This window comes from Sciurus carolinensis, chromosome 11 (genome assembly GCF_902686445.1).
Source record: "Sciurus carolinensis chromosome 11, mSciCar1.2, whole genome shotgun sequence".
Classification (NCBI taxonomy): Eukaryota; Metazoa; Chordata; class Mammalia; order Rodentia; family Sciuridae; genus Sciurus; species Sciurus carolinensis.
In genome coordinates, this window is record NC_062223.1 from 26,923,060 (window position 1) to 26,995,148 (window position 72,089).

The window sequence follows — 72,089 nt, forward strand, 5'->3', positions numbered from 1 at the left end:
ACTGTTTTTCTTTTTAAGCTATCATATAGTAAACATGTTTCTTGAATAAGATCATTAATTATACTCCTGAAGATTTTTTACTTAACATTTCCTTGTATTAACCGTGAAATGATGTAATCAATACCAAAGAAAAAAACATACAAAAAGACTCTGTGAACAATAAAGATTCAGACTCAGTTTCAGAACACTTGGTGTCTCTGTCTGCTGTTTCTCCACTGCACCGATGCCTCCCATCCAACCCGGACCCCCAACTGCTGCTAGGACTGGACCCCAGCAGTGTTCTAAATATAGAATCGTGTCATCAGCAAAAAGAAATTTTGAGTTCTTCCTTTCCAGTGTGTATCCCTTTAATTTCCTAATCTTGCCTAATTGCCCTGGCTAGAATTTCAAGGACTATGTTGAATAGGAGTGGTGAAAGTCAGCATCCTTGACTTCTTCCTGCTTTTAGAGGAAGTACTTTCAATTTTTCTACATATAGTCCGATGTTGGCCTTGGGTTTGTCATATCAAGGTTTTATAATGTTAAGATAAGTTTATGTCTAGTTTTTCTAGTGTTTTAAACATGAATGGGTGCTGTACTTTGTCAAATGCTTTTTCTGCATCCATTGAGATAATTATGCTATTCTTGACCTTAGTCTTATTTATGTAGTGAATTACATTTATTGAATTTTGTATGTTGAACCAAACTTGCCTCCCTGGAATGAAACCCAGGGGTCATGGTGCACTATCTTTTTATGTGGTTTGTATCTGGTTTACCTATATTTTATTAAACATTTTTGCATCTGTCTTCATTAATTACATTGGTCTAAAGTTTCCTTTCTTTGATATGTCTTTGTCTAGTTTGAATATCAGGTGATACTAGTTTCAGAGAATGAGTTTGGCAGTGTTCCCTCCTTTTCTATATCATAGACTAATTTGAGTAATTTTGGTATTAGTTCTTCTTTAAATGTCTTGTGGTACTTGGCTAAGAATCTGCCTGGTCCTGGGCTATTCTTTGTTGGAAGACTTTGGACAACTTCAATTTCATTACTCGAAATTTATCTGTTTAAGTTTTCTATATTTTCATTGTTCAATTTAGGTAGGTCATATATCTCTAGGAATTTGTCCATATCTTTAAGATTTTCTAGTTTATTAGAGTATAAATTTTCAAAATAGTTTCTGATTATCTTCTGTGGTAATATTTCCTTTTTCATCTCTAATTTAGTTAATTTAAATGTTCTCTCTTTTACTTTTTAGTTTGGCTAAGGATTAATCAACCTTGTTTATCTTTTCTTGACTTTGGTTCTGATTTTAATTATTTCCTGTCTTCTACTGATTTTGGTTTTGGTTTGTTCTTCATTTTCCAGGGTCTTGGGATGTAATGTTAGATTATTTATTTGGTGTCTTTCTACTCTTTTGTTGCATAAACTGAATTCTATAAATTTTCCTCTTAGAACTGTCTTCATATGATCCCAGAAATTTTGATATGTTGTATTACTATTCTCATTTACTTCTAAGATTTGTTTCTATTCCTCCCTTAATTTATTCTGCTGTCCTTTTATAATAAATGTGTGCTATTTAATCTCCAGATGTAAAAGTGGTTTCTATTTTTATCTTGTCGTTGATTTCTGATTTCATTTCATTATTATCTGATAGAACAAAAGATATTATCTCTATTATGTTGTATTTGCTAGGATTTGCTTTGTGGCCTAAAATATGGTCTATTTTATAAAATGTTCCATGTGCTGCTAGGGAAAAAGTGAATTCAGTCACTGATGGATGAAATATTCTATGATGTCTGTTTGGTCCATATTATTAATTGTTCTACTTATTTATTTTTATTGGTCCTTCTTAGTTATACATGACAGTAGAATCTCCTTTGAAAAAAAGTTATATCATCATGGAATATATCTTATTCTAAATAGGATTCCATTCTTGTAGGTAGACACAATGGTGGGAATCACTTAGGTATTTTCATGTTCATGTAGGAAAATTATGTTAGATTTTTTTCTACTGTCTTTCCTATTTCTATCTCCCTCCCTTCTCTTCATTCCCCTTTGTCTCTTTGACTGACATTCTCTTCTTCCCCTCCCCACTTGAATGTGGTTTAACTTTCACATTCGACCTTTGGTTTTGAGGGATTGACTTATTTCACTTAGCATGATAGTCTCCAAATCCATCCATTTAGTGGCAAATGTCATAAAGTAATTTTTCTTTATTGCTAATATTACATTGTGTAAATACACCACAATTTCTTTATACATTCCTCTGTTGATGGGCAACTAAGTTGGCTCCATAGTCTAGCTATTGTGAATTGAGCTGCTATAAACATTGATGTGTCTGTGTCACTTGTTGTGCCCAAAGGCTTGAGACCCCACAAGGACCACCAGAGACCACGATCAATGCAAGCAGCAAAGAGTCATTTATTAGCGAGTTCAAACCCGGTCCTCTGCGTCCTTAATCAACGACGCTAGGAGAGGCCCCGAGCCCTCATCAGCAGGGTTTTTATAAGGAAAAGCAAGCAGTTTTACAGTGTTCTTCTAATTGGCTAACATTCGAACAGCTAAACCTCCCCTGGTTGGGTCTGGTCAATCTATTTGATTTTCATTGGGTCCGGCCAGAACTGGACGGTCCTAGAGGAAGAAGGGAGGAGGGAAGGGGTGAACTATTCAGGAGCTGAGTTGGGGCTAGGCCCTGCTCTCATCCTTGACGGATAAGGTCTCCAGGCAACTGCACATTCCTCGGACAAATATCTCTTAACAACCTTGGTAAGCACAGGGGCCCAGCAGTCCTGTTTGTCCTTGAGACAGTTAGCAGCACAGATACCACCCTGCTCTCAACATCCCCCCTTTCCAAGAACATTTAGAGAGCCAATCTTGGGTCTCTACTGTTCTAATTCTTGCTGCTTAATGGGCTGATATTGGGCCTTTAGCACCATTAGCTGTACTGTATTTATTTTATCTTTAACAAAAGCAATTAACTTATTGATGATACAAGGTCCTATAGTTAAAGCTAGTAACAACAATATTAGGGTTCCCACTGTAGTGGACACCAGAGTAGTTAACCAAGGGGAAAAATTGAACCAGGATTCAAACCAGTTCTGACTAGCTTCCCATTCTTTCTTTCTGTTTGTTAGTCCTTCTCTGACTTTTGCCATGGATTCCCTCACTACTCCAGAATGATTAGCATAAAACCAACATTTTTCTCCCAGAGCTGCACATAGACCTCCTTGCTTACAGTCTTTAAAGTCAGGTAAATTTGGTAATTAATGAGCTCCAGAGATCCTTGACATTTTATTCTTCCAGGGGCAGTCTCCAACTTCCAAAGGCAGATGACTTCATGGCTTCATTTCCTCAAATTGACCCAATTCCCTATTTCTACACCAACTACCTGTCCTTATTCTGACTTCATTTACCCCTCTAATACTAGGAACTCCTTCACTGCTGTAGGGAAAATGGGCGATGACCAATCTGACTTCTTCGAGCTGGAAGTGGGCAGCGTGGGGCAAGCAGTTTGGAGTTCCCTTTTTAAAATCGGGTCAACTGAGGGATCCAAGGTAGAAGTCAGGTTGGGGAAGAGCAGGCTGTAAACTCATCTGGGGGTGGGTGCTTCTATGATAGAAGAACAAAAAGACATGAGTACTGAAATGAAATTAGTACAAAGTAAATGTTGCAGCATCTGGAGCATGCCACTGAGTATCATGAAAATGACAGAAGTCAGTCTCTCACCAGGAGGTGGAAGAACTGAGAAATTGTTCCCATAACTAGACCTAGCAAAGGCTGGAAAGGACAAGGCCTTTATTTGAGAACTTTAACATTGTCCAGGTTATCAGGAATGTAAACACAACATGTAACTTTTAATGTCATAGATATCCCCAAAAATATAGTTAAGCTACTTAATGTCATCTGATTTTTGTAAAATATCCCTTTATTGGTATAACCTGTGTTTAGTAGAGAGCTCTATACTTCTGTTACTTAGGACTAGGTAATCATACGAGCAAACATAGATCAAGTCTACCTGTATAGCTTAGGAAGGTCTGTAGGCCTTAAACTGACTAAAAACTTCTGACTCTGGCAGTTTCTCTTGATAGTTATCAGGCACATTTGCTGAAGAATCTTTCTTTCATTTGTAGCTTCCAGTTTTTATTCTAGTGGATTAACACAAGTGTACATCTTAAGTTACATTTAACTGTTATTTCTCTTAAATGCCCAAGAATGGTTATATTTTGGTTTTAACTGTTTTGCTGGGTGTCCAAGACCAAGCTGGTCAAATTGACCTGGTTCCTGTCTTATTAAAGAGTCAGCTGAGTTTCCACAGGGGCCACTCATAGAGAACTTAAGAGCAACTTCTTAGCTCCATTAGTGCCATTGGTTAGGCAGGGTCTTGTCGATGAGGTGGCTTTCCTTGAAAGCATTAGGGGTGTCTCCCTTTTTTCCATGACCCTCCTCTGCAGCAGATGCACTGAGTGATTTTCATCCTCTAGTCTCAACAATCTCCTTGATCAGGAGGTTGTGTGACACAGAGTAGCAAAGCTCCTTAGAGAAGTTCTCTTGTTCGTGGGTTCAGGCTGACTGAGGACAAAAGATCCAAATACTGGCCTATCTTGCCTTCTGTATTTAATTCCAATCTCTAAGTTTGATCTTAATCATCCAGCAAGCCAGTTTCACCAGTCATAAAGTAAGAGTACTGGGCTTTAAATTCAATGTCCATAACTTTGCAGTTATTTACCCTTTTATCTAACTGGAGTCTGCATTAGTACTGGAAGTTACTACTATCCGTTCTGGTATTTGTTACCACATCTGTTAGGTGATGGCTTATTATCACAAGTTACCTAGGTTGCGTGTTCTGGAAGCAGCTACTTCTGCAAAATAGTAACAGGTAACAGTTTTACAAAATGAAATTAGCAAGAGTAAAAACATATTTAGCTTGTATAATAGTTATCTTGAATTTTGGCTGAGTTCTACATTATATACCCTGTTTGAGATCACAGTAATCTTTACAACAAACATCAAATTTTTGAGCACAACTTTAAATGAGTTAAAGTCTGGCTTACTTTGGAGTCATTCTAATATGTAGCAGGGTGAGGCAGAGCCTTATCTCAGATAAGGCAGGGCTCTTCACAAGTCTTAAGTAAAATGTTCTAATCCTAAAACTAATTTTTGCCCCTTTTGTCATGACCAGCATGACCAAATTTTCAAGTTCAGTGAGGGTCAAAGGAGTATTAGAAAATAAAGGTTTATAAACACAGATTTTGAAGATTAAGCTGAGATCAGATGGAGCTCTGTTCTCTGATGGAAATGCAGATCTAAAGAGTTATGTTAGCAACATTTATACATGTCTTATTATTAAGTTAAAGACTATGTAAGCATTATTCTTTGTTACAGAGACTAGACCATCTACATAACTTTTTCCCACAACTGCAAAGTGCAATGTTAGGAACTCTGTGTAGCTCTCAAAGAAGTCCACTGTCCAAAGTTACTGTAAGGTGGGCAGGAACTAGAGAAGGGAACTGATGAAACACTGGTTATCTAGCAAAACAAGTTCTTTCTGCCCAAGAGCTGTGTGCCTGATATCAATGTAAGAGCTGATAGGACTCCTGTACAGAGCCTCCCCAGGGAGGCTACTGCCACAGCAGTTAGGCATCTTGTGCTCCTACACAGGAACACTCCCAGGCACCAGGCATGCTCCAGTCATGAAGTCAGGGACCCCAATCTCAGTCATTGTTGTCCCATTTTTGCTATTGTGCATTATACTCTTTCTTAAATGTCATTTTAAGAAGTTTACATATATTGATTTCTGAGTCCCTATGAATATTAGTTAACACAGTCTAACATTATATCCAGAACAGGAATCAGTCAAAGAAAGGCTGAGAGAGCTTTTAACTTTTCTTTTGTGTAGCAAAATGCTTTCACCTTCTACAATATGAGCCTTTAAACAAATCAGGCTGTCACTAACTCTTAGATATGCATTTACATTTAAATTTTTATCTCAGTGAAATAAGTAACCAATTTTACATATACCTTACTGATAATATGTCCCATAATAGAACATTAAATGATAGAAATAAATCCCCAATAAAATTTACTCTTTAAGTTTAATATTACCAGTACAGACAAGTTTATTCTGGAGAATAGCAGCTTGACAAATTTCCTGCTTTAAAAACTTGTATACCTGGAAAATATGAATACATTTAATATACAAGGAGTGACCATTTCACAGTTACCTTGACACTTTAATCTTACTAAATTCAGTTTTTAAAGAAAAATTTAGACTCTGTAACATAGTACAATACTCTTAACAGTTGTTTAACCATAATTGTATAAACCCCAATTTTTAAGACTAATTGTTTTAAAAAAATAAAACTTAATAGACACAAAGTTAAGAGTAAATTAGTGTTTCTAAGAAATCCTTGTTATTTTACCATATATTTTAAACTTTGGCTTATATCAGAACATTAGTATTTCACCTTAGGAAAAATCTTAAATAGCTTTAGCTGTCTCACATACACACAACCAACTTAGTTACACACAGACTTGTTGAAACTTGCCCTTTACTTACACACAGACTTTCTTAGCACTTACTTAGACCCTCATGTATTCCATCACACAGGCACTTTCTTACCCAGAAACATTTTCTTTTCCTTTTTATTAAATATATTTCCAAACCCAGAACCTTTTATTCTCTCTTTCCTACCTGTTGACCCCTTTCTGTTCACATTCTGAAACAACTCTAACTGAAACACAGTGAAAGGGGAGATGGTAGCTCTAAATCCAAGTCTAAGAGCTCCTTGGAGCTTTGCAGAACTGGAGGGGGAGCAGGGGGAAGTGGTAAGGGAGCAGATGGAACACTCACTCTCCGAGTTGAGGTTTTATCTGTTAGAACATAACTCTTAATAACCTTGTTTTTAGTAATGACACAAAGCAATTTTAAACTCCTTTTAATTTACCAACCTATGAAAACACCAATAATGTTTAAGTATGATGCCCCATGGAATTTGAGGGGTTAAGAGTACTTGATGTTATTTAACAATGAGCATTTTAATTATGCAAATTAATCAGATGTCACCAACAAACACATTTGAGTAATCCCATACATGTTAACTCTAATTCACTTATTTTGTAAAAACCAAGAAAGCAGGCAGGTGTCCTGAACAGTATTTGCTGTCTTTTTCCTGTTGAAGAAAAGTCCTAGAAACAATTGATATTAGACATTGTTTAACATCAACATTCCATTAGTTTGACCACCTAGAGACTTATGAGTTATTTTCAAAGACATTTTACTTTTATTAGTTTACCCAATTTGAATTGAACCTTTAAATCACGTGAATTAAAAGTATTTGGATCCATTTTTAAATTTTAATTTTAGGAGCGCTCAGTTTTGATAAGGCCTTGTAACTTTATCTCCATTGCAATGTAACAGATGTTCAAAAACTCTAGTTGAATAAAAATAGAACTGATCAAAAAAATCATTAACCTAGGTATGCAGGATCAAAATTATGAGCTCAAAAATACAGCATTAAAGAAAAACAAAACAAAACAAGAATCCTGGAAAATGAATTAGTTAAACAAAACAAGAATCCTGGAAAATGAATTAGTTAAACAAAACAAGAATCCTGGAAAATGAATTAGTTCTGTGTAGCAACCCATAAGTTTAAAACAGACACCCTTTTGTTTTCTTTCTCTTATCTTCAGGTTACCCCCCTTTCCCGCTGAGACTGCTGCAGCCTACATTCCAATGCAGGCTTCAGCAAGGCCAGGCAGGGGGGAGGGAGGATCACCCAGGACTCTTTTAACCCTTTTTTTTCTGGTTGAGAAATCAGGTTAGGTTTGAATGCAGAAAATCACAAAACATTATTTCTTACTACTTTTGAGGAATGGAGCTGCTGAGCTCTCTGCCTAGGGGGATTGGAGTAAATAAATCTCTCAGGAACAAGGAGAAGGACTGCAAAGTACCCTGCAATGAGTATCCCTAAGCCTAAGATTGGATTAACACAATGAAGAATTTAATAGAAGGCAAGAGTAAAGACCATATAGTACAATACACAAACAGACAGACACATAGCATGCTAAATCAAAAATTGGCTAGCTGGTATTTTGTAGTTTCCCAGGTGCCACACAAAGCCCAAATGGGACAAAGAGTTAACCAGATGTGGCCAGTTGTCCGAATGCAATACTGAAGCTGCTCAGAAGCAGCGCAGACTCTGCTCAGAAGTGACAAATTCACCCAGAATGCAGCACAAACTGCTCAGAATGCAGCACAAGCTGCTCAGAAGTGACAAATTCACCCAGAATGCAGCACAAACTGCTCAGAATGCAGCACAAGCTGCTCAGAAGTGACAAATTCACCCAGAATGCAGCACAAACTGCTCAGAATGCAGCACAAGCTGCTCAGAGGTGACAAATTCACCCAGAATGCAGCACAAACTGCTCAGAGTGCAGCACAAGCTGCTCAGAAGTGACAAATTTACCCAGAATGCAGCACAAACTGCTCAGAGTGCAGCACAAGCTGCTCAGAAGTGACAAATTCACCCAGAATGCAGCACAAACTGCTCAGAGTGCAGCACAAGCTCCTCAGAAGTGACAAGAATGTTACCAGATGCGACGAATCGCCAGAATGCAGCACCCACTGCTCAGATGTGACAATAATGTCACCAGATGCGACGAATCGCCAGAATGCAGCACCCGCTGCTCAGATGTGACAATAATGCCACCAGATGTGACGAATCGCCAGAATGCAGCACCCGCTGCTCAGATGTGACAAATGTCACCAGATGGGTCGAGGGGACGTCTCCCGAGACCCTGCTGGGGTCTTATAGCGCATCCGCCAGGACTGTGCCAGCCCAGAACCAGAGCCTGTAGGCAATTCAGACCAGAAAACACATGGCAATGCCTTACTCACCGGTGGAAGATGTCACTTATGACTCTATGATCAGGTGTCTGGGTGGGCTTGGGGATCCTGGACGAGCCCCCATATGTTGTGCCCAAAGGCTTGAGACCCCACAAGGACCACCAGAGACCATGATCAATGCAAGCAGCAAAGAGTCATTTGTTAGCGAGTTCAAACCCGGTCCTCTGCGTCCTTAATCAACGACGCTAGGAGAGGCCCCGAGCCCTCATCAGCAGGGTTTTTATAAGGAAAAGCAAGCAGTTTTACAGTGTTCTTCTAATTGGCTAACATTCGAACAGCTAAACCTCCCCTAGTTGGGTCCGGTCAATCTATTTGATTTTCATTGGGTCCGGCCAGAACTGGACGGTCCTAGAGGAAGAAGGGAGGAGGGAAAGGGTGAACTATTCAGGAGCTGAGTCGGGGCTAGGCCCTGCTCTCGTCCTTGACGGATAAGGTCTCCAGGCAACTGCACATTCCTCGGACAAATATCTCTTAACAACCTTGGTAAGCACAGGGGCCCAGCAGTCCTATTTGTCCTTGAGACAGTTAGCAGCACAGATACCACCCTGCTCTCAACATCACTGTAGTATGCTGATTTTAAATCCCCAAGGAGTCTGGGTCAAATGTTGGTTCCATTCCTTGTTTTTTGAGAAATCTCCATACTGCTTTCCAGAGGGGTTACACCAATCTGCTGTCTCACCAACAATGTGTGAGCATTTCCTTTTCCCCACATCCTCGCCAACATCTGTTTTACTGTATTCTTTATAGTTGCCATTCTGACTGGTTGAGATGAAATCTCATTGTGGTTTTAAATTTGCATTTATCTAATTGCTAGAGATGTGCAACTTTTTAAAATATATTTGTTGACCATTCATATTTCTTCTTTAGAGAAGAATTTGTTCTGTTCCATTGCCCCTTTGTTGATTGGGTTATTGTTTTTTTGTTTGTTTGTTTGTTTGTTTTTTGTGGTGCTGGGGATCGAACCCAGGGCCTTGTGCTTGCAAGGCAAGTACTCTACTGACTGAGCTATATCCCCAGCCCGGGTTATTGTTTTTGGTGTTAAGTTTTTTGAGTTCTTTGTATATTATCTATCTGAGGTACAGGTGGTAAAGATTTTTTTCCCATTCTGTAGGCTCTTTCTTCATGCTCTTGATTGTTTCCTTTACTATGAAGAAGCTTCTTAGTTTGTTGCCATTCTATTTATTAATTGTGGGGTTGAAAAATGTAGTGTTATTAAGAAAATTTGTTCCTGAGTCAATATGTTGAAGTGTTGGGCCTAAATTTTCTTCTAGTATGTGCAGGTTTTCTGGTATAATTCCTGGTTATTTGATTCACTTAGAGTTTATTTTTGTCAGGGTGAGAAATAACTTTCATTCTATTACATATAGATTTCCAGTTTTCCCAGAACCATTTGTTGAAGTGGCTATCTTTTCTCCAGTGTAATTGTATTTTTTAGTTGTGTAGAATCTTTATTCATTTCTGGATGATTTCTCTAGTATTAACATCCCCCATTATTATTGTATTGTGATTTATTTGATTCTTAATGTTTAGAAGGGTTTGTTTTATGTATGTAGATACACCATTGTTTGGGGAATAAATATTTACAATCCTTATATCTTGTTGTTTTATGATTCTCTTTAGTATGAAGTGAATTTCTTTGTCTCTTTTGATTTATTTTGGCTTGAAATCCACTTTCTGTCTATAGTAACATTGAATGTAAACTGTTTAAATGCTTTAATCAAAAGACATGAGTTGGAATATTGGATTGAAGAACACTACCCAACAATATGCTGTCTACAAAAGAGTTACTTCACAGGCAGAAGTATCCACAGATGGAAGGTGACATGATGGAAAAGACATACCATAAAAATTGCACTCGTAAGCAAGCAGGGGTGGTTATTCTCACATTGAGTTGATTTTTGTATATAGCGATTATCTGTATATTTCTTTATGTACCAATATTACATGGTTTAGATTACTGTAACCTTGTCATATATTCTGAAATAAGAATGTATAATATCTGATGGTTATTTCTTCTTACTGAAGATTTCCCTGGCTATTCATAGTTTTCTGTGGTTCCAAGTGATTTTTTAAAAAAAAATATTGCTATGAAGAATGTTGTTGGCATTTCTAATGGCATTGCCTTGACTTTGTAGATCAATTGGGTATTATAAACATTTCAGCAGTATAATTCTTGTAATCTATGAACATGTAACATTTTTGTATTTATCTTTATCTCCTTTATTTTTTATCAATATTTTATAATATTAGTGTATAAATCTTTCATATTTTAAGTTTATTACTAAGTAGACTTTTTAGTAACAGAAAACTAGACTTTTTCACTGCTTTTATAAAAACTACTTATTTGTATATAAAAATATGACTTTTGTTTCTTTACTTCATGTCCTACAACTCTACTGAATTGATGTTTTAGTTCACACAGTTTTTGTTTTGATGATGGTGATGGTGAATCCATAGGGGTTTTAATGTATATGGTCATATCCTTTGCAAACTGAGGTGATTTTAGTTCTTTCTTTAATATTTGGGTGTCTTTTTTTTTTTGTTTTTTCTTTTTGGTATAGTTTTTCTAAGACTTCCTGTGCTGTTTAACAGAAGTAGCAAGAATGGTCATCTTTGAATTACAGGAGTTCTAGACATAAAGCTGTTAATTTGACCTTGTTGATTATAACGTTAGCTCTAGGTTTTTCATGTATGACCTTTATTGTTTGAGGCAGATTCCTTCCTATTTTTGGTTGAGAGTCCTTTCCCCTCATGATTAGCATTTTGTCAGGTGCTTTTCCTGTGTCTGTTGAGATGATTTTTTTCTGTTTAGTGTGTATCACATTGATTGACATTCATATGTTGATCTATCCTGCATTTCAGGGATAAATCCCATTTGATCAAGGTGCTCAGTCCTTCTCACTGGCTGTTTAATTTCATTTGCTATTATTTCTTGAGAATTTCACATTGTGTTCATCAGGAATATCGGCCTGTAGTTTTATCTTCTCATGGTGTCATTATCTGGCTTTGGTATCAGGTAATGCTGACCTCAGAGAATGAACTTGGAAATGTTCTTTTTTATTTAAAGAATTTAAGAAGGATTTGTATTTGTTCTTGCTACATGTTTGTTAGAACACGTGAAGACAAAGTCCTGGGATATTTTTGGGGGGAGATTTTCAATTACTTGTCAAACCCCTTATTCATTATTGACCCATTCAAAATTTCTCTTTCTTCTTGACTGAGTTTTGTCAGGTTATTCATTTCTAGGAATTTATCTATTTATTCAAGGTTAACAAATTTATTAATGTATTATTGTTTATAGTAATCTATTAGAGTCCTTATTTCTTAGACCTTCATTATAATGTCTTATTTTTATATACCATTTTATTTATGTGAGTGTTCCTTCTTTTTTTTTTTTTCACTGATCTATCTAAGGGTTTGCTAACTACCTTGCAAAAACCTAATGCTTAGCGTTTTATTCACGCTATTGTTCTCCCCATCTCTATTTTATTTACTTCTGCTCTAATCTTTATTATTGCTTATCTGCTACTGACTTAAAGCTTAGTGCATTTCTCCTATCCTCCTGGTTCCTTGAGGTGTAAAGTTGGGTTACGTGAGATATTTCTTTTTTCTTGGTATAGATATTTACTACTATAAACTCTCTTCTAGTACTACTTTCCTGTATCCCAGATAAGGGAAACCACACAGTGTTTGTCTTTTGTGCCTAGCTTTGTTTTCTTATTTCTTGGTTTAAAAACACCATTTTTATGACTGAGCTTCTCTGAGAAACTGCTCTGCGTGTTTCAATGTCTGTGTGCTTTCTACTGTGCAGTCTTTGGTTGTGTGTTGGCGAATTTGATACAACTAGGGTTTCCTATTGCCTGAAGTACTTTAGCTTTTTCTCTTTGAGTAATTTCTGTTAATTGAGAGTGACAACGAAAGTCTATAGTGCAGTTGGACATACCTTTGGAAAAAGGCAGCTGATTGGTTTGAGTTTAAAACAGAGTAGACTACAAATGCACCTGGAGCTCTCCCACAGGTACCTTGTGTGCTGTTCACCAAACTTGTCTATCTTCCCCAGCACCACCTGACTTTTCTCACCCAGGCCTTGGAGGAGATCTTTAGGCTTTAACTTGATTATCACTTCTCAGGAAGATCTTCCTTGAAGACTCTCACTTTTACCCAAGGTCGGCCTTTTCCCACTGCATGGACATAGAGCACCATGTCTGTTGTTATAGAGCTTATCACTCTTTTATTTTTATTTATTTATTATTTTTTGCAGAGCTGGGGATTGAACCCAGGACCTCATGCTTATCAGGCAAGCACTCTATCACTAAGCTACATTCCAGCCCAACTACTCTTTTTTTTTTTTTTTTTTTAATAGTTGAATTATTGCATCGCATCCTGAGTCCAGAGTCACTATTTGGGCTTTGATGGCAGACTTTTTTAATTTAAATATTAGTTCTGCCCCCTACACACTTTTAATATTTGGCAAATTAAATTCTTAGTGCCTCAGTCTTCTCATCTGTGAAATAGGAAAGATAGTAAAAGAATATTTGTTAAAAAAGAAAAAGATAAATCACTCAGATTCTAACTGCAGCCTGATGGATCATTCCAGTCCCTCAGATGAAGTCAAACTTTTATCAAAAGGTCTTTCACTAGCAGAGAGACAGTAGAAGGATGGGTGAGTGATCCACCTTTTGGTAAAGGCTCTTAAAAAGTGCTCTTCCTTTGGGAAAATAGTGTCAGGGGAGTTGCCCACTTGTATAAAATTCGTGTACCTGAACTGGGAGAATCTAAGGACTTCAGCAGGCCAGGAAGTGAGCATTTCTGGGCAGAACTTATCTCAAAGGTACTGCCTCTACCAGGCAGTCCAGAGAGAACAGTGTTGGGAGAAGGAAACCTGAGTCCCAAATGCTAAAATATGTGGCTCTGCACCAGGCCATGATGCTTAAAAAAACACTTGTAAGAACCAGTTTCAGGAGATTTCTCATCCAAGGGACTTTTTATTAGTTCCTGGTGTTAGATAATTGGATTTGCTTTCCCAGCTTTGGCAATGACCACCTAGTTCTTAGGGCAAAACTCAAGGCTGTGAGCTCAAGTTCTACACAAAAATCATGAAAACTCTAAGATTTCTATGAGTCCCATAGAAACGGGAATGGACCACACCTGGTGAAACCACGTCACTCCCTTCAAAATCCAGATTCCACTTAAACATGAAGTCAACGTGTCTGATTTATTATCAGAACAAGTTGAGGCCAAATTGAGAAGTTCCAGAGGTAAAGGATTGGGGTGACCCTCGGTAAGTAGCAGAACAATACTTTTCTTTTATATTTTCCTTTAGGCTTTTCTTTTCTGGAAATGCTGATTTTATTTTTTACAATAAATTATTCTGCACATACTTCTTAATGAAGCAAATTCTAATACAGTCTACTTTAAGTATTTTTGGGTCTGCAAAGAACCCACTGATAAAAAGTTAGCTGTTCATAATTCTAATATTAAGTTGTGCAAAAAAAAATGAGCCCCTTTTAGTAGTTTTCATCTATGAAACCAGAACAATCTATGACATTTATACACCAGCAATTTCTTTCTGATACTAATCCTGAAAGCCACAGTTAGCAAGTAAATTTGATAAAATCTTTAGATTTATTTAACTTTTAATCCAAATTTTGGATTTCAAATGAACACTTCTTCGAAATTTGGTGACACATCTACATAAAAATGCATCTTCCCTACACAACTTTATGTCCATCTTTCTCTTCTTATTCTTCTTTCTCTTTCCTCCTCACTTTGCTCCACCTTTTCTCCTTCTTCTCCTTCCTCTCTTATTTTCTTTCCTTTGTTTTCTCCACTCCTTCCTCTTTTATGCTCCTTCTTTATACATACCCTTTCTTGCACTCTCTTTAAATGTTTGGTAACTTCTAATATTGGGATCACCATAGATACAGAGATGAATCGACTAAGCATTTATCTGAATAGTGACCTAGGTTTAATGTTTTCTGGAATCTCCACACTCAGTCATAAAAGAGTCAAATTTGGAAGGATTATATCTTCTATGTTTTGGCAGATGGCTTTAGCAAATAAATTAATGAAATGAATGAGCAACTACTCCTACAAAGTGAGAAAACAAAATGAACAATAATTCAATTTCTATGCTAAGGATACTTTTCCTTCTTTCTCTTTTTATTTGTTTTATTCTTTATTTTTGACATGTGTCCTTATCTCTCTTGTTCCATTCACTTGGGCGGCTATTCTTTCAGATTCTTTGCCTTTCAAAAATGTTCAGTGACAATTTTTAGTTTTATTTAGGGATACTTCCATGAGAACAGTAATTCATACAACAACAATAGCACTACATTGAAAGTGATTTTAATCTTTATAACAGTCCTAAACACAGGTAAGGTACATTTACCTCTAGATTAATAGAAAAACATGAAACACAGAGCTATAAAGTACATATTATGTTGTTAGCAATGGTTAGATTCAGGACTCCAAAATGTCTGGATTTTAAACTGATTTCTCTTTCTTTGACTTTAATGTATTACTATTTTCTTCCTCTTGTTTTCTTTCTTCCATTTTAATTCCCCTTTGCCTCTTTTCTTCTTCTCTCAGTAAATATTTTATGAATGTTTACATTTTGGCCAGCACTAGGAATACCAAAAAGTGAGTTTCATTGTGGTGAGAGAGGACTTTAGCCTTCAAGGACTCAAAGTTTGAACACAGACAGAGGAGCATGTACAATTCCTGGGCTTGGACAAACACAGTAGCACCATTGAAGTACTGAAGAAGGTGAGAAGCTGCTGGTGGCGAAGTAGGAAAAAGGATAACTCATAAAGGATCTATGTGTGTACCTCAGTTGTTTTTGTAGGACTGAAATTTAGTACAACATTTTTTTTCTGGTAAGTATATCTGCCTGCTCTGTTAAAGCCACATCACTGACTGGCTCTTGAAACATGAGGCATAGTATTTTTTTTCTATCTTATTTTTTAAAAAAACTACACAATTGTCTTTACTACAGAAGATTCAAAGACATCAGGAAAGTATAAAGAACAAAATAAATACACCTACATTATCGTTTGGAGAAATGGTTAACATGGTTTTGTGCTTGTTCTTCCTACATGATAGACTAGAAAACAATAAGGCAGCTGTGGACTTATTTATTCACTAAGTGAAAATCCTTTTATTGAGAAGGAATCTGGCTTTCTATTTTTCAGGATGGTCACCTGCAACATAAACTGAATTCATGGTGAGGATGAATAATGTGACGGAGTTCATCCTTTTGGGTTTGACCCCAAATATGGAGCTTCAGAAATTTTCTTTTGTTGTCTTTTTAACTGTCTACTTGGTCACCTTGGCAGGAAACCTGCTCATCATGGTCACCATCAGCACCAGCAGGGCCCTCAGGACTCCCATGTACTTCTTCCTGACTTACCTGTCCCTGATAGATGGCTGCTGTTTATCATCTATGATTCCTAAAATGCTAGCTGACTCTCTTTCTGTGAACAAAACCATCTCTTTTTGTGGATGCATGGCACAAGTCTTTGCTGAGCATCTCTTTGGGGCTGCTGAAATTATTCTTCTCACAGTGGTGGCCTATGACCGCTATGTAGCCATCTGTAAACCCCTGCACTACAGGGTCATCATGAACCACCAGGTGTGCAGCCTTCTGGTGGGGGTGGCCTGGGCCAGAGGCTTTGTCCATGCAACCATTCAGATCCTCTTCACGGTCTGGCTACCTTTCTGCGGCCCCAACGTCATAGACCACTTTATGTGTGACTTGAATCCTTTGTTGAAACTTGTCTGCATGGACACCCGTACCCTCGGGCTTTTTGTTGCTGCCAACAGTGGGTTCATCTGCCTATTAAACTTTCTCCTCCTGATTGTCTCTTATGCGGTCATCCTATATACTCTGAAGTCTCACAGCTTGGAGGGAAGGCGTAAGGCCCTCTCCACCTGTGTCTCTCACATCACCATAGTTATCTTATTCTTCGTGCCCTGCATATTTGTGTATCTGCGCCCAGTGACTACCTTCCCCACTGATAAAGCTGTGGCTGTGTTTTATACAATGATAACTCCTATGTTAAACCCTTTAATCTACACTCTCAGGAATGCAGAGGTGAAAAATGCTATGAAGAAACTCTGGGTCAAAAGTTAATTTTAGTGAAGAAACAATCACAAAATGTAAAATTATTTTATTCTTCAACTACTTAAGAGAAAAGACTAAAATATTTAAGAGTGTAAGCTATGCGATGAATACATGAAAGGATGATATTGTTGGTATATAAACCTTTTGAATAAAGACTCAGGTACTATATTATTTTTATTATAAAAATATTCCATTCAGATTAATTTATTGTCTGTAATCAAAATTTTGTGTCAGAGTTAGTTAGGATTCTTGTTGAAGTGCACATTTCCAGGATATAGCTCTAGAAATATAGTAGGACTGTTATTGGATAGGCATACGTGCATTTTAAATAAATTATCCAGATTTTAAACAAGTGATCTATATGCATATCTCAAGCCATATTGGTATAAGTTATGCTTGCAAACTTATCCTGTTAATGAATCACCTTACTACAACAGTTCCTGGAAAGTATCTTGCATTGCAGAAACTATGAGAATTATGAACTCTCAATTCTTTATAAATCATGCAATGCATACTTATTGTTTTTGTGATTTCATAGGAAAAATGAAGTATTCTGGGAACACAGAAAGGTTGTGAATATTTATTCTTCATTTTCTCTTCCTATTCTTTCTAATTTTTGTCATGTCTGGTCTGATTCTTTTTGTCTTTTCCTTCAAAGGGAAAATTCACCATGTATTAAAGATACATTATTTGGGTTAAAACATAATAACCCTAGTTGGTCTTTCATGCTGGGAGCCTGGTTTTCAGAATTTTGCTTTGTGGAGATGATTTCATGTATTATTTTTGAAAGCATAGTTTTGTGGAATGGGTAAGAGTCTTCTGTCATGGTTAAGAACAGAGATTCAGAGCAAGAGAGATCCTAACTTAGTTTTGCAATAGATGGTATGAATTTTGGTGAATCACACTTCTATAAGTTTAAGTTAAAGAGGAATGATAGAGATATTTTTGGAGTCGAATACATAATCCTTATAAAGCTGTTAACACTAATGCTCAGGAGCTCTCAGCTGTTATGAGTGTTCTTTATTGGTGGGGTCTCTATAACTAAAATAGAATCTCACTTATCTACTTTTATTTAACTTTAGAAGGCATGATCCATACAAAATTTCTGCCCCTGCTCTGATGAATAATACTTTGAGCTGACTGGTATTGCGTTTCAGGGACTGGCTGTGTCTGTGTGTGCCCCGCCATTACCATTCTGCTCCCTCCGGGTTTTCTGACCTCCGTTGGTCCCATACCTCTGTCCTGGGGGCTGATCCACTTATGGGTTTGGTTTTCCTCTGACAGGTCTGGTTTGAAGGAATCAAGGAGTGATTTTATTGTGAATCTGGGTCAATTATTGGGAAACCAGAATATGTTCAGTGAGACATTTGTTCAGAGGAGGTCATGTGGCACAGAGACAAGTCATCTCAAGTCAGATTCCCTGAGTTCAGATGTGACCTGGGCAAACTGCTTAATCTATTTATCTCACATTTTCTTCATCTGTGGAAATGAGACTGAGAGTTCCTCTCTCACAGATGTGTGGGGTTAATTAGGTGAGTTAATATTTGTTAAGTGCTTATTATCAGAGTCAGACACATAGTAAATACTGTGGAAGCAGTTTTTAAGTTTAAAAAAAAAAATATTGTCTGATGCTGACCCAATGTCCAGTTGGGCAGATTTTGCCTTATATATTTTTTAGAAATAGCAGAATGTTCATTTTGTCTACTACATCAGAACCTCTATGGATCTTGCCCTGGTCCCTGTCTCCTTAGGTTGTTTTTGTTTGTTTGTTTGTTTGTTTTTTAACTGATTCTTTTTAGTTATATATAATAATAGAATTCTTTTTTTTTTTTTTTTTTTTTTTTTTTTTTTTGGTGGTGCTGGGGATTAACCCCAGGGCCTCATGCTTGCAAGGCAAGCACTCTACCAACTGAGCTATATCCCCAACCCGTAGGATTCATTTTGACATCTTCTTTTATGACCAATACCGTGTCATGTAATTTTCCTCTCACATGACTTTCCCCTTATTGACTCATAGCACCATTATTAGGTATCTGGAAGTCCTTTGTGGAAGGATTTGGGGTAGGAGGTCAATAGAACTAGAATTGAGTTCTCTTTCACTAGTTTATGTAACATTGTGTGTATATCATAACCTCTCAAGGTTTATTTTAATCTTAGTTCACTCTATGTATAATTAAAAGTTCGTACATATTCCATAGAGTTATTTTAATTAGTCCTTGGATGAGACATTGCATACAAAGTATAAAGGACAGTGCTTGTCACTCAGTGAGTAAATATCATAATCTTATTGTTTCCCTCTCTCCTTCATCAGTGTCTCAATTCCATCTGCCTTTTGTAAAAAAAACTTCATGATTTGTTTATTTTTAATTCTATGTAGATACTATATTAGGAGACCATGAAGAACCTTATGAGACTAACTCACCCATCCTCAAATTACTGCAAGATGTATAAGATGAGCTATGCACAATTCACCTTAAAAAAACAGAATATCTACAAAGTTAAAATCAGATTAAGGAAGACCTCAAAATTTAGTGGAGATCAAATTTATGAGACTCTAAACATAAGTGAGATCATGTGGTAGTTGATTTTCTGTTCCTGGCTTATTTCATTTATTATAATGATGTCTGATTCCATTCATTTTGTCATAAATGACAAGAGTTCATCATTTTTTATTACAGAATAATATTCCACTGTATATATGTATCACATTTTCTTTAACAATTCACAGCTTGATGGACACTTAAGATGCTGCCATTTCTTGGCTATTCTACATAGTGCTGCTGTAAACATGGCAGAGCAGATAGCTGTTCAACATACTAATTTAATTTCCTTGTAGAGATACTCAGTGGTGGAATTGCTGGATCATAAAGTAGTTCTGTTTTTGAATTTTCAAGGAACCTGCTGATTTCCACTGTGGCTGTTATTACTTTACATTCCTACCAGTGGTATTCAATGGTTCCCTTTGCTCCACATCCGTGCTAGCACTTAATCTCACAGAAGTTGAGTAAAATGATGTTTTCCAGAGGCCAAGAGTTGTGGAGGTGAGTTAGGGAAAGGTTGATTGATGGGTAGAAAGTTTTAAGAAGTTCTAGTGTGTGATTATACAGTAAAGGAACTATATCATAATAATGTAATGTACATTTTTAAAAGCTAGAAAAAGGGTTTTTGAAAGCTTTCACCATAAAATGATAAATATTTGAAGATATAAATGTTTATCCTAATTTAAACATTGTACAATGTATACCTGCATTGAAACATTATATGGTATCACATTAATATGTATAATTTTAATTTTTATATACCCATTAAAATGAATTTAAAAAGAAAATAAGCTTAAAAATGAAAAATAGGAAGCTGTATCCCATAACTAAAAATTACAGTAAAACCTAGTGTCACTAACTACTGTGAGACTCATGTTACAAGTCATTCTCTTATTTAATCCCCACAAGAGCCTTCTGAAATACATAAGATTTTTTTCTCCTGATTTTAAAAATAATTAACCATAGCTTGGAAAATTAAAATAGTTCCTGTGGGTCACAAATGTAGCAAATACCTGAGGTGGGATTCAAGCCTGTGTAACTTTGTTTCAAGACCTGACTCTTAAACCCTGCTGTATATACTGTAACCATGGTACTTAACTGAGTAGGGAGACTTCCACCTGAGGGGTATGGGCAATACAGGCGTAAACACACACAAAAGGCATAAATCCAGAGTAAAACAGCCTTTAAAAAGTGACACAGGGATAAGATAGCAACTCAGAAGGCAGAAGTGCCACTTTATGTTGGGTGTGGAAAGAAGATTCCAGAACAAGAATTCACAGTGTGTATCAAACCAGGTCAGGAATGTGAGTCAATGAGCCAAAGGCCTGAGTTAAACCACTAGCAAGGATTTCTGTAGGTGGGAGGGGAGTTTTACCCAACCTGGATGAATGTCATTACTCTCTTCCTGAAATCCCCAACTAACCTTAACCTTACTATAGTTGGTTCAGTTCCAGTTAAAATCAGGATAAAACATGTATTCAAGCAACCATCCTGCTCCCTGCACCTGGAGACTTTGGGTGTACGTCCTGGCACCCAAAGAGCAATTGCTTTTTTTAGTGAATTCTGGTGTTGTCAACATTGATTTCTACTTTTGTCCTTTTTATTTTTATTCTTATTTTATTTTATTTTTTGGTACCAGGAGTTGAACTTAGGGACACTTAGCCACTGAGTCACATCCTCAGTACTTTTTTTATATTTTATATAGAGGTAGGATCTTGCTAAGTTACTTAGGGTCTCACTAAGTTGCTGAGGCTGGCTTTGAACTCAGGATCCTCCTGCCTCAGCCTCCTAAGTTGCTGGGATTACAGGCGTGCACCACCACGCCCAGCTGATCTCTTCGTTCCTTCTACATGAGCTTCTTTTATTTTAATTTATATTTTTCTCCTATGAAAACATTGCCTTAGAAACAACACTGATCAGAATAAGGAAGATTAGGGGCTGGGGTTGTAGCGCTTGCCTAGCACCTGGAGGCACTGGTTTGATCCTCAGCACCACATGAAAATAAATAAATGAAAAGTATTTAAGAAGAGGAAGGGGAACTATCTGTTTAACCAGATTTATACGAAATTGTAATTAACATGTTCATGTTCTATCAGATGTGGAGCAATTGCAGTCAGCTCTCAAGTATTGCTCCCTCCCTGGGTCACTGTGCTCTTGCTGCAGTGACCTCAGGCTTGACCTTAGCCCTTTGGACCAGCTCTTCCTGATTCCCCGGAGGCTCCTATTCTAGACCTGTAGCTGGTCGGATCTGGGCTCTGGTTTCCTGGCTCCTGCCCAGGGAAAGCCAATCTCTGTCTGAGTTACCTCCTATCCCATCACTCTCACATTTTCTCAACCACATTTTCACACCCTGACTTGCTTTTTGTCCCTTTGTCCCATCTACCGTGTAAGGTCTGTCCAAGGGGAGGCATCGACTGTTTGGTTCACTCCCGAATTTCCAGCACCTAGAATAAACACGGTACAGAGTAAATGCCTGATAAATATTCACTGAATTAATGATCTTCCTGTAATGATCATCCTGTAACTCTTTTAAGAGTAAATACTTTTTTCAAATAATTTATTTGTTTTGCTTGATTATATACAAATGGAGTAAAACTTATTTCTCTGGTGGTACATGAAGTAGAGTCATACCATTTGTGTGATCATACATGTACATAGGGAAATGATGTTTGTCTCAATCTGTTATTTTTCCTTCCCCCACCCCGCTGACCCCTCCTTCCTCTATACAATCTATCCTTCCTCCATTCTTGCCTCCCTCCAACCCCCATTATGTATGGTCATCCACTTATCAGAGAGATCATTCAGCCTTTGGTTTTTTGGGATTGGCTTATTTCACTTAGCATGATATTCTCCAACTTCATCCATTTGCCTGCAAATGCCATAATTTTATTCTTCTTTATGGCTGAGTAATATTCCATTGTGTATATATACCACAGTTTCTTTATTCATTCTTCAATTGAAGGGCATCTAGGTTGGTTCCACAATCTAGCTATTGTGAATTGAGCTGCTATAAACATTATAAGGGATTGTTGGTAACTAGAACACTTCTGAAATTGGTGACTTCCCATTCTTAGTAACAAAGTGATATGAGGACTCTCGGGTCAGCATATTATATCAGCCAGGGTTCTTACTGATGACATGGAATCATTGGTAGCTAGTTAAAGTATAAGAGATTTATAATGTGCAGTTAGAAAGTCTAAAGAATCTTTGGAAAGGTGAGAGTCACAGAGTGGTAAACAGACAGGAATAATTTGCAGAAGCACATCTGCTAGGATAGGCATGATAGAGGAGGTACTGAGACCAGGACCATGGGGCCACTGGCAAACTCAAAGCTGCTACTTCTTCTCTGACCTCAGAACCACTCAGACACTGTTGTCAGAGCAGAACCCAGTCTCAGACAATAAGTTTCCAACTCACACACTTCACAGGTGTTCCTGGTTGGCAGGACCCAAGTCACATGTCTGTACCCAAAGGGCAGGGGATGGAGAAAGGTAGTTCTGGGTATTTTATAGACCCACAATTTGGAAACTAATGACATGTTCACGATGCACATGCTCCTGACTGTCACTATCACTGGGCATGGGATCTAATAGAAGGGTGTTATTTATCCCATTAAGAGATGTTTGTTCCTACTGTCAGTAGAGGGAACCCAGGTGGATGACCTTCACATAGAAAGAAAATCATAAATAAAGGACAGTGAGGAAGATTGAGAGTAGGGACATTAATGACACCAGAGACAGTTATTCAAATACTTAATTTTTCCCAAGTACCTGCCATCCTGGTTTATTGTGGTTAGTGTTGAAATAGAAACACAAATGAATCAAACAGGGACCCACATAGCATAACGTGTGACTTGATTGCAAGTCTAAAGTAGTTCGTCTGACTTGATTCTGATTTTATCTTTACTAATGGAAGATTTCCTACATTTAAAAAAATGCTTGCCTTACATTCATCATTGATGCTCATCATTTATAACACTGTTTTTTAGTTTATTAAGATGTAGCTATAATATTTTAATATACATGGTGAAGAGATTACAAGTAAGCATTTGTGTGTGTGTGTGTGTGTGTGTGTGTGTGTGTGTGCGTGTGTGTGTGTGTGTGTGTGTAGTATGTGGGGATTGAATGCAGAGCCTTGTACATGCCAGGCAAGTGCTCTACCACTGAGCTACAGTCGCATCCCCTGAAAACCCACTTCCACTACTGCAGCATTATATTAACCCTCTGTATGACCTATAACCTATATTAACCCTCCTAAAGTTCTCGTTTCTCAACTCTTTATTTTTAACACTTGAAAGTTTGAGGACACATTCAAATGACAGCATAAGCTTTTTTTTTTACAATTTTTGCAATGAAATGTCAATACCACTGGAAGTTTGTAGTTCCCATTAGGATTTACTCTTGGTGTTACATGGACTGGGAAAAATGTGTAATGGCACAGTCCCTTCTTATAGTACCATGTAGCACAGTTGCACTGAACTAAAAGTCTTCTGTGCCTCATCTCTTCATCTCTCCCTCCAACCAGTGACAATTGCTTGTCTTCTTACATTTTCCAGTTTTTCCATTTCTACACTGTTGAGTAGTTGGAAACATAATACGTAGGCTTTTCAGACTGGTGCTCTCACTTGGTAATGTATATTTTAACTTTCATTTATTTCTTTTCATGACTCAGTAGCTCAATTTATTTTTAGTAATGAAAAAAATTCATTGTTCTGAATGTACCATCTTATTTACTCATTCACCTACTGAAAGGAATCCTAGTTTCTTGTAAGTTTTAGCAATCACGAAAGAGCTGTTATAAACACTTCTGTACATATGTGGGCATAATTTTTCGACTCATTTGGGTAATCACCGTGGAGCCCAGTTGTTTGGTTTTATGATAGACATATGTTTAGCTTTATAAGAAACAAACTGTCTCCCAAACTCACAGACATATGTATCTATTCTGTGGTTTACTCTCTATTCTTTTATATTTCAACTGTCTTCATTATATAACTTTCTATTGTAGTCTTGAAGTTAGGTAGTGCTAGTGATCTAAATTTGTTTATTAATTCTAGAATTTTTCTGGTGAAATTTTTAAGATCTTTTGTTACGTATTCAGTCTTTGCCTTGCCATGTAAACTTTACAGTTTGTCAGTATCCTGAAATCACTTTACAAGACTTTGATTACAGTTGCATTGGATAAAAAGATTGAACTGTGAAGACTGGACATTGTTGAGTGTTTCTGTCCTTAAACGTGAAACTTATCTACATGAATGTAGTTCTTTGATTTATTCATCAGCACTTTGTAGTTTTTCTTGTCTAAATCTTGTAGCTATTTGTTCTGTGTACACATAAACATATTATTCTGCAGGGCTAAAGTAAACAATATTGTTTTTAACTTCAAATTCCATTTGTTCATTTTTGGTATATATAAAAAGTGAGTGACTTTGGACATTAAATATGCATCCTGCAGCTTTGTTGTAATCATTTTTTAGCTCCAGATTTTCGTAGATTTTTCTTAGGTTTTCTGTGTCGGGGTACCCGGGACCCCTGGCCCTAGGTGTGGCTAAGATGGCGCCTGGCAGTGAGCCAGAGCAGTTAACTTTTGCACAAACATCTGACATCATTTTAAGGAAGTCTTTATGACTGGTTCTCTGGTCTCATGCACAACGCATGATCTCGGTATGCCCTGCTTGGCTCTCTGTATCTGTCCACGCTTTTCCCTCGTGTGCTCTCCTTTGATTGGTGGTTTTACCTATATAAGGTCTGTAACTTCCCTGCTGGGGGAGAAAAGGAGGATAAGAAAAAGAAACGATAGAAGCAGAAGGACAGCGCGCAATAAAGCATTGAAACTTCAACCAGGTGTCGTGTTTCTCTGCGGGCAGGGAACGCGATAAGTGGTGCCAAAACTCGACCTGGGAAACAACAAACCAGCAGCAACTACCTAGGTAAGTTTTAGAGATTAATGTTATAAATAATAAAAAAGGAGTGATAAAGGCAGCCTTGACGTTCGTGGTAAAGCGACTATCAGGACACGCGGAATGCGGTCCAATTAAAGTCAGGACACACGGAAGGTGGTCCGGGGACACGCAGAATGCGGTCCGATTAAAGTGAAAGTAAGGACTAGCGAAAGGCAGTCCGGAGACAGAGCCAAGCGAAACGCGGCTCGGAGTGGACTAGCGAAAGGCAGTCCGGAGACAGAGCTAAGCGAAACGCGGCTCGGAGTGGACTAGCGAAAGGCAGTCCACCTTAAAAGTATTAAAGTGAAAGTAGCACGCGAAAGGCGGCTACACCCTGCACTAAGCGAAAAGCGGTCCACATTAGAGATATTAAAGTGAAAGTGGTGCGTGAAAGACCACCATCAATCAACCTGGACCAAGTGGAACGCGGTCCAGTGAACTGAAACTGGTATGCGAAAAGTGATCACAGCAAATTAATCATGGGTTCTGAGGTATCTAGAGTTCACATGGAAGGTCTATTAAAGGCTTTATTAAAGGCTAATGGAACACCTTTAAAGGTTTCCTCAGCTAGGAAGTTTTTAAAAACTGTAGAAGATAAAGCCCCTCAGTTTTTAAATGAGGGATTGTTTGATAAAGAGAAACTATCACAAGAGACAGAAAAAGGCCCCCCTCCTGATCCCTTCCACGCAGCTCCATGGCCACCTAGGGAGGGAACACCCGTGTTCTTGAAGCAGTCCTCCCCCGAGTCCAATCCCCTTAGGCAGAGATCTCAGCAGCTCCATTCCTCAAAAGTAGTAAGAAATAATGTTTTGTGATTTTCTGCATTCAAACCTAACCTGATTTCTCAACCAGGAAGAAAAAGGGTTAAAAAGTCCTGGGTGATCCTCCCTCCCCCCTGCCTGGCCTTGCTGAAGCCTACATTGGAATGTGAACTGCAGCAGTCTCAGCGGGAAAGGGGAGTAACCTAAAGATAAAAAAAAAAAAAAAAAGGTGTCCGTTTTAAACTTCTGGGCTGCTACACAAAACTAACTTATTTTCCAGGATTCTTGTTCTGTTTTGTTTTTCTTTAATGCTGTATTTTTGAGCTCATAATTTTGATCCTACATACCTAGGTTAATGATTTTTTTTTCTTTTTGATCAGTTCTATTTTTTATTCAACTAAAGTTTTTAAAAATCTGTTACATTGCAATGGAGATTCACCTATAAAGTTACAAGGCCTTTGATTTTGTGTTATGTGGATGTTGTGCTGTCTAATGTCATGTTTTGTTTGTATCAAAACTGAGCGTTCCTAAAATTAAAATTTAAAAATGGATCCAAATACTTTTATTCACGTGATTTAAAAAGGTTCAATTTAAATTGAGTAAATTAATAAGAGTAAAATGTCTTTAAAAATAACTTACAAGTCTCTAGGTGGTCAAACTAATGGAATGTTGATGTTAAACAATGTCTAGTATCAATTGTTTCTAGGACCTTTCTTCAACAGAAAAGAAACAGCAAATACTGTTCAGGACACTTGTCTAATATCTTGACTAAAAACAAGGTTACTAAGAGTTATGTCTTAACAAGTACAATTCTATATACAAAGGGTTCTAAAGGTTTCAACTGTGTTTCAGTTAGAGTACTATAAACAACAAAGTATTTTATCTTGTTAAAATGGTGTAATTTATTTAAATTCAGAAATTTCATAAGAGTTGTTTCAGAATGTGAACAAAAGGGGGTCAACACATAAAAAAGAAAAAATAAAAGGTTCTAAAAATACAACTATATTTAGTGAAGAAGAAAATCTTTCTGGATAAAAAAGTGTTATATAATAAAATACATGAGGGTCTAAATAAGTGCTAAAAAAGTCTGTGTGTAAGTAAAGGACAAGTTTCAACAAGCCTGTGTGTAACTAAGTTGGTTGTATGTATGTAAAACAGCTAAAGCTATTTAAGGTTTTTCTTAAGGTGAAATACTAATGTTCTGATATAAGCCAAAGTTTAATCTATATGGTAAAATGACATGGTAAAATAACAAGGATTTCTTAGAAACACTAATTTACTCTTAACTTTGTGTCTATTAAGTTTTATTCTTTAAAACAATTAGTCTTAAAAATTGGGGTTTATACAATTATGGTTAAACAACTGTTAAGAGTATTGTACTATGTTACAGAGTCTAAATTTTTCTTTAAAAACTAAATTTAGTAAGATTAAAGTGTCAAGGTAATTGTGAAATGGTCACTCCTTGTATATTAAATGTATTCATATTTTCCAAGTATACAAGTTTTAAAGCAGGGTATTTATCAAGCTGCTATTCTCCAAACTTCTCTCTCAATGTTGAAATGCTTCTAGGTTCTCATGAGCAGTCTTAATGCCTATTCCTACCTTCCTACCAGCTAAAATATTACAATCATATCCCAAAGCTGTTGCTCAAGTAATATTTAAGGGAATAGAATCTTGCATTACTGTCTTTGGAATCCATCCTTCTATCATTATAACCCCTTATTCCACTCAGCAAATTAAATGGCTAAGCAATAATGATGATGATTGGTCAGTATTATATTGTTCCACCTCAGCTCAGTTTGATAACCATTATCCCCAACATCCTTGGATTCAGTTTTGTAAAGTTACTCCCATAATTTTTCCAAAAGTGACTAGTGCCCAACCTATTAAAAATTGTATAACTATATTTACTGATGGATCTAAAAATGGAGTAGGCACTGCACTTGTTCATGATCAACTTCATACTATAATAGTTCAATCCAACTCGGCACAAGTTACTGAGCTTGCAGCTGTGGTGTTGGCTTTTAAAGTAGCAGATAATCAGCCGTTTAATCTCCTATCTGATAGTTCATATGTTGTTAATGCTTTAAGTGTTCTTGAAACTGTGCCATGTATTTCTTCTTTTTCCACCATGGCTTCCTATTTCACTACACTGCAAAACCTTATTCTGCAGCGTAAACATCCATTCTATATAGGACATATTAGGGCTCATTCTAATTTACCAGGGACCTTTGGCTAGAGCAAATGATTTGGTGGATATGGCTACCAAATCCGTTTTTGTTTTTTCCATAGAGGAACAAGCAAAACTCTTTCATGAGAAATTCCATGTAAATTCCACTACCTTGAGTAGAAAATTTCCTATCTCTAAATGTGTGGCTCGACAAATAGTAAAAAATTGTCAACACTGTGCTCCTTTGATCCCAGTACAATCTTTTGGAGTCAATCCCAGGGGATTGTTACCTAATCATGTTTGGCAAATGGATGTAACTCATATTCCTGAATTCGGTACTGTAAAGTATGTACATGTGTCAGTAGACACTGCTTCAGGGGTCATCATGGCTTCTGCTCACTCTGGAGAAAAGGTAAAAGATGTCATTCAACACTGCCTACAAGCGTTTGCTTGCTGGGGCATACCTAAAGTTATAAAAACAGATAATGGTCCTGCTTATACCTCCAAAAGCTTCCGGCTATTTCTACAAACATTTAATATTCAATTGATTACTGGTATTCCCTATAATCCACAAGGACAAGGTATAGTCGAGAGGACGCATCTCACCTTAAAAAATTGTCTTAATAAACAAAAAGGGGGAATAGGAGCCTCCTTTAAATCTCCCAAGGACAAAATTAATCTGGTTCTTTTTATTTTAAATTTTTTGAATATAGACAATTATGGACACTCTGCGGCTGATCGCCATAGCAACCCTTCCCCTGTCCCTCAAACATGGGCCAAGTGGAAAGACATATTGACAGGTTGCTGGAAAGGACCAGATCCAGTATTACGTTGGGTCCGAGGGTCTGTTTGTATTTTTCCACAGGATCAACAAACTCCGATCTGGGTTCCTGAAAGACTGACCTGTGGGCAATAGTTAAAGCTTGGCCATATCCTTTACCGTTAACTAATATTACCCACTACACTTTATGATCCAGAGACTCAACCATATAATTCTTCCGCTATCTCCCTCCCTGGAGCCTTATGCTTTGATATACCTGAGGATAATGCTACCTCACAAATTACCTCTTCCCACTAATGGATTTAAAACTCCCAGAATTTTTCCTCCATGTAATCCAAAATTTTCCACGCCTCCCATTTGGACAGGTTGTCAAAATGCCAAGCGAGCGACCCCGGTTCAACATGGATTTTTCTTCACACCAAATTTTACTTCCCAGCATACCACTGATAATTTTGCTGATCATGACGCCAACTTGGGCATGGAGCGCGTTAATCCTTTTAATAGCTGGTTGCTATTCACCTCGACTTCAGGATATACTAACTTACAACCTTTTGTTTTGCTCTTAAAGGAGGATCTTTTAGACAATGCGAATGGAACTCTTCGGCGTGGAGCGGAAAAAATGCTGGAGCTGAGACTACTACTAACTGTACTAGAGACATTACATTCTCATCCACTCCAGCCTGTGTGTTCCCTCCTTTTATGTTTCTACTAACCAATATTTCCAATAACACAACCCTTGATTGCTCTCAATCTAGTTGCTACCTTTCTCAATGTTGGAATGCTACCAATTTCTCCCGCGCGGTCTTAATGCGCATCCCTACCTTCCTACCTATCCCAGTCTCTGTTACAGATGCAGAATTACCAGTGCTACTATCAAGAAATAAAAGACAATTTGGCATCGCAGCAGCTGTGAATTGACAACTACTATACAGACAGTGACTGCAGTCAACCGTTTAGCTGAAAACACAGCTACTGCCTTACAAACTCAAGAGACTTTAAACCAACATTTAAGGGCAGGCTTACTCCTGGTGAATCAAAGAGTGGACCTATTACAAGAACAAGTGGACATATTACAAGAACTTTTGGGACTGGGATGTGTTTACTCTTTAAGAGCTGTTTGTGTTACCCCTATTGTATATGATAATTTCAGCACTGCAGCTAAGTTATCTAGTAATTTGTCACTTTACCTTACTTCTACTTGGTCATCTCAATTTGATAATCTTACCTCACAACTTAGAGCCGAAATTGTCAAAGCTAATTCTACTGGGGTACATATTGCTTCTGTATCTGAGATGGTTAAATGGTTTTCTTCTGCTTTTGATTTTGTAAAACAGTGGGCAGGTCTGGGCACTTTGGGACTGCTTCTCCTCATTGGTATCCTTTTCCTCACTCATCTGTTTGTGCATCTACGAGCCAGCCAAAACAGGGATCGGATTATCTTTCATCAGGCCATGACCGCCCTAGAGGCCGGCAGCTCCCCACAAGTGTGGCTCTCGATGCTGGACCGGTAGTCAAAGACGGGTAATGAAGGATGTGGCTATGTACCAACCTAAGACAGGAGCTGCAGCATGCTCTGCAGACTCTGATGATGGGTAAGGACATATGCTGACCACTCAACCTAAGACAGGCACGGTCCCGAGCTTTAATTTTATAATAAAAAAGGGGGAACTGTCGGGGTACCCGGGACCCCTGGCCCTAGGTGTGGCTAAGATGGCGCCTGGCAGTGAGCCAGAGCAGTTAACTTTTGCACAAACATCTGACATCATTTTAAGGAAGTCTTTATGACTGGTTCTCTGGTCTCATGCACAACGCATGATCTCGGTATGCCCTGCTTGGCTCTCTGTATCTGTCCACGCTTTTCCCTCGTGTGCTCTCCTTTGATTGGTGGTTTTACCTATATAAGGTCTGTAACTTCCCTGCTGGGGGAGAAAAGGAGGATAAGAAAAAGAAACGATAGAAGCAGAAGGACAGTGCGCAATAAAGCATTGAAACTTCAACCAGGTGTCGTGTTTCTCTGCGGGCAGGGAACGCGATATTTCTGCATAGTCATATCATCAGCAAAGACAGTTTTATTTCTTCCTATCAACATATCTTCATTTTTTCTTACCTCCACCCCCCATTGATCAGCATCTGCTTATCAGAGAAAACATCCGGCCTTTGGTTTGGGGGGATTAGCTTATTTCACTTTGCATGATGTTCTCTAGTTCCATCCATTTACCTGCAAATGCCATAGTTTCATTCTTCTTTAAGGCTGAGTAATATTCCATTGTGTATATGTAGCACATTTTCTTTGTACATTCATTTGGTGAAGGGTATCTACACTGGTTCCATAGTTTAGCTATTGTGCATTGAGCTCCTATAAACATTGACGTGGCTGTGTCACTATAGTATGCTGATTTAAGTCCTTTGGGTATAAACCAAAAAGTGTTCTAGTGTCTAAGTCTTTGATGACACTTTGAATTGATTTTTGTGCAAGGTAAGAGTTAGAGGTTTAATTTCATTTTGTTACAAATGGATTTCCAGTTTTTACAGCACCATTTGTTGAATGGGCTAACTTTTCTCCCATGCATGTTTTTGGTGCTTTTGTCTAGTATGAGATAACCATATTTATGTGGGTTTGTCTCTGTGAATTTTATTCTGTACCCATTAGTCTACATGTCTATTTTGGTGCTGATATCATACCATTTTTGTTACTATTGCTCTGTAGTATAGTTTAAGTTTTTGTATTATGATGCCTCCTGCTTCACTCTTCTTGCAACGGATTGCTTTGGCTACTCTTGGTCTCTTATTTTTCCAAATAAATTTCATGGTTGCTTTTACAATTTCTATGAAGAATGTCATTGGGATTTTAATAAGAATTGCATTAAATCTGTACAGTTCTTCTGGTAGTATGACCATTTTGACAATGTTAATTCTGCCTATCCAAGAGCATGGGTGATCTTTCCATCTTCTAAGATCTTGTTCAATTTCTTTCTTTAGTGTTCTATAGTTTTCATTGTAGAGGTCTTTCACCTCTTTCATTAGATTGGTTCCCCAAGTATTTTTTTTAGGCTATTGTAAATGGGGTAGTTTTCCTCATTTCTCTTGCAGTGGATTTATCACTTATGTATAGAAAAGTATTTGATTTATGGGTATTGATTTTATATCCTGCTACTTGCTGAATTTGTTTATTAATTCTAGAATTTTTCTGCTGAAAATTTCAAGATCTTCTAAATATAGAATTGTGTCATTAACAAATAGTGATAGTTTTTCTTTTCCTATTTATATCCCTTTAATTTCTTTGGTTTGTCTAATTGCTCTGGCTAGAGTTTCAAGGACTATGTTGAATAGAAATGGTGGAAGAGGGCATCCCTGTCTTGTTCCAGTTTTAATGGGAAAACTTTCAATTTTATCCATTTAGAATGATGTTGGCCTTGGGCTTAGCAAAGATAGCCTTTATGATGTTGAGGTATATTTCTACTATCCCTATTTTATCTAGTGTTTTGAGCATGAAGGGGTGTTGCATTGTGTAAAAATGCTTTTTCTGCCTCTATTGAGATAATCATATGATTCTTGTCTTTAAGTCTACTGATGTGATGCATTACATTTTTTGATTTCCATGTGTTGAACCAACCTTGCATTCCAGGGATGAAACCCACTTGATTGTGGTGCACTATCTTTTTAATATGTTTTTGTATGCAGCTTGCCAGAAGTTTATTGAGAATCTTTATATTTATGTTCATCAGGAATATTGGCCTGAAGATTTATTTCCTTGATATATCTTCATCTGGTTTTTGTATCAGGGTGATACCTCATAGAATGAGTTTAGAAGGGTTCCCTTCTTTTCTAATTCATGGAATGATTTCAGGAGTACGGGTGTTAATTCTTCTTTTAAGGTCTTGTAGGACTCAGTGAGAATCTATCTGTCCTGGACTTTTCTTGGTTGGTAGGCTTTAGGCTTTTATTGGCTGGTTGCTTTAAATTGATCTGTTGAAATTGTGTGTGGCCTCATGATCCAGTTTGGTTAGATCATATGTCTCTAGATATTTGTCAATGTTTTTGAGATTTTCTATTTTATTTGAGTATAAATTTTCAAAAACATTTCTAATCATCTTCTGTATTTCAGTAGTGTCCATGGTGATATCTCCTTTTTCAAAATGAAGTTTAGTAATTTGGGTTTTCTCTCTCTTTCTTCTTCTTAGTGTAGCTAAGGGTTTGCCAATTTTATTAATGTTTGCAAAGAACCAGCTTTTCATCTTGTCAATTTTTTGAATTGTTTCTTTTGTTTCAATTTCACTGATTTCAGCTCTTATTTTTAATTGTTTCCTGTCTCCCACTGCTTTTGGTATTGTTTTGTTCTTCTTTTTTTAGGGCTTTGAGATGTAATGTTAGGTCATTTATTGGTTGACTTTTTATCCTTTTAATGTATGAGTTCAATGCAATGAACTTCCCAGTTAGCACTGCCTTCATTGTGTCCCAGAGATTTTGATATGTTGTATCAGTGTTCTCATTTACCTCTAAGTATTTTTAAATTTTCTCCCTGATTTTTTCTGTTATTCATTTGTCATTCAGTAGCATGCTATTTAGTCTCCAGGTGTTGGAGTAGATTCTATGTTTTATTTTATCTTTGATTTCCAGTTTCATTCCATTATGATCTGATAGAATTCAGGGTAGTACTTCTATTTTTTGTATTTGCTAAGAGTTGCTTTGTGACATAACATGTGGTCTATTTTAGAGAAAGATCCATGTGCTGCTGAGAAGAAAGTGTATTCACTCAATGAAAGATGAAATATTCTATACATGTCTGTTAAGTTGAAATCATTGATTGTGTTATTTAGTTCTATAGTTTCTTTGTTTAGTTTTTTTTGGAAGATCTATCCAGTGGTGAGAGGGATATGTTAAAGTCAACCAGTATTATTGTTTTGTGGTCTATCTGATTTTTGAAATCCACAAGGGTTTCTTTGGTGTTCCTAGATGTCCCAATGTTATGTCTTGTTGATGTATGATTCCCTCAAGTAGTATGGAATGCCTTTTCTTATCTCTTCTAACTTTGGTTGGAAGTCCACCTTGTGTGATGTGAGGATGGAAACCCCTGCTTGTTTACACAGTCCATGTGAGTGATGTGTTATTTCCCAACCTTTTATTCTGTGGATGTCTTTTCCTAGGAGGTGAGTCTGTTAAAGACAGCATATTGTTGGGTCTTTTCTTTTAATCTAATCTGCCAGTCTATGTCTATTGCTTGATAGGTTTAGGCCATTTACATTCAATGCTATTATTAAATATGGTTTTTATTCCTGGTCCTTTTGGTTTATTTTGGTTTTTAACTTGACTTAATTTCTCCTTTGATTGATTTTTCCTTTAGTGTAGTCCTTCCCTTTGCTGGTTTTCATTGTTTTGTTTTTTTGTTTTTTTTTTCATTTCCTCCTCATGGAATATTTTGCTCAGCTTTTCTTAAGTGCAGGCTTTCTAGTTGTGAATTCTTTTAAGTTTTATTTATCATGGAAGGTTTTTATTTCATCTTCAAAGTTGAAGCTTAATATTGCTGGATATAAAATTCTCAGTTGGCATCCATTTTCTTTTAGTGCTTGATCTATGTTATTCCAGGACCACTTGGCCTGGAGGGTCTGGGCTGAGAAATCAGCAGAAATTCAAATTGGTTTTCCACTGTATGTAATTTGATTTTTTTCTCTCACAATCTTTACAATTCTATCCATATTCTGTACGTTAGTCATTCTCATTATAATGTGCCTTGGTGTGTGTCTGCTGTAATTGTGTACATTTGGAGTCCTGTAAGCCTCTTGTAGTTGATTTTCCATTTCATTCTTTACATTTGGGAAATTTTCTGACATTATGACTTTGAAAAGATTGTGCATTCCTTTGGTTTGTATCTCCATGCCTTCATCTATTTCAATAAATCTTAAATTTGCTCTTTCCATGTTATCCCATATTTCTCGGAAGTTCTGTTCATGGTTTCCTACCATCTTCCCTGTGGTATTGACTTTATTTTCAGGAGTATATATATATTTTTATTTTTTTTATATAGCTTTTAATTTTCTACAGACTGCATTGTGATTCATTGTATACAAATGGGGTACATCATTTCATTTCTATGATTGTACACAATGTAGATTCATACCATTTGTGTAATCATACATGTACATAGGGTAATGGTGTCTGTCTCATTCCACACTTTTCCATATGCCCCTCCCTCTCATTTCCTTCTACGTAATATAAAGTTCCCTCATTCTTCTCTCACTCCCCACCTCCCCGCCCCCATTACATATCATTCTCCACTTATCAGGGAAAACATTCAGCCTTTGGTTTTGTTGGCTTGGCTTATTTCACTTAACATGATATTCTCCAATTCCTTCCATTTATTTGCAAATGCCATAATATTATTCTTCTTTATGGCTGAATAATATTCCATTGTGTATATATACCAGAGTTTCTTTATCCATTCACCTGTTGAAGGGCATCTAGGTTGCTTCCACAATCTAATTATTGTGAACTGAGCTGCTATAAACATTGATGTGGCTGTGTTACTGTAGTTTACTGATTTTCGGTCCTTTGGGTATAAACCGAGGAGTGGGATAACTGGGTCAAAAGGTGGGTCCATTCCAAGTTTTCTGAGGATTCTCCATACTGCTTTCCAGAGTGGCTGCACCAATTTGCAACTCCACCAGCAATGTAAAAGTGTGCCTTTTTCCCCACACCCATGCCAACATCTCTTATTGTTTGTGTTCTTGATAATAACCATTCTAATTGGAGTAAGATGAAATCTTAGAGTTGTTTTAATTTGCATTTTTCTAATTACTAGAGATATTGAACACTTTTTCATATATTTTTTAATTGCCTGTGTGTCTTATTCTGTAAAGTGTCTGTCCAGTTCCTTGGTCCATTTATTGATCGGGTTCTTTGTATTTTTGGTACAAAGTTTTGTAAGTTCTTTATAAATTTTGGAGATAAGTGCTGTATCTTAAGTGCATGTGCAAAAGATTTTCTCCCACTCTGTACTCTCTCTCTTCACGATGTTGATTGTATCCTTTGCTGAGAAAAAGCTTTTTAGTTTGAGTTCATCCCATTTGTTGATTCTTGCTTTGATTTCTTGTGCTTTGGGAGTCTTGTTGAGGAAGTCTGGTCCTAAGCCAACATGATAAAAATTTGGGCCTAATTTGTCTTCTTTTGGGTGCAGGGTCACTGGTCTAATTCCTATGTTTTGATCCATTTTGAGTTGAGTTTTGTGCAGGGTGAGAGATAGAGGTTTAATTTCATTTTACTGCATATGGATTTCCAGTTTTGCCAGCACCATTTGTTGAACAGGCTATCTTTTCTCCATTTTATGTTTTTAGCTCCTTTGTCTAGTATGAGGTGACTATATTTATGTGATTTTTTTTCTCTGTGTCTTCTATTCTGCACCATTGGTCTATCTGTCTATTTTGGTGGATGTCTTTGATATTTTCTATTTTGTTGGAGTATAGATTTTCAAATTAGCTTCTAATTATGTTATGTATTTCAATGGTATCTATCGTGATCTTTCCTTTTTCATCACAAATTCTAGTACTTTGAGTTTTCTCTCTCCTCTTTGTTAGTGTGGCTAGGGGTTTATCGATTTTGTTTAGTTTATCAAAGAACCAACTTTTTTTTTTTGTGGTGCTGGGGATTTGAACCCAGGGCCTTGTGCATGCAAGGCAAGCACTCTACCAACTGAGCTATATCCCCAACCCAAGAATCAACTTTTTGTTTTGTCAATTTCTTGAATTGTTTCTCTTGTTTCAATTTCATTGATTTCAGCTCTGATTTTCATTATTTCCTGTCTTCTACTATTTTTGGTGTTGATCTGGTCTTCTTTTTCTAGGGTTTTGGGATGTAATGTTAGGTCATTTAGTTGTTGACTTTTTATTTTTTTAACATATGAGCTCAATGCAATGGACTTTCCTCTTAGTACTGCATTCAGAGTGTCCCAGGGATTTTGATATGTTGTGTCATTGTTCTCATTTACCTCTAAGAATTTTTTTTATTTCTTCCCTGATGTCTTCTGTTATCACTGCATCATTGAATAGTATATTATTTAGTCTCCAGGTATAAGAGTAGTTTTTGTTTGTTATTTTATTGTTCATTTCTAATTGCATTCCATTATGGTCTGATAGGATACAGGTTAGGATCTCTATTTTTTGTATTTACTAATGGCTTTTTTGTGGCATAGCATATGGTCTATTTTGGAGAAGGATCCATGAGCTGCTGAGAAGAAAGTATATTCGCTCGATGATGGATGAAATACTCTGTAAATGTCCATTAAGTATATATCATTGGTTGTATTATTTAGTTCTGTAGTTTCTTTGTTCAGTTCTTGAATGGAGGATCTATCCAGTGGTGAGAGTTGTGTGTTAAAATCCCCCACTTTTAATGCATTTTGGTCTATTTGATTCTTAAAATTGAGAAGGGTTTGTTTGATATACATAGATGCTCGATTGTTTGGGGCATAAATATTTAAAATTGTTATATCTTGCTGTTTTATGCATCCCTTAAGCAGTATGAAATGTCCTTCTTTATCCCTTCTGACTAAATTAGATTTGAAGTCCACTTTATCTGATATGAGGATGGAGACTCCTACATTTTTACTGGGTCCATATTCATGGTATGTTTTTCCCCATCCTTTCACCTTTAGTCTGTGGATGTCTTTTTCTATGAGATGAGTCTCTTGAAGGCAGCATATTGTTGGGTCTTTCTTTTTAATCCATTCTGCCAGTCTATGTCTTTTGACTATTGAATTTAGGCCATTGACATTCAGGGTTATTATTGAGATATGATTTATATTCCTGGTGGACATCTGGTGGAAGACAATGGTTAGGTGAAAGGCAGGTAATGGGCAGGCAGGGGACAGACTAAGGAGGAAAGAGCGGATGATAGACAGCAGTCAGCTTGTGATATGGGCTCAAAAGTTTAGTGATATGCTGGCAGACAGCAGGTGATTGCGACAGGCAAATGGGGGGTAAACAGCTGGAGTTGGAGGGCAGTGCTGCCTCACAGAGAAACAGTATTTTCTTTGGTTGAATCCCAAGTCATGGAAAGACAACGAATGCCATCTTGGATCTCCCCTTAAATGATTTTTTCTATATCCGTAGATATAAGTATGTATTTTATCTTATGTATCCTTCAGACTGATGAATTACATTAATTGGCAGCTGGATATTGTACCAGCCTTGCATACCTGGGATGAATTTCAATTGGTCATGGTGTGTTACTCTTTTTATACACTTTTATTTGACTTGCTAATAATTTTTGAGAATTTTTATAACTCCAGCAACTGAAAGTCCTTAATCTCAGAAATGTAAATTCTTTAATAAGATAAATAATGCCTTTATTTTGGTTCTTGTCTGTGTCTTCAACTTCACTTTGTTTTGTCTTTTTCCTACCTTACTCCCTTCCAGGTAGTGACCTTTCAGCATTTTGAACTTGCCTAGCCCTTTACAATGTTGGACCTTCCCACATGTAAAAGTACTTCCCATAGAAGCTACTAATGTCTCATCCTTTGAATTTCAGTTTAAATATCACCTTTAAATGGGGCCTTTTATAATTTTACATGGTTCACAGAGTATCTCACTTCTATTTTTCCTCACAATAACCTGTTGACTTTCTTATTAATAGTGATCACAGATTACAATTACTTTTATAGATATTCCCATTTTATTTTGTGACTTAATTACAAGATATAACACCAATGCAGATAAGACTATGTTCCAATGTTTTCTGTTTTATTAACTATTGTGTCTCCACTTAATAGCACAGAACTTTTAGCAAATTAGATTTTATTAATCTAATTAGATATTAGATATTAAATATTTTTAAAATATTTATTAGATATTAAATATTTTTAAAATAGTGAAAAAAGCAGATACTTAAGTAATTGATAAAACTAAAAATTTTTTTAAATGTATCTAATCTGACACTAACAGGTAGCAAAAAATTGAGTGAGATGAAAAATAATTTTTCCCTGGCAAAGCAGGGAAATAATTGATAAATCCATCCTCAGTGGAACAAATTAACAGGGTTGATATTTTAAACTTGACTGCCAATTGTCCCATAATGTTTCTGAAAATAATTTTCCTGGATGAATCACCTCGACCTTAGTTATGTGATCAATCTAATGATATCTTTATATATAGGTGTTCTTTTGAAAATTTGTGGAAAATCCCAGTGAAAGCAATTAAGTACAAACCAGTCTTGGACACACTCCAGTTGCATTAATCCATGATTAATGTGCTTTCATGGTATAAAATTTTCAGTAACCTTTGCCCCTGTTAAGTTGAAGATGCTGTCCTCTCAGTAGCTGATACAATTATTTCAGAAGATGTTTTCATTATGCTTAAAGCATGATCTGAAAATGGCACAAGAATGTCCTCTTCAATTCTCAAATAAGTATCTGGTCATACCAACACAAAAGAGAAGATGGGATAAATGGCTAAATGGTAGTTATTTCTAGCAATCCTGTAAAAGTTACTAGAACTTAGAAAACTTTCCATGTTAAAAAAGACTAGTTGTTGTCTTCTTAGGGCTACATACAATTTGTTTGCATTTTTGATAAATTATTCTAATAAGGAAAGTTTTAATTTTTGATTGCACCATGGAATTCTTTTGAAATAGGTTTACAATGTAAGTAATGGTTTCTGCAATATGTATAAATCTGGCGAAAATGAACAGACATAGCTGTATGACTTCAAATATATTCTCAAGGAATATGCAGGATTTTTTTTTTCTAGATAGGATGGGGATTTCCCTCTATTTATGAGTAAGGCAAGAAAATTTTTCAAACTGTAAATAATCTTTCAAAGTTAAGACTTTACAATTGGTAGCAGAAAACAGACTTTGCAATTATGAGATTTTTTTACTTGTGTTTGTAAGAATTAAATGTTAAAAAATCTGTAGGAAGAAAGTGGCTTGTCAAGTTGTACATGAGAGTTGTCATGAATATATTTTAAAAATTGAAAACTTAAGTCAGTGACCATGTTAGAACCTCAATAGTTATGTTTCCATCTGGAAAAGTAGAAGACTCATGGTGAGAAGCTGATTTCTCAGTCAGCACCAAGATTTCTATCCTCTGATGACATGACCCCTGGAGTAGACCCTGAGCCTCGATGAGCTAGTGGACACTCTCTGATGGCCTGAAGTCCCCCTCATTCAATCTGCATGACACAGGTGAGTGCCCCTAAAATGCTTGTTGTTTGAATGAGTACATAAAACATTGAACATAATACAAAATTTGCACAATATTTAACATTATTTTAGAGATCGTGATATCTGCCTCTGCTCTCTGAAGTTAGCATCTACCAAAGAATCAATGGAACTAAGGAGATGGAAAATCCTTTTGGATATTTGAAGAGAAGAAAAAGACTTGAGCAGATAACCATGGAGACTTGCAAGAGATGAATTCGGGCAGTGACCTGGATTACAGTCATCTGTGGTTTGTAAGTCGAGGTAGGGAGAATAGACTTTGTTGAGCATGTGGAAGGAATCTCCAGTAGGGGTTTTGAGCAAAGGAGTGATATGATCTTAATAATATTTAAACAGATAATTTGGGATACCTCAGGAAAGTAATTTGTTGAAGGCTAAAATGAAACTAGATAGACCTCACAGGGGTCTACTGCAGTAGACAGTGGATAAAATGAGAATGACCAGATTTTTAAAATATTAATAAAGCTTCAAGAGAACTTATTAAATATATAATTAAGTGACATGAAAGGACTAAAAGAGTGAAGAACACTATGAGAACTTGATCTGAGAAAGAACAGGGAAGAAAGTACCATTAATTAGAGAAAAACTAAGAAGGAATAGATTTATCATAAAAAAAATTAAAAATTACATGTACATACTAAAGGGGTATCTAATTGAAGATGTTCACTCATTAGTCTTAGATACTCCGGAAAATTATGAGACAGATCATGTTGAAACTAGACAATTTCAACAATTATTCATTTCTAGGTTAAGAGAAGGAGGGTAATCCAAATAAAGACACTCACAGGAGGGTTAAAGGACTTGGCAGGATATCTGAGACTATGAGAGTAGAGGTCACACAGTGTGTCACATGAAACATTTATGTCTTATTTTGTACACACACACAGTAAGTGAGTGAATGAATAAAGATCAAGATTGAGATAGTTCTATTTTTTCATTGTTTTGTAGGTAAACTGTTTTTAATATCCAAAGTCATCACCAATAAAATAATACATGGAACAGAAGAATAATGTAACTTACTTTGTCGTTTTGGGCCTCACACAGAATCAAAAGTTGCAGAAAGTACTTTTTATTATGTTCTTGCTCATCTACATCCTAACCATGGTGGGAAATCTGCTCATTGTTATGACCATAACCTTCAGTAAGACCCTGGGCTCACCAATGTACTTCTTTCTTGCTAGCTTATCATTTATGGATGCCATTTATTCATCCGTTTTCTCTCCCAAGTTGATTTCTGATTTGTTCTTTGGGGAAAATACCATATCCTTCAAGCTTTGCATGACTCAGCTCTTTACAGAACACTTTTTTGGTGGATCAGAGGCCTTTCTTCTGTTGGCAATGGCTTATGACCGCTATGTGGCCATCTGTAAGCCTTTGCATTATTTAATTATTATGAGACCATGGGTGTGTGTTGTGCTGCTCGTAGTGTCCTGGGTTGGAGGCTTTCTGCACTCTGTAATTCAACTAAGCACCATTTACAGGCTCCCATTCTGTGGCCCCAATGTCATTGATCATTTCCTGTGTGACATGTACCCTTTATTGCAACTCGTCTGTATTGACACCTATGTCATTGGCCTCTTGGTGATGGCCAATGGGGGACTCATCTGCACAACTGTGTTTCTGCTCTTACTCGTGTCTTATGTGGTCGTCTTGTACTCGCTGAAGAACCTGAGTCAGGAAGGGAGGCGGAAAGCTCTCTCCACCTGTAGCTCCCACATCACTGTGGTTGTCTTCTTCTTTGTTCCCTGTATTTTCATATATGTAAGACCAGCTAAGACTTTCCCCATTGATAAATCTTTGAGTGTGTTTTTCACAGTCATAACCTCCATGCTGAACCCCATCATCTACACTCTGAGAAACTCAGAGATGACAAACGCTATGAAGAAACTCTGGAGAGGAAAAGTCAAATAAGTGAGTTGCACCTGGAAAGCCTAATGCACATAGAACAGGGAGTATTTATATAGCATTACACTGATTTTTCCTCAACTTCTACACTTATTTTATTTCTTATTTTGTAATCCTCCTATTTTTAGATTCTCTCAAAGTGATTCTTTTTATTTTACTATTTAATGCTATATTATTTTAATTTAAGTTGCATTACACGTAGGTTTTTCTGTTTACAAGTTTCAATTTTTAAAATATAAAAGGATAAGTGTAATAGATACTTATAAATGTTAAAAATGGAACCCAGGGGCCAGGGAGGTAGTTCAGTGGTAGAATGCTTGCCCAGCATTCATGGGGCCCCAGGTTCCATCCCCAGGAACACAAAAACAAACCAAAAACATAGTTCCTGTGCAAATGATACAATGGTGGAATAAATCATCTTCCCATCTCTCAAGAGGTGTCCCAGTGCAACTCTGAGCTGCAGCCACTGAAATGTTCTTCTGAGATTCTTTAGATCAGACTCTTAGCTCACACAGATGTGTTGACATATAAGCACAAGTGGTTTCATTTCAATGCGTGAAAGTTTGCATCCCCCTCAGCCTCTTGACCATCTTCCAATATAGTCCCCATAGATCTACCTCTTTTCAGTTTTCCATTTAATGTATAATAACTCCTTATAAAAATGTTATAAAATTAGTGTCCAGTCCTCTTCAAGTTGCTCTCAACCTTTTTCAACACCAAATAATTCTGCAATAAATTAATTTTTATGTCTAAGTTTGGGTTCTTTATGGTCAATAGTGCTCTATATTTCTTTCACAGATATCTAATATGATTCTTTAACATTTAGTCCTTTGGATTCTGTCTTTTATGTTAGTTCTGTAAATGAGACCTTGTCTTCTATTATATTTTCCAAGTATTGATGGTTCGAATATAAGACAATTACATTTTGTTTTGTTTTGTTCATTTGGAAGTAAGAATAGTACTCACAGTGCATAGTTAGTTCACCCTATTTAGACTATAGTTCTGTATCTTTTGACAAGTGCATCAGCTGTATAAACCAGTCAGTAGGCCTAGTGTTTGAGCACCCTAAAATATTACCCTGTGCAAATTTTAGTCACCTGTTCTCCTCCTTGAAGGTCCTGCAAAAGTCAACCCCAGCTCAATTCATAGTAGCTAAGCTATGGAACCAACCTAGGTGCCCTTCAACATATGAAAGAATAAAGCAAATGTGAAATGCACACACACAAAAAATCTCTCTCTCTCTCTCTCTCTCTCTCTCTCTCTCTCTCTCTCTCTCTCTCACACACACACACACACACACACACACACACACTGGAATATTACTCAGTCACAAAGAATGAAATGATGGCATTTACCAGTAAATGGATGGATCTGAAGAATATTGTGCTGAATGAAATGAGCCAGTTCCAAAAACAAAGACCAAATGTTCTCTCTGATATGTGGATACTAACTCACAACAAGTGAGGGTAGGAAGGGGATGAATTGAAGTTCATTGTGTTAGATAAAAGGGAATGAAGAGAAGGGAGGGTGAGGGGAATAGGAAGGACAGTAGAATTAATCAGATATAACTTTCCAATCCTTTTTTTTGAATATACAGCCATGGTGAATCCACATCATGTACAACCACAAAAATAGGATAAGTTATACTCCAGGTATGTACAATATGTCAAAATACACTCTACTGTCATGTATATCTAAAAAGAACAAGTATAAAAAGATAAGTGATTTCTGATATCTGATGTACAGAATGCTAGCTGTAGTTAACAATACTGCATTGTACAATTGAGATTTAAGAGAATAGTGTTCTCACCACAAAAAAAAATTGAAGCTTAACTGTGTGAGATGATGAGGTGAGGTAATCGTAGTAGTCATTTCATAATGTGTATATATATATATATATATATATATATATATATATATAACATCATGTTATACACCCAAACATGTATGATTCCTATTTATCAATTTTGGGGGACTGAATTAGAACAAGGTATATTCTATGCTTTTATAATTGTGTCAAAATGGAATCTGCTGTCATACATAATTGAAAAGAACCAATAAAAGATTAAAGTATTTATTAAAAAATCTATAGAATTGAAAAAGTTTTTTAAAAACATACAACTCTAATGCAACTTACTAAAATATGGTTTCTACTCAACTTTTTTTTTTTAATTGTTATTGTATACAAATGGGATACATGTTGTTTCTCTGTTTGTACATGGAGTCAAGGCATATCATTTGTGTAATCATACGTTTACATAGGGCAATGATGTTTGATTCATTAGTTTTTTTCCCTTCCCCACCACCCCTCCCACCCCTCTTTTCCCTCTATACAGTCCTTCTTTCCTTCATTCTTACCACACTCCTTATCCCTAACCCTAAACCTAACCCTAAATCTAATGCTAACCCCTCCCACCCCCCATTATATGTCCTCATCCACTTATCAGCGAGATCATTCGTCCTTTAGTTTTTTGAGATTGGCTTATCTCACTTAGCATGATATTCCCCAATTTCATCCATTTGCCTGCAAATGCCATAATTTTATCATTCTTCATTGCGGAGTAATATTCCATTGTATATATATGCCACAGTTTCTTTATCCATTCATCAACTGAAGGGCATCTAGGTTAGTTCCACAATCTGGCTATTGTGAATTGAGCAGCAATGAACATTGATGTGGCTGTATCTCTGTAGTATGCTGATTTTAAGTCCTTTGGGTATAGGCCAAGGAGTGGGATAGCTGGGTCAAATGGTGGTTCCATTCCAAGCTTTCTGAGGAATCTCCACACTGCTTTCCAGAGTGGCTGCACTAATTTGCAACCCCACCAGCAATGTACAAGTGTTCCTTTTTCACCACATCCTCACCAACACCTATTGTTGCTTGTGTTCTTGATAATCGCCATTCTAAATGGGGTGAGATGAAATCTTAGGGTAGTTTTGATTTGCATTTCCCTTATTACTAGGGATGTTGAACATTTTTTCATATATCTGTTGATTGCTTGTACATCTTCTTCTGTGAAGTGTCTGTTCATTTCCTTAGCCCATTTGTTGATTGGATTATTTGTATTCTTCGTGTAGAGTTTTTTGAGTTCTTTATAGATTCTGGAAATTAGCGCTCTATCTGAAGTGTGGTTGGCAAAGATTTTCTCCCACGCTGTAGGCTCTCTCTTCACATTTCTGATAGTTTCCTTTGCTGAGAGAAAGCTTTTTAGTTTGAATCTATCCCAGTTGTTGATTCTTGCTTTTATTTCTTGTGCTATGGGAGTCCTGTTAAGGAAGCCTGATCCTAAGTCAACAAGTTGAAGATTTGGACCTACTTTTTCTTCTATAAGATGCAGGGTCTCTGGTCTGATTCCGAGGTCCTTGATCCATTTTGAGTTGAGTTTTGTGTAGGGTGAGAGATAGGGGTTTAATTTCATTCTGTTGCATATGGTTTTCCAGTTTTCCCAGCACCATTTGTTGAAGAGGCTATCATTTCTCCATTGCATATTTTTGGACCCTTTGTCTAATATGAGAAAATTGTATTTATTTGGGTTTGTGTCCATGTCCTCTATTCTGTCCCATTGATCTACCTGTCTATTTTGGTACCAATACCATGCCGTTTTTGTTACTATTGCTTTGTAGTAGAGTTGAAGATCTGGTATTGCAATACCCCCTGCTTCACTCTTGCTACTGAGGATTGCTTTAGCTATTCTAGGTTTTTTATTCTTCCAGATGAATTTCATAATTGCTTGCTTTATTTCTGCAAGGTACATCATTGGATTTTAATTGGAATTGCATTGAATCTGTATAGGAATTTAGGTAGTATGACCATTTTGACAATATTAATTCTACCTATCCAAGAACATGGGAGATCTTTCCATCTTCTAAGGTTTTCTTTAATTTCTTTCTTTAGTGTTCTGTAGTTCTCATTGTAGAGGTCTTTCACCTCTTTTGTGAGATTGATTCCCGAGTATTTTATTTTTTTCAATGCTATTGTGAATGGGGTAGTTTTGTAATTTCTCTTTCTGAAGATTCATCACTTATGTATAAAAATGCATTGGATTTATGAGCATTGATCTTCTAACCTGCTACTTTACTGAATTCACTTATGAGTTCTAAAAGTTTTCTGGTGGAATTTCCAGGTTCCTCTAAATATATAATCACATCATCAGCGAACAGGGATAGTTTGAGTTCTTCTTTTCCAATTCATATCCCTTTAATTTCTTTGGTTTATCTAATTGCTCTGGCTAGAGTCTCAAGGACAGTGTTGAATAGAAGTGGTGAAAGAGGGTATCCCTGCCTTGTTCCAGTTTTTAGGGGGAACGCTTTCAGTTTTTCACCATTTAGAATGAGATTGGACATGGGTTTAGCGTAGATGGCCTTTATAATGTTAAGGAATGTTCCCACTACTCCAATTTTTCTAGTGTTTTGAGCATGAAAGGATGCTATATTTTATCGAATGCTTTTTCTGCATCTATTGAAATAATCATGTGATTCTTAACTTTAAGTCTGTTGATATGGTGAATGACATTTATTGATTTCCGAATGATGAACCAACCTTGCATCCCTGGGATAAAACCCACTTGATCGTGGTGCACTTTTTAATATATATTTGTATGCGATTTGCTAAAATTTTGTTGAGAATTTTTGCGTCGATGTTCATTAAGGATATTGGTCTGAAATTTTCTTTCCTCGAAGTGTCTCTGTCTGGTTTAGGTATCAGGGTGATATTGGCTTCATAGAACGAGTTTGGGAGGGTTCCCTCCTCTTCTATTTCATGGAATTCTTTGAGGAGTATTGGAATGAGCTCTTCTTTAAAGGTTTTGTAGAACTCGGCTGAGAACCCATCTGGTCCTGAACTTTTCTTTGTTGGTAGGCTTTTGATGACCTCTTCTATTTCATTGCTTGAAATTGGTTTATTTAAGTTGTGTATGTCCTCCTCGTTCAGTTTAGGTAATTTATATGTCTCTAGAAATTTGTTGATGTCTTCGAGGTTTTCTGTTTTGTTGGAGTATAGATTTTCAAAATAGCTTCTAATTATGTTTTGTATTTCACTCGTGTCTGTTGTGATGTTTCCTTGTTCATTCCGAATTTTAGTAATTTGAGTTTTCTCCCTCTTTCTCTTTGTTAGTGTGGCTAAGGGTTTATCAATTTTGTTTATTTTTTCAAAGAACCAACTATTTATTTTGTTAATTTTTCCAATCATTTCTTTTGTTTCCATTTCGTTGATTTCAGCTGTCTTCTACTACTTTTGGTATTGGTCTGCTCTTCTTTTTCTAGGGCTTTGAGCTGTAGTGTTAAGTCGTTTATTTGTTGATTTCTACTTCTTTTTTTGAATGCACCTCATGAAATAAATCTTCCTCTAAGTACTGCTTTCATAGTGTCCCAGAGATTTTGATATGATGTGTCTTTTTCTCGTTTACTTCTAAGAATTTTTTTATTTCCCTCCTGATGTCTTCTGTTATCCATTCTTCATATAACACTGTATTATTTAATCTCCAGGTATTGGAGAAGTTTCTGTTTTTAATTCTATCATTTATTTCATATTTCAATCCATTATGATCTGATAGAGTACAAGGTAATATCTCTATCTTCTTGTATTTGCTAACCGTAGCTTTGTGGCATAAAATATGGTCTATTTTAGAGAAGGATCCATGTGCTGCTGAGAAGAAAGTGTATTCGTTCTTTGTTGGATGGTATATTCTATATATGTCGGTTACGTGTAAATTGTTGACTGTGTTATTGAGATCTATGATTTCTTTATTCAATTTTTGTTTGCACGATCTATCCAGTGGTGAGAGAGGTGTGTTAAAATTGCCAGGTTTATTGTGTTGTGGTCTATTTGATTTCTGGAATTGAGAAGGAATTGTTTGACGTACGTGGATGAGCCAATGTTCGGGGCATAGATATTTATGATTGTTATGTCTTGCTGATTTATGCTTCCCTTAAGCAGCATGTAATGTCCTTCTTTATCCCTTCTGACTAGTTTTGGCTTGAGGTCCACATTATCTGAAATGAGGATGGATACTCCAGCTTTTTTTTGAGTCGATGTGCATGGTATGTTTTTCCCCATCCTTTCACCTTTAGTCTATGGGTATCTCTTTCTATGAGATGAGTCTCTTGCAGTCAGCATATTGTTGGATTTTTCTTTTTAATCCAATCTTCCAGTCTATGTCTTTTGATTGATGAGTTCAGGCCATTAATATTCAGGGTTATTATTGTGATATGATTTGTATTCCCAGTCATTTGACTCATATTTGTTTTTTGACATGATTTGGTTTCTCCTTTATTTGGCTATTCCTTTAGGCTAGTGCCTCCTGTTGCTGATTTGCATCGTTGTTTTTCATCTCTTCCTCATGGAATATTTTGCTGAGAATGTTCTGTAATGCTGGCTTTTTTTTTGTAAATTCCTTTAGCTTTTGTTTATCATGGAAGGATCTTATTTCATCGTCAAATTTGAAGGTATGTTTTGCTGGGTATAAGATTCTTGGTTGGCATCCGTTTTCTTTCAGGGCTTGGTAAATGTTGTTCCAGGCCCTTCTAGTGTTTAGGGTCTGGATTGAAAAATCTGCTGATATTCTTATTGGTTTCCCTCTGAATGTAATTTGATTGTTTTCTCTCGCGGCCTTTAAAATTCTGTCTTTATTTTGTATGTTAGGTATTTCATAATAATGTGCCTTGGTGTGGGTCTGTTGTAATTTTGTATATTTGGAGTCCTATAAGCCTCTTGTACTTGGTTTTCCATTTCATTCTTCATATTTGGGAAATTTTCTGATATTATTTCATTGAATAGATTGTTCATTCCTTTGGTTTGTTTCTCTAAGCCTTCCTCAATCCCAATAATTCTTAAATTTGGCCTTTTCATGATATCCCATAATTCTTGTAGATTCTGTTCATGATTTCTTACCATCTTCTCTGTTTGGCCAACTTTGCTTTCAAGATTAAATAATTTGTCTTCAATGTCTGAGGTTCTGTCTTCCAGGTGTTCTATCCTATTGGTTATGCTTTCTATGGAGTTTTTAACTTGGTTTATTGTTCCCTTCATTTCACGTATTTCAGTTTGTTTTTTTTTTCAGTATCTCTTACTCTTTATTGAAATGATCTCTTGCTTCCTGTATTTGGTCTTTTAACCTTTGATTGGTGTGATCATTTAATGCCTGCATTTGCTCTTTCATCTCCCCCTTCAATGCCTGCATTTGCTCTTTCATCTCCTCATTTGCTTCCCTGATTGTTTTAATTATGTACATTTGAACTCCCTTTCTGACATTTCTTCTGCTGTGCTGTCATTGGGTTTTATTGATGTAGGATCTAGGTTTGTTTGGGACATTTTCTTCCCTTGTTTTCTCATATTGGTCAGCTGTCAGTGGGACCCTGAGATGTTGCAGATTTCCTCTATTGGCTTATAGTTTCCCGGTAGATTTCCAGTGTATCACCTCCCAGCCTTCAGTAGCCTGAAGACTTGGAGGAACTTGATAATGCAGTGCATCCGAAGAAAGCTGCCCCTAGCCCCCTACTGGTTCCAGGGTTTGGAGCTGGCTCTGTGCGGAAAGGCTCTCACTGGGGGCCTGCACCATGCAACTGGCCGTGTGGGAGGTGCCCACCGCCGGAGTGTGGAAGGCTACCTGGGGAAGACTCTAGCGGCCCTGCCCTGCTCTGATAAGCCACCCCTGTCTGTGCCTGCTGCCCAGGCCAAGTTTCGTCCAGTGGGGGAGACGCACCCCATGACTCTATTTTTGTCCAAGTCTCTCAATGCCTTCCCTTCTTGAGTCCTGGGTTCTGGAGTGACTGGAGATGCAGTCACCCTCTAGGCCGCCATCTTGGATTGCCCTGTGGAAAGAGCCTGCAGCCGGAGTGGGCAGAGCTGCCTTAAGAAGTCTCTGGGTGCCCTGCCCTGATCCCAGAGGCTGCTTGCGGATTGAAGCTCTCCGTTGGCTCGGGGATTTGTGGCTGGCTCTATGTAGAAAGGCTCTCACTGGGCGGTCTGTTCCGAGAAGCTAGCCTTGAAAGGCGCCTCCCACCGCAGGGGTCCAGGCTGCTTGGGGAAGTCTCTGACTGCCCTGTCCTGGTCCCTGAAGCTGCTTGCGGCCCGGAGTTCGCCCCACTGGCTCCGGGACTTGGAGCTTATTCTGATCAGAAAGGCTCTCACTAGGGGGCCTGCTCCGAGAACCTGGAGAAGCTGGCTGTGTGGGCGGGGCCCACCACCGGAGTGTGCAGGGCTGCCTGTGGAAGACTCTAGCTGCCCTGCCCTGCTCCGATAAGCCACCTCTATCTGGGCCTGCCACCCGGGCCGAGCTTTACCCAGTGGGCAGACTCACCCGTGGCTCTATTTTAGTCCGAGTCTCTCAATGCCTCCCCTTCTTAACTCCTGGGTTCTGGAGTGACTGGGGGTGCAGTCACCCTCTAGTCTGCCATCTTGGATCATCCCGTGGAAAGAGCCTGCGGCCGGGGTGGGCAGAGACGCCTGAAGAAGTCTCTGGCTGCCCTGCCCTGATCCCAGAGGCTGCTTACGGATCGAAGCTCTTCGTTGGCTCGGGGACTTGTGGCTGGCTCTATGTAGAAAGGCTCTCACTGGGTGGTCTGCTCCGAGAAGCTAGCCTTGAAAGCCGCCTCCCACCGCAGGGTCCAGACTGCTTGGGGAAGTCTCTGGCTGCCCTGTCCTGGTCCCTGAAGCCGCTTGCAGGCCGTCTACTCAACTTAAAGTACCATTTTTTTTTTGCAATTATTTTAAACTTTGAGGTCTAATCCAGTAGAGGTTTACTGTTAAATTATTTTGTTTACACTTTATTTATGTTGTCCATTTCTCTTTGTAGTTTTATCAACTTTCATAAAGAAAGGTAAACTTGGTGATTTGTTTTCAATCTTAAGAAATGTTTCTTTTTCTCTTTCTAGTTTTCCTGGTACATATTTAGCTCATTTTCATTATCTTCAACTTCTCTCTCTTTCTAATTCTAACATTGCTAAAAAATCTCCTGTTGAATCGGCTTGGCTGCCAAATCCAGTATAATAAGAAACAATGATAACAAAAGCTGAAATTTATCTTACTTTGTATTTATCAAGTTTTTAAATATATCAGGAATGCTATAATTTTTCAAAATATATTGTTATCAGTTATTTAGATGATTACACAATTTAACATTTATAGATATTGATGAGATAAATTATATAATAGAATACTGTGCATTCTATGCATTGGTTAATCTCTGCATTTGTTGAATAAATTTTGCTAGGCCAATAGGTTATATTGTTTTCTTGTATTGTTGGAATCTGTTGGTACTTTTCAAAGGATTTCTGTGTTGATTTTTAAAAGTTAAAATAGTTTATTTTGTATATGTGCAATATTATTTGAAATTTTATATCAATGTTATGCATAGAGCCTTATGCAATCATCCTTTTAAAAATGTACCACTAACAGTCATTCTTCTGTCACACTTAATGTTTGCCTTCACACTTCGTTAACACTTTTGACTAGCTAGTATGCTATGTATTTTACTCTTAAAACTGTATTTCCTGTTTTCTCTTTAAAATATAAGCTTATTGCTAAATCCTCAGCACCTGACAGTGCTGGACAGAGTAAATTATAGAATTAATGCCTTATAGAAAAATTATTTTTCCTGTTAAAATAATTTATTTTATTGCTGTCTAAGTAGCATTAGAATGATATTTTCACTGAAGGTTAGTGAGTAATAACCATGCCCAGTATCTACAAAAAAAACTCACCATTTTCAGGACTTGATTTAGGTATGTTATGTGTGTTCCATAATTTAAACCTCCCAATGATGCACTGAGGTAGGTGCTATATTATTAACCCTTTTTGCAACTGTACAGAGGTTCACGGAGGTTAAGAACCCTGCAAAAGGTCATGAGTGTGTGTGCCAAAAACTGAATCCCAGAAGTCTTGCCTGTGCTCAGATATGATAGATACTATTACCTGGTGATGATGACCCAGCCTTCAGACATATTTAAATAAGTTGAACAAATAGTATTCATTGATTCTTCTATTCTTTTTGCTGTGTTTGTAATTCTATATTTTGTAGTTTTGTTAAAACATTTTAACATATTTTCAGATTCAGCAGTTGCAAGAATTCCTGTATACTCTTCACACAGTTTACCTAAATAGTCACATATTTTTTCCTACATTTGGTTTTTGCTTTTTTCTCTCTCTTTCTGTGTATTTGTTCATATGAATATATCACATTGTTATGGATACATGCAAATACCATTTTCTTGTCTATCATTCTCTGTCATATATTGTATGAATTTATTTATATTTTTTCTGCAATATAAGAGTAAGTTAAAGGTAACTTGTAAGCATAACTCTTTAGCACTAAAATTTCAAAGCATTTCCAAAATGCATTTTATTGTATTACCACACATAGCACAGTGATCAAAATAAAAAAAATTAACATTGAAAAATACTATTATGTAATCTACAGAGTTCATCCTTTCTCTAATATTCCCAATAATGTCCTCTTTTGTTTCAAAAGATAATTCAAGTTCACACATTTCATTTTACTGTCATAAGTACAGCATGGATTGCTTTAATATGAAATTATTCTTAAATCTTTCTCTGTGTTTTCTGACATTGCCATTTCTGTAGAGTGCAAGTTAGTTATCTTGCAGAATGTCCAGTGTACTCCTATTTAGGTTTGTCTACCATTTCTTTATATTTCAAATCAGTTTATGCCTTTGGCCAGGAGTATCTTGCAAGGGATCCTGACTTCTCAGTTATCTCAGGAGTCACTTGCTGCTTACAGTGTTGCTTTTGATAATTTGGTTTTGATGGTTCTGTTTCCTTCATGGTTTTTTTCTTACCTTCCACAACATTTTTGAGGGATACTTTTTGTTGCCACTAGTAACCTGTCTTCCTCTTTGCTCTTTCTGATTTAAGGGACCCCCATGAATACTCAACTGCTTTGGGCTGCTCTTTCAAAGGACTTGGTTTGATATAAAGAAAGAGATCACTGTCTGATTCACATAGAAGTCATAATATGGCTAAGTTTGGCAAAAAGAAGCAAATTTATTGAGGCCAGGTGGTAATGGAGCTAATGGAGGTTAAATATGTCTCTCCAATTGGTTGGTAGTGACAACTTATAGGAAGGGAGACGGGAGGAGCGGCCTGGTGGTGGGTGGAGAGAACGGGAAGAAATAAGGTTGGTCTTAGTAGGCCTAGATGACCATCTTGCCTCTTCGAAGGTCACATGTTTCTTTTCTGGATAAGGGACATTATTGGGTTCTCTGTGGGGATTTTGAGCTGGTGAGGAAAACAGCCATCATGTGGTCAAGCAGGATTCTTTTGCACCTGTCCACCTTGAAAAGCCATTTCAAGATGAGGCCGAGTGAAGTCTGGAGGCACTGCCTGAAAAATCATGCATGGACACTTCGTTGTTCAGGGAATTTACGTCCAGGTGGGTCCAGACTGCAGCAGGTTTCAGTTTCTTCTCCACTTGGTGACAAACAACAACAAACAAGCAAACAAACAAAACCTCTTGTTGCTCTTGAATGGGTTCCAAGAGGACAAGGAGAGAGGAGTGAACTCATGTCCCCATGCTTACAATCCAAAAGTCTGAACAATGAATTTTTAAGGTATTGGAGGCTACCCACATTCAAACAGTCCAGATTTTATTCGATACCTACACTTTTAAAAAATTATTTTAGTTGTAGGTGGACACAATACCTTTTATTTATTTATTTATTTTTATGTGGTGTTGAGGCTCAAAACCAGGGTCTCACACATGCCAGGCAAGTACTTCACCACTGAGCTACACGCCAAGCCCCTGGTACCTACTTTTAACTGGTACTTGCCCCCAAAAGTTTCAAATGGTCTCTCTGACAGGAAGCAGTAGCACATGCAGCCTCTCTGTGGTGAGAAGGTTGAGGGTGCTGAAGTGCACAACAGAAATGGGGTTAGATCTAGAAATGTCCCCCTAGAAGGTCACATTTTGATAGCATGACCCCAAACACAGGAAGGTTCAGAGTAGAGACTTGAAGGCACTGATGAGATCTTGGAATTTCATCAGTGAATTAATCCATTTGGTGGATTAGTAACCTGAATGGATTCTAGGTGGTAACTGTAGGCCAGTGGGGCATTGCTGGAGGAAGTAGGTCACTAGGGGCCTGTCCTTGAGGATTATCTCTGGCTTTTTGAACATGCACATTTTCTCTCTGTCTCTTCTTCTCTTTCTCTCCTTCCCACTGTATGGGGAAGCTTTCTTCTCTATGCCCTTCCACCATAATGTTCAGCCTCATTTAGGCCCAGAGCAATGGAATCAGCAGACCATGGACTGAACCTCTAAGACTATGAACCCAGAAGAAACTTTTCCTTCCCTAAATTGCTCTTATCAGGTATTTTGGTCACAGTGGAGAAAAGTTGACTAACACACTGGCCAGTTGGAAGAGGCTGGAGACTTGAGGACCTTCATGATGACATTTTATTTTCTCACCTCAATTGGGAGGCACCAATGAACATCAGAATTCTGTGTCTCATTTGTATTGACATAAAAACTCACGTCAGGAGTAAGAACATTCTGCTTTAAAATGACTCTTGAGAAAAGACTGACTTTTGCATTTCACTATTATGTAGGACACTGATTTGGGGTTTAATATTTATATTTCTACATTAAGAAAAATCAACCTATTCTTCTAACATATTTTTCATAAAGTGATATAGAATTAACTAACATGCTTAGAGCCATATTGATGAACATATGATACTTTCTTTAGACCTATTTAGTGAAGTATAAATATATTTTCTAATATTTATTCATCATTATTCTTGGAATATTAATTTTGGTCAAGATAGGTAAACACAGAGCAGATTTACCCTTCTGGATAGAATAAGTAAATACATCACACACAAAAAGAAACAATGGCTTTCCATATGGTAGACATCAGAAAGCAATTAGGTATGACCATTGAGAGATGGGAGGCAAGGAAGTTGAGCCTTAGCGAGTCCCAGCTTGTTACCTTTAAAGGGTTTCTATGCTGTTCACATAGTGTGTTCCAGAAGATCCTGGGACACTCCTGAGTAGAGGAGACGTGTGTGAGTCTGATGAGACCAAGACTTCCCAAGCATAGAGGGGAGAACACTGGAAAGTAAAGGCCAGAGGCAGAGGACAGGGAAAATCTAGTGAGAGGAGGAAGGCCCTACAGAAATGCAGGGGGTGCATGCATTTGAGGAAACCACCCTGAGGCTGAAAGAAATCTACTCATCTGGATTAGAGAGAGGCATGCCTGGCACCTACACAGGGCTGGGAATAGTTCCTATTCGCATCACTCTGACTGGAAATGCCTTAGATCCCAGGGCAGGACTTCAGGCTGAGAACTTAGGATAATTTTGCCTCAGTAGTAGAACATAATTAAAAAGTTTTTTTTTTTTTTTTTTTTTTTTTTAGAATTGGTGGAAATCCTAACTGTAATCTATATGCCATTTCTGTTTGAACTTTGTGTTTCTTTCATTAATTTTCCCATTAGAATAGTGATCTACTCATAATCTCTTTTTGTCCTTAATTTTTATTCAAAAAACTAGACATTGTGGATCATTAGAGTCTGAACCTGGAATGTCCCCCAAGTGCCCATGTGTTCAGTTTTGGTCCTCAGCTTGGTGTTATTGGAAGGTAGTTGAAACTTTTAAAGGTGAGGCCAATGGCGGGTTTTACGTCTTTGGGGAGCATGCTCTGGAAGAGAGCTGTGGGACAGCAGTTTCTTCCTTTCTCTCTTTTTCTTGTCCCAGAAATAAGGTGAAGAGGTTGCTCCACCACACACACCTTACCATGAGGTGCTGCCTCACCACCAGCCCAGAGCAAAGGAGCCTATAGTCATGGGCTGAAACCTTTGAACCTGTGAGCCAAAATATACCTTTTCTCTTATTAAGTCGATTTATTTCAGATATTTGCTACGGTAATGGAAAACAGACTAACACATGTAATAACTCTAATATTTTGTTCTAATGGAGGAAATCACTTTCATTTTTATTATATTCTCCTACCTACTATTGTTTAGGTTAATTTTGTGATTATTTTTCTAACATTTTTAGTTAAAAGATTTTTTTAATCCATTCTTTTTTTTCCCCAAAATCATTTACTTAAGACCTTAAATTTGCCTCTGAGCACGAACTTTAGTATTCCACTGTTTCAGATAGTTGGTGTTTTCATTTGAATTATTTTGTATATTCTACTATTTGATTTTGACTTTTTCTTTCACCAGAGAGTTTTTAAGATAGGATTCTGGGTAGCAGCAATTTTAAAATTCCAATTGTTTTCTATGGGTTTTCTCATTAATTTATAGATTTATTTTAAACAGCAGAGTCAGGCTGGTTTAATATTCTCATTTAAAAACACCTAAAATGTGTTTTTCACACATCCATATATCAGGCACAACAAAAGCAGTGTATACACATTTTGCTATATTATCAAAACCTCTTGAATTACATATTATTCCCTACATTTCAGAGTAAAGTGGCACTTAAATACGTTTATGATAACTTTCTCAAAATTCTAAAAGCATAAGTAAGAAGGCTAACACTAATAACCTCCCTCCAACTGATGCATAATCCTTTCTAAAGTCTATAATAGTCTGTGTTCAAAATGGTACGATTATTCCATCTCACCTTATTTTGGTCTTCCTGTTCCTCATCTCCAAATAAGCTCCAAATGTAGGTTCCTAGCTTATTTTCACATGGGTTTCTACTTCCTTATCTTGCACACCTGTCAGGTTTGGGTTTTGTTTTTTGTTTTTTGTTTTTTTTTTTTCATAGTGGATTTTATTTTTAGAGAAGTTTTAGGTTCATGAAAATTTGAGCAGAAAAAATAGAGAGTTCTTAAATAACCTCTGACCTGCCCTATAGCCTCCCTCCCTGTCTTAGTCTGTTTTCTGCTGCAATCCCAGAAAAACTGAGAGTAATGAATTTATAAAAAGAGAGATGAAATTGCTCATGGTTCTGAAAACTGGGAAGTCCAAGAGCATGTCACTGATTTTTAGAATAAAATCTCACAGCTTCTCACTATTATGAATGATGTCACTTGTAGGGTGTTTGTACATCTGCTCAAGTTTAGGAAATTTTCTTCTATTTCTAATTCACTGAGAATTTTTATAATGAAGGGTATTGACTATTTTAAATGCTTTTTCTGCTATATAATCATGTGATTTTACTTCTTTATCCTTTAGTCTGATGGATTACATTAATTGACCTTTGAATATTGAATCAGCCTTTCATACCTGGGACAATCTCAGTGGGTCAAGGTGTATAATTGTTTTCATACACTGTGAATTCAATTAGCTGAGAGTTGGTTGAGAATCTTTGCTGGACCACAGTCCTCCTTATTCTCATTTGAAAAGAACTTTAAGTGAAATCTGAATTCCGTATTCCCTGTAATGTCCTGCAGGGTTTGGTCATGTCCATATCTTCAACTTCACCTTGTTCTTTCCTTTCCCATTCTATTTCCCCTCAGATACAATGACCTTTCCTGAACTTGGTCAGCTCTATTCAACATTGGATCTTCCCACACATAACAGTAATTCCCACAGGAGCAACTGACTTCTCATCCTTTGGACTTCAGCTTAAGCATCACCTTTTAAAAGGGCTTCATCTAATCATTTCATTCACAAAGTGTCTCACTCCTCTTTTCCTTGACAATACCCTGTTAGTTGTCTGATTAACTCTGATCACAGATAATAACTACATTTTTAGGTATTCCCATTATTATCTTGTGACTCTAGAAAGCCAGTACAGGTAGGATTATATTCAGATTTTTTCCTTCTATCTTATTAACTATCCTATCTCCAACTAATTGCATAGAATCTGGAACAAAATCAACATCTTTTAATTTAAAAAGAATAAATGCATAAATAATTAGCTAATACAACTATATAATTCTATAAACATGGGTCCACTAGCACACTAATAGAAAAATGTTGAATATTAGAAAATTGAAAAAAATTCTCTTCCAAATGAGGAAAAGAAGTGACAAGTTCATTTTTATTTGTACTAACTAACTGGACTTATGTTTATTCCTGATTTGTATTTGTCCCATATTTCTATAACTATTTTTTTCTCATTACATCTTTTTTACTCTAACTTTATATCCAATCTGCTGTTATCATTGTATATAGATGTTATTTAAAATTTTATTTGGAAAAATCCAGTGAAATTAATTAAACAAGAATGATTCTTGGACACATTCCTGTTGCAGAACTTCATGATTAATGTTAATGTGGTGTCATAAAATAAAAATCTTCAGTGATCTTTGCCTGTCAGGTTAAAGATGCTGTCTTTTTAGCAACTGATAAATTATTTCAAAAGATGCTTTATTAGGGTTAAAACAAGGTATACAAATGTCAAAGGTATGAACTCTCCAAAAATCAAGTACAAGACCATACCATCACAAGAGGAGACAGGCTTCCCAACTGAATGGTAGTTATTATTTTTATTCAAGTTACCAAAAAGAACTTAGAAAACTTTTCTAATTAAAAAGACTAGCTCCTATCTTTCTATGTCAACATAGTTTGAATTTTTGATAAAATATACTAATATGGAAAATTGTAATTTTTCTGTCTGCACCATGAAATTCCTTTGAAATTAATCTACAATGAGTGTAATGATTTTCTGCAATATTTACAAGACATTGTATAAAATGTATAGGCATAATTGTATGATTTCAAATATATCCTGAAGAAACTACAGCCTTTAGCCTTCCATGTACATACTGGTTGGTAGAGGGAATTCTAGCTATTGATGAGTACACCTAAACTTCTGAAGGTAAGACTTCACAGTTGGTAGCAGAAACCACAATTGGAATTATCTGAACTTTTTATTAAACAGGAAATTATATCACTTAAGTTTGTAAAATTAAAGCATTGGTACAAGAAAGTGGATAGTCAGGCTGTAATTGGTAGTTGTCCTGAATGTATGCAAAAATTTTTAAAAATTAAATCAGAGATCAAATTATATCCTCAAGAATTATGCATCCATCTGGAAAAGTAAAAGACTTATAGTTAAAAGGTGATTCCTCAGTCAGACTAAGATTTCTGTTTTCAAAAATATGACCCCTGGTGTAGATACTGAGTCTTAATGAGTTAACCGAAACTCTGTGGCTGGAAGTTCACCTTATTTGATCAGCATGACACAAGGTAGGTACTGTTCAGATACATGTTGCTAGAATTAATAAATAAAAGATTATGCCAAGAACCTTTCTACAAGATTTATCAATTTAGATGTTGTTATAATTGCTCTGGTCTCTTAAATTAGCAATTACTACTTAGAATTGGTGGAAATAAAATGGTTGAAAAGCACAGAATGTAGTTTAAATGAATCCGAATGTTCCATATATCTAAAAAGAGTTAATAAACACACATGTAAAATTGTATCAGGTGCTCAATCTACTCTTTCCAGTAAGCCTACCCAAGCAAACGTTGACTTGTCCAATAGGTAATCTGAATATTCTATCAGAATGTGCTTCAATTTTATGAAGGAAATTGCTTAAATGTTATGGAAGAAAATCATTTGCAAAATTATCAGGAGATCTGGTGATAAATACCTAGCAAAGGAAGACAGAAACACTTATTTTATGACTTTTCAGGTCAATGTTCCTGAAAAAAAGATAAAATGATAAAGAAATTGGAAAAAAAAGTGGTTAAAAATCATTATGGATATCTGAGGATTTGTGAAAAGCTTTGAGCAGATGAACATGAAAATTTAAGAGATAAATTTGGATAGCTGCCCTGTATCACAGTCATCCAGGGTCACATAGACCATTGTAGAGACAATGGATTGATTTATTGACCATGAGATCAGAATCTCTCATTGGAGTTCTCAGTCAAGGAGTGAGATGATCTGATTAAGAGTTAAAACGCTAAGTTGGGCTGATTCAGCAAAACAGTTTCTTGGAGGCCAAAATGAAAGTTGGTAGACCTGTCAGGGGGCTACGGAAGTGGACCAGGGATGTAATATATATATGGAGGAGGATCTGATTTGCAAAACATTAAAAGGGAGAGTGAACAGGATTTATTGAATGAACAAATAAGTAACATGAGAGGAATAAAAGATTCAAGGGTATTGTCAGAATTTGGTCTGAATGGTTGCATGGAAAGAGGAAACATTGGTTAGATAAAGAAAACATAAGAAGTGAAAGATTTATTGTGGAAAAATTAAAAATTTACTTTTGAAATTACTAAATGGATACCATTTGGAGGTGTCGATTAAATGGATACAGACTCCATTAAGGGAGACACAGTGATGAAGATAGCAATTCCAGGGTGCTTTAAGCATTTACAGGTTAGGAAAAGAAAGAATATACAAGTAAAGATGGTAAAAAGAAGTTTAAGTGAATTGGTATGACATTTGAGACTATGTGATAATTATTGGTCACACGTAGTACCACTTAAAATACTGTGGTTTTATTGTGTTCCTTTCTTCCCACTCACCTCATCTTAATGTTGAGGTCCCCATCTCTACAGAATGTGACTTGATTTGGGGATGGAGTCTTTCCAGAACTCCTCAAATGAAACTAAAGGCTAGCCCCATCCAATGTGACTGGTCATCTTTCAGAATGGGAAATGTGGATACAGGGGATCAACACATGAATACAGTCGATCACCAGCAAAACCAAGGACAGGAACCTAGAACAGCCCCTTGCCTCACAGTCTTCTGAGGGAATCAGCACTGTCCACAGCTTTATTTTGAATTAGTATGCAAAACTCCAGGACAACAAATTTCTGTTGTTCAAACCACTCATATATGCTACTGTTAGAGCAGCTCTAGCAAACAAATACAGCTTTGCTAATGGGAAGCGGTGTTGGAATGCTGCTGTAACAAATATCCAAACATGTGGAAGTAGCTCTGAGATTGAGTAATGGGTTAGATACTGCGAGAATTTTGGGATCATGATAGAAAAAGCTTAAGTTTCCTTGAAGTAACTATAGCTAAAAATACAAACATTGAAAGGTGATTCTGGTGAGGGCTCAGAAAGGAAAGAGGAGAGCTGTAGAGAAGTCATTCTTGTATCAGAAATCATAAACATGGTAAGCACAATGTGCCTAGATATATGAATGCTAAGATGTTTGTGACCGATTGTACAATGGATGTGTATTGGTGTATTGGAAAGTGGAGGAAGGGCAATCAATCACTCTTAGCAACTAAAACAGTGACTTTGTGTCTATGATCATACAATAGTAATTTATTTTACTCTCTCTCATTATGCAGATTGCCTTAAGGGTATCTCAGGTATTACACCTGAGATTCTTGCAGCATCTACCCATTGACTTAATACATGTGCATCTTTTCATGGAATTCCTTTTTCATTCATATTGTTATGTCACTTCTCACTTAAACTCATCGTTAAGTATGGCTTCTTCTGGGAAGCCTTCCCAGATTCCAGGAGGCTTAACAATTCCACCTCTGTGGGACCATAATATAGCATGAGTGAACATGTTTATAATGATTCTTATTAAATTTGTCTTTAACTGCATGAATTCATCCTTCTGTATCAAATCATTTAGATCAGAGAATCCTACATTATTCAACTTGGTAAATCAGATATCTACAGCAGGTAGATGGATGCAAATAGATGCTTCTTACATATATTTTAGACAATGAATGGATAAAGATCAAGATTATAATACTTCTAAGGATGCTTCCATTGCTTTGTAGGTAAACTTCCTTAATATCTGGAATAAGCATCAGTAAAAGAATAGATGGAACACAGGAGCAATACAACTTACTTTGTCCTCTTGGGCCTCACACAGAATCCAAAGGAGTAGAAAGTACTTTTTGTTATGTTCTTGCTCGTCTACATCCTAACCATGGTGGGAAATCTGCTCATTGTTATGACCATAACCTTCAGTAAGACCCTGGGTTCACCAATGTACTTCTTTCTTGCTAGCTTATCATTTATGGATGCCATTTATTCATCAATTTTCTCTCCCAAGTTGATTTCTGATTTGTTCTTTGGGGAAAATACCATATCCTTCAAGCTTTGCATGACTCAGCTCTTTACAGAACACTTTTTTGGTGGATCAGAGGCCTTTCTTCTGTTGGCAATGGCTTATGACCGCTATGTGGCCATCTGTAAGCCTTTGCATTATTTAATTATTATGAGACCATGGGTGTGTGTTGTGCTGCTCGTAGTGTCCTGGGTTGGAGGCTTTCTGCACTCTGTAATTCAACTAAGCACCATTTACGGGCTCCCATTCTGTGGCCCCAATGTCATTAATCATTTCCTATGTGACATGTACCCCTTATTGCAACTTGTCTGTATTGACACCTATGTCATTGGCCTCTTGGTGATGGCCAATGGGGGACTCATCTGCACAACTGTGTTTCTGCTCTTACTCTTGTCTTATGTGGTCATCTTTCACTCTCTGAAGAACCTGAGTCAGGAAGGGAGGCGGAAAGCTCTCTCCACCTGTGGCTCCCACATCACTGTGGTTGTCCTCTTCTTTGTTCCCTGTATTTTCATGTATGCAAGACCAGCTAAGACTTTCCCCATTGACAAGTCATTGAGTGTGTTTTACACAGTCATAACCCCCATGCTGAACCCCATCATCTACACTCTGAGAAACTCAGAGATGACAAACACTATGAAGAAACTCTGGGGAGGAAAAATCACATCAGGTAGGAAATGAGTGAGTTGCCGACTATGGGGAGAGTCATTTCAGTATAAATCTGTATCCTTAGAGCATATAAGATTTCTAAAAACTAACACTAAATTCCCTTTTCTTCAAAAGCATTTCTGGTAAGTATAATTAAAGAACAAAACGTGTTTGTGCCATGAATTGAGTTCCCTGCTGTAATGTTAACTCTGTAATGTTTTGTTTATCACTGGACCACTGTAATGCACATATAGTAAGGAGTCCATAAATAAGATGCAATAAATTAATGAATGAAATTTTTGAGACACTGCAATGGTTTAATTTCTCTATTAATTTTATTCCTTGCTTTGTCACTCCTTGTCTTACATTTAGATTTTTTATTCTTTTAATTATAGTAGTTAAGTATAAAAATGCTATATAAACTCTCATTTTATTTGAAAGCAGTTATGTCACATGTGCAAATTTTATAGAATAATTTTCCTTCTAAAATAAAAATGGAAAATGTAATAGATGATGATTTTAAAAGTAAACCAACACAGTATGGTAAAACTGTAGAATAAATCTACCTATCCCAGAGTCTCTCAGTGCAACTCTCAGATGCATGCACCATGCTGCGCTTCTAAGATTCTTCAAGAAATCTTATCCTTTGTGCCAATGAAGGCGAACTGGGAGGACATTATGCTAAATGGTATAGGCCAGACTTAGAAAGACAAATACCGCACCCTGTCATGTATATGTGGAATCAAAAAGATACTCCAAGCAGAGAGCAGAATGGGAGCTGTCATGGGCAGGAGGGAGAAGAACTGAGATGCTTGTTAAAGAGTACAAAATGCTATTATGTACGATAAATGATTTCTGGTGTCTAATGTGTAGTGTGGTAACTATCATCAATAACCCCGCATTGCCCTTGGCACTTGACATGAAGGTAGATTTTTAGTGTTCTCACCACAAAAAAATTCATGAAAAAGTTTGCACCATGAGTGTCAATGATGTGTTAATTAGCTTTATTTTGGTGGCTATTTCACAATGTATTCATATATCAAAATATCATGTTGTACACCATAAGTATGTATGATTCCTATTTGTCAACTTATCCTATGTGTGTGTGTGTGTGTGTGTGTGTGTGTGTGTCAGTAGATTTGTTTTAAGCAAGCAGAACACAGATTTATTGAAAAGGAAAGAGAGTATAACACTCCCTAAAGTACAATGGAGGGTGCTGAGATACATTTGGGAAAAAAAAAAAAAAACACCAATACTATTACTGCTAAAAATATCAATGCAATTTACCATTCTTTGTAGTTATTTTTACCTATAAAGTCTATTCCAGAAAGATCCCCACTTTACTTAGGTTGTCTGTTTCTCTTTGCAGTTATGTCATAAACTTTATGAAGAGTGTGCTCATTTGGAGGTTGGTTGTCCAGTTTAGGAATGGCTTCTTTTTCTCTGTCTCTATACTAAATGACATTAGTATACTTATTAGTATACTTTCAATGATTTTGGCACTTCTTGCTGTCAATATTCTAACACTGTTAATTTCTTCTTCTTGTTGAGTTGGTTTGGCTACTATATCCAGTATAATATGAAATAATGGTGATGACAAGTAAAATTATCTTAATTTCTATTGTATTGTTTTTGTTAAAATAGAGAGGTGCATGGTATCTCAAAGTACCATCTTAGCAGTTTTATATGTGGTTACCCAATTTTATCTTTATATGTATTAATATAATCAATTATATCATAGAATTTCAGTGTAGTAAATTATCTGTTAACTATGCTAGTGTAGTGTTATATGACTTTCTTGTATAAATGGATTCTTGTGATTTTTAAAAATGATTTCTATATTGATTTTATTAGTAAAAATAATAGAGATTTATATCTGTGAAACTTTTTTTTGCATTTTATATACTAAACTGTAGCCAATCACCTTTTTCAAAGTTTTTTTAGTTGTAGATGGACACAATACCTTTATTTTATTATTTATTTTTATGTGGTGCTGAGGATCAAACCCAATGGCTCACACATGCTAGGCAAGTGCTCTATCACTGAGCTACCACTCCAGCCCCCAATCACCTTTTAATAAGTTCATCTCCAATTTTTTTATTTCTTTCATACTTTATGTTAGCACATTTGATTAGTTGACATGATACATATTTTACTCTTAAATTTTTATTGGTCTATTTTCTGTTTAGAACTTAAGTGTACTGATAGATCCTTAGCACATATGATGGTTCTGGACACAATAAATAATTGTTGATTAAATGCCTTATAGAACGAATTAGTTTTACTCTTCAAAATGTTTCATTTTCTGACACAATTTAAAAAGCATTGGATAATATTTCTTGGAAGGTTTGTAAGTAAAATAAAGTACATAGTCTCAAGCAGTTGTTCCAATTGTGGTAAAAAACTGTGTTCACAAAAAGAATTACAAAAGAAAGTTCATAGCAGATTTTTCATCATAGATAAATCCTGGAAACAACCCAAATGTTTCCCCAAAGTACATGGATAAACAATTTGTCTAATATTCACGTAGTGGAATATTACTCAGCAATAAAAATAAATGAAATCTTCTCAAATTAAAAAAAATCAAGTACAGATTTATTAAATGAGTATCATTTTTTTCAGGACTTGTGGATTACTGTGGGATGTTTTGTTTTGTTTTGTTTTGGTAAAGAGGATTGAATTTAGGGGAACTCAACCACTAAACCACAGCCCCAGTCCTATTTTGTTTTTTATTTAGAGACAGGGTCTCACTGACCCTGGTTGCTTAGTGCCTCGCTTTTGCTGAGAGGCTGTCTTTGAACTCAATCCTCCTGCCTCAGCCGCCCACGCCTGGTTACTGTGGTGTTTGAAAGGGATTTCTATATTGGTTTTTCTTAGTAAAAATAGTAGAGATTTATATATGTGCAACCTTTTTGGTGGAACTTAGGAACCCTTTACATGGTCATGATCTTGAGAGAGCATCCATGCCAGAAACCAAATTTGAGACCTGTGACCTGTGCTCACCTGTGGTAGATACAGTCAGTGGGTGGATATGACAAGACCTTCAGAACTGTTTGCATAAATGGAAGAAACAGTATCTTGCAAGTCTTTTACTTTTTGCTGTATTTTGAGTTCAACACACACACACACACACATGTATTTGTGTAAAAATTTTTTAAGTTTGGCTGAAATTCCTGGATACCATTTGCCCGCGTTTCCCAGGTATTCACATTTTTCTACACTTGCCTTTTCTTTTTAGTTTTCTCCCTTTGTGAATTTGTGTATATGAATATATGCATATTATTGTAGAGATATGCAAATGTAATTTTCACCTACCCATTTTCTCTCTCATATATGTGTATGAACTTATTGCTATTATATTCTGAAAGGTTCAGAATAAGTTGTAAACGTGATTTCCTTTCAGTCTTAAAACTTCTAAGCATTTCCAAAAAGCCAAAAATTTTATTAATGACAGCGGCACTATGATCAAAGTTAAAAAAAAAAAACTGAAAAACTACTGTCATATAATCTAATTTCCTTACTGTTATATCACCAATTACTCCAATAATGACTTCTTTGTAGGAAGAGAGATTCCAAGGTCACACATTGCATTTTCCTGTCCTACACTCAGCATGGCTTCATTTCATATGAAAGTATTCCTGCATCTTTCTTCCTATTTTCTAAAATCTGTTATTTTGTTGAAGATATTATCAATTCCTATTTGTGTTTGTTCACTGTTTCTTTATTTAGATTCAGTTTATGCCTTTGGCTGGAATAGCTTGCAAGGGACCCAGAATCCTTAGATACCTTACCAGGAGTCACTTGCAGCTGAGAGATCCATTACTTGTAATGTTATGTTTGTTTTTTTGGTTATGGTGGTGTCCCCTGTAATGGTGTCCTCATTGTAACACTCAGAGTTACTGCTTATAATACCTTGGGGGACAACTCATATCTAAAAAATAAAATTTGTATTTCTCTTAATATTGTGCAGTAAGAAAGGAATTTTGCTTGAGGAATGAGAGGTGAAAAAAGAAGTTTTAAGTTCCTTGCCAGTGGCCATAGAATAGTTGTAGAAGAAAAATCTCAAACATAGGATTCTTTTTGGACTCACCAGCATATTTTCCACAGCACTTCAAAATCTGGAGATTTAGGTTATTTCTACTCTTTATTCTTTCATTTCCCTTTTCTCTATGTCAGGGAAAGGAACTAACATTAGCAGCTCTTCTATCACTAGTCAGCTACTATTGTTTTCATGTGCACTCTCCTTTACTGGGGTATAACCTAGGGAATGAAATAACCAAGCTTGGACAAGGAAACGGAGCATCTGAAATGTATGTTTGACCAGGATGCCTTGTAAGTCAAACAAAGAAATAATTTTGCCCATGGTGTAGTTTCCATATTTCAGGCTAGGAGGAGGCTTAATCATGGATGTAGATGAAGTCAACATTATGACAACAGTAATAATTCAAAATAAAGGGGTCCTGGAGCTGATGTGTTGAGAGAGAGGTAATGGAGCAATGGAGCGACCAGCCTCAACTAGGAGACTCAGTCAGAGTGAGCACAGATGCTATTAAATACGCAGGCACAGAAGGAATTCATTGGCTCAGGAGCCGGGCATCATCAGAATTTCTTCATCTTGAAGGAGGGGGAAAAAATCACCATTTTCTACCTCTAACAAACTGCTATTCCGACCTAGAGCATTGTAGTTTATGTTTGTTTTTCCACTTCATTATGATGTCGTATATGAATTATATTTTTAAAATTAAGATACAAAATCAAATGTAATAGACTCCTGTGCTACTTTTCTTGATCAAAAAAAATAAGAAGATAATAGATAGTATTCTTCCATTCCTTTCTTTTTAAAAACAGCACATGCCTTTGCAAACATAAGTATCTGCACACATGCACACATAGAGACAAGGTAATATTGGTGTTTAGTGGTTTCTGTTTCCATAAAAGCTGACATACTAGATACCTTAATATTCAACTCACCTTTTCACTCAATATTAAGTTCTTCAGACAAATCTTTATTGGTGATGGAGATTCAGCTTCTCTCTTTTAACTGGTGTACATTCATCCATCATATCTGCCATATTTTATTGAAGTCTTCTCTACTTGATTGATTCTATGTATTATTACAAAGGATTCCATTATGAATATTTTGTTTCCATGGGTACATTCATGAGTTTCTCTAAATGAACAACTGAAAGCGAACCAAATGGTTTGTTTTTTTAGCTTGAATAAATGCCACAAAGTAGCTTTCCATGGTGACTATTTCACCAGCAGTGTGAGAGAGTCTGCCCCTTCTCATTTAGCAACATTGATAATGTCAGGTGTTTAGTCTTTGCCATGCTAATATGTAATGATGGAATTTCCTGGTTATGATAATTTGCCATTTTCCTGATTTCTACCGAGCTAGTCATCTTTTAAAATGTTAATATCAACTCTAAATTTCTTCTTCATACATTTCCCTGTTAATCTATTGATTATTTAAATTTTCTTCTTACTTGTAGAAGTGATTTTTGCATTCTGCTTTTTAGGCAGTTATAAAGATTACAAATATATCCTCCCAAGAAGTGACTGCTCTTTTAACTTTCTATGATGTCTTATTATTCAAAAGCAGTTTGTTTATTAAATAGCCTCAATTATTGATCCATTTATATATCATTCACAAAGCATTTTATAAGCTACATCATAAATATATTCTCAAATATTGTCTTCTGACAATTTTTAAAAGGAATTTTTGAGTTTAGGGTTTTATTCTGGAATTTATTTTCAAAGTTCTGTAAAGTAAGAACCTAATTTTATTTTAAGTCCCTCAAAGAACTCCACATTTGCTTACGTGACTGAGTCCAAATTCCCACTTCAGTGTATTTCTATATGAAGGGAATTCAAGGTCTAACTTGTACCTAGATATCATCAATTACCCTTCCTAAAGGTGACAAAGTAAAAGAAGACAATAACTATCTTGCCTAAAAGTTCTGCAACTGTTTCTTTTTGGAGGGGGGGATGGGGTACGAGGGATTGAACTCAGGTGCACTCGACCACTGAGCCACAGTCTCAGCACTATTTTGTATTTTATTTAGAGACAGGTTTCACTGAATTGCTTAGGGTCTCACTTTTGCTGAGGCTGACTTTAATTCTCCTGCCTCAGTCTCCCAAGCACCTGGGATTACAGGCATGTGCCTTCATGCTGGGCCTGCAACTGTTTTTCATAGACACAGAAACTTAAGGATAAAGCAAGAGCTATTTCATTTTTAAATTTTTTTTATTTGTTCTAATTAGTTATACGTGACAGTAGAATGCACTTATAACTTCTCATTCTTCTGGTTGTACATGATATAGAATCACATTGGCCATGTAGTCATACATGTACATAGGGTAATAATGTCCTATTCATTCTACTATCCTTCCTATTCCTATAACCCCTCCCCTCCCTTTACTCCCCTCTACCTAAAGTAACTCTATTCTTCCCTAGCCCCTCCCCCTTATTGTGAATTAGGATCCACACATCTGAGAGAACATTTTTCGGCCTTTGGTTCTTTGGGATTGGCTTATTTTGCTTAGCATGATATTCTCCAGCTCAATCCATTTGCTTGCAAATGTCACAATCTCATTCTTCTTTAAGGTTGAGTAATATTCCATTGTGTATATATACCACATTTTCTTCATCCGCTCATATGCTGAAAGACACCTAGGTTGGTTCCACAGTTTATTGTGAGTTGAAATGCTAAAAACATGGATGTGATTGTGTCACTGTAGTTTGCTGATTTTAAGTCCTTTAGGTATAAACCAAGAGTTGGAGAACTAGGTCAAATGGTGGTTCCATTTCACGTTTTCTGAGGAAACTTCCATACTAGTTGCACTAATCGTTCCATAATAGTTGCACTAATTTGCAGTCCCACCAGCAATGTATGAATGTACCTTTTTCCCCACATCCTCACCAACAATTATTGTTGCTTGTGTTCTTGATAATTGTCATTCTGACTGGAGTGAGATAAAATCTTAGAGTAGTTTTGATTTGCATTTCTCTAATTGCTAGAGATGTTGAACATTTTTTCATATATTTGTTGATCAATTTTATTCTTCTGTGAAGTGTCTGTTCAGTTCCTTATCCCATTTACTCACCGGGTTATTTGTTTTTTGGTGTTAAGTTTTTTGAGTTCTTTATATATCCTGGAGATTTGTGCATGTGGTAAAGATTTTTCTCCATTCCATAGACTCTCTCTTCACATTTTTGATTGTTTCCTTTGCTGATAAGAAATTTTTCAGTTTGAATCCATCCCATTTGTTGATTCTCGATTTTACTTCTTGCACTTTAGGAGATTTTTTTAAGGAAGTCAGGTACTAAGCAGCCATGTTGATGATTTAGGACTACTTTTTCCTCTATTAGGCACAGGGTTTCTGTTCTAGTGCCTAAATCTTTGATCTATTGCTCTGTAGTGTAGTTTAAGGTCTGGTATTGTGATACCACCTGCATCACTCTTCTTGCTAAGGATTGCTTTGGTTACTCTGATTCTCTTATTCTTCCAAATGAATTTCATGATTGCTTTTTCTAGTTCTATGAAGAATGTGCCATATTACACAGCACAAAAGACCCTTGGAGTTCCTTTTCTATGTTCATATATGAATACACAACCAGTGAAACTCCACATCATGTACAACCACAAGAATGAGATGCTAATTAGAATAACTCATATTCCATACATGTATAATATGTCAAAATACACTCTACTGTTATGTATATCTAAAAAGAACAAGTGAAAAAATAAAATAACTTTTAAAAAAGAAAAACGAGAGGACATGCCCCTTTGCATCACTCACAAAAACATAAATCATTCTTCTCAAAAAACAATGCATATTTCAACCCAGAGGAGAAAGAAAAGCAGAGGAAAGCAGGCCCTCTATGGAGGGTGAAGAAAGGCTTGAGGTAGACATGATAATATCAAGTAAACATCCTGGGAGTTACTGTGTACCAGAGACTGCATTTAAAACTTCCTGAAGATTGTTCAATGCAGTTTTCACAATAACACTTTGGAACACACATTACTTTTGCCATTTGCCCCCAGCTTTATTAAATATAAAGTTAATGCCTTGAAAAGAGGACTGAATACCTTGGCATAGCTACATGCAGGTAGACCTGGTGGACATTATGCTAAGTGAAACAAGCAAGGCGTGTAAGACGAAGACTGCCTTATCAAACACGTGAATCTGAAATATCTCCACTTTGACTTTATAGACAGGCATCAAAGACTTTGTAGAAATCTGACACCTCCGTTAGGCCACGCCTCAGGTTCAGGTTCAGACTCTGGTTGATCTGCCTGCAGAGCCAGGCTCTCAAGCAACAGCTACACTGCTGAAGTCACAAACAGTGACAGGAAGGGACAGAGACCAGGCCTGGGTGCACATGAGGCTGAAGACATGGATAAGCATGAAGGTATTAAGTTACATCTTGCCTCTCCTTATGGCTCACTTAATTACCACACAGACTCAGAGGATATCAACACAGATTCCTCTTTAAAGATGATGCATCAAAATAACTGACTGTGAACTTCAAAACCAGACAACCTTGATTAATCAATTAACCACATCAAACAACACCAATTTCTTCATTTATAAAGTGTGAATAGTAACAACTTAGGACGTATGAATTCCATAGAGCTATTTTATAATTATGCAATACAAGTGTAAAGGTCAAATAAATCATGAAAGTCTATGAAGAAGAAGGAACGTACATGATAGAATAAGATGATATGCAATAGTAAAAACAAAAGTCTCAGTTGTTTTATTTGCAGAAATAAAGTCACTTGTATGCTCACCATCCCCCACAATGTCTTACAGTGTGAAGAGCTTTCTCATGGCAGCTTTTACCTCCTCATTCCTCAGGGTGTAAATGAGTGGATTCAGCATAGGTGTCAGAATCCCATAGAATACTGTCACGTGCTTGTCTATGGACAAAGTGGATGATGGGTGCATGTAAATAAATATACAGGGCACAAAGAACAAGGCCACCACCGTGAAGTGGGCCCCACAGGTGGAGAGGGCTTTGTGTCTCCCCTCTGCACTCTGGGACCTCAAGGAGCACAGGATCACCATGTAGGAGGCAGCCAGCATGAGGAAGTTCAGCAGGCAGATCACACCACTGTTGGCCACCACCAGCAGACCAATGGCACCTGTGTTGGTGCAGGCCAGCTCCGGCAAAGGGTACAAGTCACACACAAAGTGATCG

At 36.7% G+C, this 72,089-nt stretch overlaps 2 protein-coding genes and 2 pseudogenes across 2 annotated transcripts; 3 read left to right on the forward strand and 1 right to left on the reverse strand.

The window, feature by feature from the left end:
• Window positions 1-16,107: 16,107 nt before the first annotated feature.
• Window positions 16,108-17,019, forward strand: LOC124959314 (olfactory receptor 4C12-like). The gene has a single exon (XM_047517847.1). The coding sequence runs from the start codon at window positions 16,108-16,110 to the stop codon at window positions 17,017-17,019; it is 912 nt and encodes a 303-aa protein (XP_047373803.1).
• A 24,385-nt stretch (window positions 17,020-41,404) lies between these two features.
• LOC124959750 (olfactory receptor 4A47-like) lies at window positions 41,405-42,322 on the forward strand. Its single transcript, XM_047518101.1, has one exon. The coding sequence runs from the start codon at window positions 41,405-41,407 to the stop codon at window positions 42,320-42,322; it is 918 nt and encodes a 305-aa protein (XP_047374057.1).
• A 19,662-nt stretch (window positions 42,323-61,984) lies between these two features.
• LOC124959829 (olfactory receptor 4A47-like) lies at window positions 61,985-62,914 on the forward strand (annotated as a pseudogene).
• Window positions 62,915-71,695: 8,781 nt separating this feature from the next.
• LOC124959315 (olfactory receptor 4C3-like) overlaps window positions 71,696-72,089 on the reverse strand; it is a 1,604-nt pseudogene continuing 1,210 nt past the window's right edge.

Bases quoted from the DNA above. Each gene is read 5' to 3' on its own strand.
- LOC124959750 (XM_047518101.1), top strand. From the start codon at position 41,405: ATGGAACAGAAGAATAATGTAACTTACTTTGTCGTTTTGGGCCTCACA.
- LOC124959314 (XM_047517847.1), top strand. From the start codon at position 16,108: ATGGTGAGGATGAATAATGTGACGGAGTTCATCCTTTTGGGTTTGACC.